This window comes from Dermacentor andersoni, chromosome 11 (assembly GCF_023375885.2).
Source record: "Dermacentor andersoni chromosome 11, qqDerAnde1_hic_scaffold, whole genome shotgun sequence".
NCBI classification, from domain to species: Eukaryota; Metazoa; Arthropoda; class Arachnida; order Ixodida; family Ixodidae; genus Dermacentor; species Dermacentor andersoni.
The window spans coordinates 102,594,604-102,654,791 of NC_092824.1; the positions used below are offsets into that span (position 1 = coordinate 102,594,604).

At 43.4% G+C, this 60,188-nt stretch overlaps 1 protein-coding gene across 4 annotated transcripts; it reads right to left on the reverse strand.

Moving 5' to 3' along the window:
* Positions 1–14,988: 14,988 nt before the first annotated feature.
* LOC126539186 (uncharacterized) lies at positions 14,989–56,629 on the reverse strand. Of its 4 annotated transcripts, XM_055075232.2 has the most exons (8): positions 56,386–56,629; positions 51,752–51,905; positions 50,040–50,145; positions 48,999–49,087; positions 48,383–48,491; positions 18,078–18,169; positions 17,167–17,275; positions 14,989–15,255 (listed from the first exon to the last, which is right to left on the reverse strand). In XM_055075232.2, the coding sequence occupies exons 2-8, from the start codon at positions 51,870–51,872 to the stop codon at positions 15,156–15,158; spliced, it is 726 nt and encodes a 241-aa protein (XP_054931207.1). In that variant the 5' UTR covers positions 51,873–51,905; positions 56,386–56,629; the 3' UTR covers positions 14,989–15,155. The 4 variants fall into 4 exon arrangements, 2 of the variants coding, with proteins under 2 accessions (XP_054931207.1, XP_054931208.1); XR_011891233.1 differs by lacking the exon at positions 17,167–17,275 and having other exon boundaries at positions 56,386–56,626; XM_055075233.2 differs by lacking the exons at positions 14,989–15,255; positions 17,167–17,275; positions 18,078–18,169 and adding an exon at positions 45,354–45,513 and having other exon boundaries at positions 56,386–56,620.
* Positions 56,630–60,188: the final 3,559 nt, after the last annotated feature.

Consider the following 60,188-nt stretch of genomic DNA (forward strand, 5'->3'; position numbering starts at 1 on the left):
TTTAGTAGCGATTGTTCGTGTTCACAGCGTTTTTCTACACCTCGAAATGTATAGAGTACTATTAAATTTACAGTGAGGGCATATATACCGTAATAAACAAAGCCACAAGAACGTTTCAATACACAAAGCACGAAGATCAGACAAATCCATGTACTTCCCGCCTTTCCCGTGGAGGCTGAACGACTGCAGCGCCACAGTTCCCCTCTAGTAGTTATCGTAGGAAACTCTATGGGGCATACTATGGAGTCCACTATTTCGTTGTTTTTACCAGCTCTATGGTTTTTTACATGTAAGAGCGGCGCAAGAAACTTGCTTCAATCTGTGAGTCGACGGTCCGATGCCTGTGGCAGACCTGCGGCAGTGATGATGCATTCTTTTGTGCCGTCTTGCCCTCTGAGATGTCAGTGGGGAAACGGCAATTACTCCGCGAATTTACTCCCTTTAATTATACTCCCTTTATTTACTCCCTTTTTAATTATACCTGAATTTTTATCTCAAGCTAGTGTAGAAACCTACTGTTATTAGGACTGGTGTAGAGTCAATCCTCAACAGAAACGCACTTCAAAGAGGGGCCTAATGTTAAGCAATAAAAGTTACATTATCATGAGGCATGACGATGGTCCTGAGCTGCCCCTCAAGTACGTCACATACGGCACCTGTGAACACATACCGTGGAGACAAAGCTTGGCCGATTGTCATGAGTACACAAAAAATAAAACGTCATGTAACAGAGCACCGCACTTTTCTCATCTAAAAAAGAATAAAAATAAATATGAAATGAGCAAGTGGGCCTGATACTAATACTTACAGGTGAGGTGGCGGGTAAACTTAGGCTTTTCTATATAAAATGTTCAATTTTTAACGCTTTCCCCTTAGACCAATAACTGACAGGTATTCGAGCAGTAAATCTAAAACCCACCGCTGTTTTGAAGGGCTGGGCATTGAACCTAAGATGCTGGGTACCGTTATCCGATCGTGGCCAATAATTTCCATTCGTCACTCAAAAATTGTATTTCGTCGCGTTACAGGGGCAGTTGAAGTAGCATGTTCTTCACTGTCTCTAAGCTGCGACAGTTATCACAGTAGGGATTAGTGGTATGCCCTATAAGGTATAGATAATTGTTCGTGCGTGCCATGTTCAGTCGAAGACGATGGTACAATGTCTCTAAGTGTTCAGATAGTGTTCGTGTAATTTTCGATCGCACTTCAGGATCAATATAACGCAGAAAATTGTCTTGTTGAAACGGAAGATTCCAGAGGGGATATTTTTCTTGATAGGTATATTTCTTTTACATGTTCAAACAGTCACCTTTGGTAAAAAAATATTATGTTGACATTTCGGTATTGGGGTCTGTTTCGGACGGCTTCATCAGCTTTTCGTTTCCCGAAATACCCGCACGGCCAGGCATCTACTGGAACATGGTGCAATTCCCAGTAATCTTAGCCTCGTGCAGAAATACAGGAGGGCCTCCGTAATGTCATAAAGCTCAGCTTACGTAGGTTATGTCGCTCGCTCAAGGCGAAACGAGAATCCTTTCCCTGTAGAGGGCACAAAAATATCCGCATGATGGGCGGGGTTGAGTTGTAGAGCCATCTGCCAAAATGTGCGTTGCGGTTGCGTATACTTTGTGCACATATTGCAGAGCTGCCTGATAACTCGTTGCTTGAGGCGTTTTCTCTTTCGCACGGATTAAAATCATATACGGCACGATTTCCAGTGGTGACAGTCTCCAGAGTGGTATGTTTCGTGGCAAAGCTTGTGATGCCTCAGCAGGAATTGACACTCAGCAACAAACGCACGGTACACCTTTATAGGCGCACTTCACCCACTTTAGATGCAGGTCCTAGAAAACTCGACGTGTGAGGAGCCTACGAGAGCACATCACATTGTGCATGAAATTCCAAGTTTGTAGGACATGGGAGGTATAGAAACGTCACTTTGAGAAATGAGAGTGTGGAAGGTCACCCGTGACTTAAGCGTACGCCGGCCATAACGGAAAACCACGCCAAAGAAAGGGAACTGTTGTTGAACAAGATCCCTCACTTGCAGTCAAATAAGGAGCAGCGAAGTATATACAAACAAAGCCAGCTCATGCGGAGGGCACTCCTGTTTTTTAAAGTATCATGATACGCTTTATCATAAGGTTTATTGCCGAAAGCTGTACGAAAGGGCAGATTTAATGCGATATCATTATAGGCGGATTTCAGTCATTTTGGAAGTTCCCAGCTAACTGAAAATGTGGGCCGCTTCCGTAGGCCGTGCATTCTAACATGTGGTTGTATTGCTCTAACTGTCACGAGGGAAGAATATTAAAAATGGTACGTGCCGCACACGCCGGATGTTTCAAAAAGAAACTTTGATACAGACGAAGCAAGCACGCCTGTCACTGGGGCCTAATGTTCAGTGCACTGGGCTGCCCTGCTGGAAGTTCAAAATATTTCATTCCCCACCAGCCGAGAACTAGCCTATCCATTTAATGCATCGTGCATCGCACCACAACCACCTGAATGCCGTTTACCCTGAACGAGCTGATATATCCACTTTTCAGCAGTCTCTTTTTTTTTTTTTTTGCGCACAGCCAATGTGTGGAATGACCTTGCCACACAAATTGCCATGGTGACCGGACCACCTTCTCTTCAAAGACTCCCTCATTAATGACGATGCCGATTGATGTAACGTGTTTACTGCCATTGTAATACCCACCCCTCATGCAACGCGCTCGGGCCTTTGGAAATCAATAAAATAAAATAATTCCAACCGTTGATCACGCATTTATTTGACCTTTGAAGGCGCACTTCGCCCCCTTTGGAGGTATGTACTACAAAATTCGAGGTGTGTGGAGTGTACTCGAGCAAGCCACATTGGACACGAGGTATACAAACGTCACTTTGATAAATGAGAGGGTTGAAGGTCACCCGCGACTTACGCGTCCGCAGCTCTCAAGACGTCACAAGCATAACAAACTAAACGTGTTGTCGCATACTATGGGATTTCGCGGAGCTAAGTTCAAGCCCAGCTATCTATAGCGCCCTTTTATCTTCTTGGTGCGCGAAAAGAACTAAAAGGTGCATGAATATCTTTCTTTAGGTGATATACCAGGAATATTTAGAAACGTCAGCGCATCTCTTACGGAAACAGAACATTCGCCAGTTAGTGTTAAATAGCCAGTGACATTCTATGTTCAAGAAATAGCCGCCAATGATAAGGAAAAGTTTGTCGAATTTAACAGCAGGTCTAATGGCACTCTACAAATCTGGTATCTGCTTTCCGCTGTTATGCTTGGACTTTTCGAAGAGTCGCCTAGACCTGCCATGCTCTTTTAAGCACACTACCTGAAACATCGGTGTACCCCAGCTACAGGCAAAACACATATTTCTACCGGCCAAATTAAAGTTTATTGCGCAGCACCACCTCAACTAAGCACATAAGAACCGCCTGCAAGTCAACACAGGCGAATGTATATGCGTAGATAAAGAGAGCTGCGTAGAGGTATTCGGCATACCATCCCTTGCTGTGCCATGATCTGGCTGCTGGATCTCTTAGCTCCCTGTACACAACTAAGCGACAGAAATAAATTGTCGACCTACAACTTTCGAAGCTGCTGGTATCCCCGCTGCAATGCAAAAACTGAGGACCTATACTGTACAAGATGTCGCAGTACCCATGGACTCCAAGCCAGCGCTACGACAATAGCGCTCTTTGCCTCTGTGATAACTTCACAAAACAATCTCTGGCGCTGATTAAGCACCTCGATACCATATGCAAAATTCCAGTGGGTTCCATCGCACTTTGAAACTGCAGGGAATTACAAATCTGACACTCTTGCGCGCATAGCACTGTCACATACATGAAGTAACAGAAAGTACGCAATCCGTAAAAATTAATTGCACACACTGGGATCCTCATAGATATGCCTCTAGCCGAGACATTACAGATGCAACTCGAAACAGGAAACTGGTGCTGACAATGGCCAATTGCCTGAAGAAAACTTCGTCTCCTACATTCCGACACCTTGATGTTCTTGCCAATGATGAAGAGTATGAGCACGTTTGCTGTATACGAAGACGGCTGGAATGAAAAGGACTACGCACTAAGGATCTTGAAGATTTGCGTGCTTCTCGACGAGCACAGCGCCAAATTAGACGCTATCTCAAAAAATTATGTCGGCAGCGGTGGAGGGATTTCTGTGCAACGCTTGGTGTTCACAAACATGAGGCGCTTCATCAGAAGTTTGCGGATGCCAAGCCAGTGGTCTTTCCCTTTCATTGCGGTTTCCTTACACGAAGGACAAACCACGAAAAGAACTTCCTGCACTGTAGTTGATACTAACAAAAACTCTTCCTCCGGTATCGATGAAGTCAGCCGTCAAGCTATAGCGCAGCTTTCCCGCAACTGCCATCTCCAACAGCTCGAAATGTGCAATACTTCATGGGCCAGTGGTACAGTGCCTGTCAAAAGGAAACTCGCTAACGTTGTACTTGGCAACAAGCCAGGGAAGCAGCTGCGCATCTTTCCGACCTATAGCTCTGCTCAGTTGTGTAGGGAACCTAATAGAAACAAATTATTCATTAGCGAATAACATATTTCTTTAAACGCGAAGCATCTATCCAAAAGAAATGAATGGAATTTGGCAGAATAAATCAGCACTGGACAATATAATATTCCTGATTTCCATCTCAGAAGCATGTCTATTCCAATCGTATTCTTTTTTCACATAAATACGCCTGATATTGTGTTTTACATCCCTAAATTTTTTAGCCCCGTGATGCTGTAGGCCTTGGGTGAAGCCTTATGAGTGGATATCTAACTATATTGAAGGACGGCAGCTTTTCATAACAGCTCCTGAAGGTCCGACATGTTGATTCGCTGTTGACAAAAAATTGTTCCACAAGAGACAGTTGTTTGCCTTCTTTTACCATTCAACATCACCCTCGTTCACTTGAAAAAGCACCTGCCAGCTAGGGTACATATGACAATGCACGCTGATAGACACTTGCGGATAAACTGCGTCGCAATCTCGTCGAGTAACTCAACAGAGAGTGCAGCGAGCGCTTTTCAACATGTCATCATATCTTACATAGTAGCGGCTACAATTTTTACTCTTAAGGGGCGCTGCTGTGGCCTTTACTCCCAAGCGCATGGATAACCAATTACTACTTAATGGCCGAGCCCTTCCCTACGTACAAACAAAGCAATTTCTGGATGCCTTGATCGACCGTAACCTCTCCTGAACACCGGAAGTAACGATGTTATGGGGGCGAATCTCCGGCGCATCCCACATTATTAGTTTTCTTGCTGGATCTCGCGGACGCAGCGACTGCCGGTCGATGGTGACGCTTCATAATGCTTACTTTTGTGGGCTCCTGCGCTATACCCTTCCTGCAGCGACTATCCCAAACTAACAAGAAAAGCTAGGAATCGACACGTAACAATTGCCTGCGTGTCTATCTCGGTCTTCCGAAGGGGCCGTCTTGTAGATAACAAATAGCTGAGGCCAACTGTTTCAGTCTTAACGCGCTGCGAAACCAGAAAACGACACGGTTGCATATAAGGCGCGTGGTTCAAAACTCAAAACAATTCCAAATTCAGGCAAACTCTTGGCGAAATTCGACTTACTATCCCCCTTCTTGAACGTACCACAGATGATGCCATTACCTTTCCCTTTGTGGATGCAGTTTCCCCTGCACGTTCAAGAAGAACATGCCTCAAGCAGCTATTTTACACACAACACTGACTTTCATCAGCGGGAAGTACTAGACTACGAGGCACATATTTGCATATAATTCCTCTACACAGCACAGCTCTTCCTGTGGTCTCTCCGTTTCTTCCACAGGCCAGACATTTTCATTGTGTTTAGAGAGAATAACATCATCTTCATCGTCTCAGGTGTATTCGATGGAACAGTCGACGAAATACGTACTATGGGAGCTTCAACAGCACCGAACACTTTTCACAGGCAATATCAATATTTCACAAGCTTGAACAATATGGCCCCCGGTGGCTTCACTCCCTCCCGTAGGCGGTGGCTGGGACTGCCACTCTAGAAGCTTTATATAACCTCCTTGAGCTACATGCAGCATGCAAGTGCTACATGCAAGGCTACATGTTGGGACACCTGACGCTATACAATGCAACAGCAATGCAAAGTGTGACCGTATCGACACTGCACGGCGCGCCTCTCACATCGCATGGCAAATGGCACGATACGACGCTAATCATGATGATGATGACTTATTGACATTCCCTTTGAAAAAGGGACGGTGACAAATAGTCACCTAGCGTGCTCCATTTAATCAGGTTGTCTAGACATGTTGTATTTTTCTCGCATTTTTGCATACACCTCTTTAACTGTTTTGCTTCCTTAAACCTTCTCTGAGATATCCACCTTATACCAGTACCTATGCAACTGTTGCATGGCATGCCACCTTGTGCAATAATATGCAACTGCAATAGAAAATGTCCACGTATCGACGCTACGTGGCATGCATCTCAGATCGCTGAACAAGTGGCACGACACGATGATCATGATGAAGGTGGTGATGATTTATTGGCATTCCCATTGAGGAGTGGGGGTGGCCGTCACCTTGACTGCTTGATTTAAGCAGGTATGCGACACATGTTTTTCATTACACTAATTCTTATACCATAGTCATACCCATTATCTTATGCTTTTTCAAGACTTCTCTAGCTACCTTGTAACACTACCTATTCAACTGCTACATGGCGTCTCGCCTGGTGTAATAATATGCAAAGGCTAATAATATGCAATGTAAGCACGCATAGACGCTACTCGGCTCGCATCTGACATCACAAGTCGTATGGTGCTATGTAACGATGAAGTCGATTTAGTGGCATCCCCTTTGAAACGGGGACGGGATATAGTCACCTAGCCAGCTTGATTTAATTGGGTATACCTGTTTATTGGTTTGTTTGCTTTCATCGTAGACTTTTTATACACCTCCTTTATTTCTTTTTCTCCCTCGTACCTTTTTCTTCCCGAAAAAGGTGTTTCAACGAAGACTCAGTTTTCAGAAATGATTTTTAGGGCAGACATACTCAACTGCAATACCAACAAATTAAACCATCGAAACACTAAGCTACACCTATATATAATTTCTATAGGTTACCTTAGGCAGCAGCCACGGCTGTGTTGAAGGTGGTCATTATTAAGTTTATTCGTGTCGTCGCCATAGGACATTATTTAAAGAAACAGCCACCATTTCTATTCGGTACATCGTTATCTTACTTAGAGAAACCCCACTACGTAGGATATAGGCATTGATTCGCATACGTCACAGGCGCGTGAATCTCGGCTTGTAGGTGACCTCGTGCGCACGCCCTCTGCGCACTTAGCAGGGAAATAAATTAAAAATGAAAACCAACTCCGTTTAGCATTTCAAAACTTGTTTTCAAACCCTAGACGATGTCATGGCGTTCAGTAACGCACAGCAAACGTCAGTTGTTTACGCACATAGAAATGAATAATGCCGTCACTCTAGAACTCGTACATAAATGTATTTGTGCAGACGTCAGTGTTGTTTCTGGCAACGGTGTTTATTCACTGGAAATGGCATCCGAACGCACTCCCCGATGAGAAGCAGGGATCATCACAGTAGCGAAATACGCCAATTAAAATGAAGTTAGGTACAGCAAATCATATATTATGAAAATAATAGGAAGTAATACTTAGGAATCAAATTAGGTGACCTCGCAAGCTCCCAGTCTCATTCGGCCATGGATGGCGTGGAGCACGCGAGCGAAATGCAGCAGCGAAGTGAAAACTGAATGTTTTAAGTTTGTCATATGCAATATGGTTATGGAGCAAAGTGTAGCGATGAAGCAGTGTGCCGTTGTGTTTGCCGCTTGTCAGCTTTCCAGTCACAGCTTCACCGTCACCATATGGTGAAAAACACCATATGTCGAAGTAGCACCATACCGTGCTACTGCGGATCAAACACTGGCCCTTCGGTTCATGTTCGCGCTTACCACAGCGTCGTCGCACAGCTTCAGCGATAAACGATAACTACGAGGCTTCATGAATAACCAAGACACCGAGAGAGACGACATCAGTGCAAGTGTTTCGCAGGCCACAACCATCAATTCCGCTGAGGACGCGGAGTAGGCTGGGTGCAGATGGGTAAAGTATGCGAGATGCAAGGTGGTGGTGTCAGCTGCGAGAGGCCAGCTGCTGTCGATATAAACGAGTTCAAGTAAAATCGCTAGTCCACCGGTTAATCTGCTTGCACTAGAACAACTATTAGCTGGTGCAAACCTCTTTGAGATAATATTGTAACAATGTGGTAACACTCCCTACCCGTCCCCACCCTCATCCTCTGATCACTGCAGGATTTGTACTAATATATCAAGTCACCAGTAGTTTGTTCATCCAGAAATAACCACATTACGAACGTAGCCGGAAAAAAGAGTAAAGGTGCCTACTTCATCAAATGGCTTAGCGAAGCCATCACGACGGGCTTACGTTAAAGGGAAACTAGACAGAAAACTAAATCACCTTAGCCTGATCAAATATTCTTTCAAAAATCTATTTCTGTTGAATGCGCTGAGGCCAAATTTCCGATTTACAGGCGCTCGCTGATAACCCGGCGCCGGCAGGAAGGCGTGACGTCATGCCTGTCTACGCATTTTCTGGTATTCGGGCCGTTGTGGCCCCCTAAAGGCTCTCCAAATGTGCTAAGTTTAACCTTTCACTGTCTTAGAGTATAGTGCAGTACGTCTTTACTCATACACATTAACTGGACTAGAGCTGATGACGTCAAATTCATGAAGTCAAGATAAGCCAGTGCAGGAAGCTCAAGGTGTCGTTGACAACTTCATTTCGTACTTGCGCCTTTGCTGGTTCACCAAATCTGCTCAGAAAGTGGATTTTTCTTATGGATATTGTCCAAGAATAATACACTGCAGCACAACTTTTTTTCCTCTTTAACGTCTTTTTCAAAAGTGTAACATGACGTCCTTCATTGCCTCTTTGACCTTATCGCTGTTTTAATGCCATTCACTTCGTTCACGTACTCAGTTCTCTGCCCTTTCTTAGACAAACACCGAAAGCATTTTGCTGGAATGATCGTTTCCCCTAGGTAAAGAATATCGGTGAAGTTGTGTTCGCTCATCGTGACTTGGAAAAGAAAAACCCCAAGGAATATTATGTTATCGTCGTGTCTAATCTCGGTTCTTTTGTTAGATGGGCCGGTCCTTATATATAGACACTAGGTAAATTTACACTACGGTTGAAACGACAAAATAAGCTAAAGTGTTTCCCTGCAAACAATTTAAGTGTCTCCATCTAGCTTAAAAATCATTTATTAAAGTCACCAAGGCTCATCTAATCTAAGCTAGCCCGGAGTGATCCAGTGCGACTAATCGCTCAACATAGCTTCTACGCTAAGCCGCTCTCTGCAGGACTCTTTCGTTATGCTATCGCTAGAAAAATTCTGAAAGCAACATCTCTAAGAAGAATTAGTGAACATCCATCTTCTATCAGCACTTCTGTGTGAGACCACTGACTATAGATGGCATGCTCAATGTTGCCCAGGTGTCGCATCAGCCGTTAGGTTTTATTCTCAAGCTTTTAACATAGTGCCTGCACGTTGTAGCACCGTTTAAAAGGTAAAATTATGGGTTGCACGTATCAAAACCACGATCTGATTATGAGGCACGCCGTAGTAGGGGACTCCTGAAATTTGGAGCACCTGACGTTCTTTAACATGCACCTAAATCTAAGCACACAGGCGTTTTCGCAGTTCGCCCCCCCCCCCCCTGCCATCGAAATGCAGCCGCCGTGGCCGGGATTCAATCCTGCGACCTCGTGATAATTGGGCTACACGACGGTTCCCTATAACAGCGGGAAACCTGGTTCCATAAAGCGAGTTCCATAAAGTGGGGTAATCCCGGAGACGGCTTCTGCCTACAGACCTGTAGCTGCTGGCAATTTATAATGACAATTACAGATTGTAAATAATTAAAGTTGCCTTCAGCAATTCGGTGCCTTGCTACACTGCTTGAACGCTAACCGTATAAAAGTCTACAGTGATATTGAGATGGATTCTGCAGGAATTTTAAAGCTTTGGCTCTTTAATCAACACTCTTAAGTTTCCCGAAATTTTAGAATTTGCATATGGTAAGAAGCACAATTATTGTTCTTCAGCTGGTTTTTTCGGGGAGGCGGACATTACTAGCACGAGAAATCTAAACACACATTCAAAGGATCAACAAAATATCAGTGAGTACCTTCTTGGAGAGTTGCTTTACAGCAAATAAAGCAGTCTACAAGTCGTAATCTTTGAGTTTGCAAGATGTGTCCGCAGAAGGGGAATTTCCAGGATCACACCAGTTTCGAGATATTATTTCCCAAAATGTGAGACGAAATACGTATTACTGCATGTACTGTTACTGTTACTACGTTAACTTTAGGGCCAGGCTCCCGAAAACCAGCACGGAAATGTGTAATTTCGACGCACTAGATAGTGCCAGTGACCGCATCTCTGTTCCCCGTAGTGAAACCGGCCCAGAACGTAATACGTAACAATTACGTGTACTCGGCTAATAGGCATCACTAAAGCACGCGGACTTACTAAGAGAGCAGCCAGGTGCGCCGTTTAGTCTGCAGGTTTACCAAACGTTCCCTTAAACCTATTTCCAAAGTGCGTGCAATTTGCTTACTTTCCTTCTAATCAAATAAACCACACCTTAGGGAGCCCACATGCTCCCTATCATACCCCAGCTCATTGCGCCGTCTTGTGTCGAACTACAGAGCTTGTGGGCAGACAGCTGCTTGTCTAACCGAAAGACGGCAGCAGAAGCACGCGCATAGTAGGCTCCCTACTATGCGCGTGCTTCTGCTGCCGTTACATTACATTCCATTACATGCGTACGCCAACGCCCTGATTTCTTTTCCTTAGGTGTATTGCAGGAGCTTAATGAGGGGGGGGGGGAATAGGAGGGCACGTTAAGGCTCTATTATGCTCCATTAGGTTCCCTGCGATTCCGCTGCAATTGACTTATATTACCTGTGTAGCCAATACTCACCTGATATCATTGTATTGCAAGAAACCTGGTTATCAGCAGAAAAGACATTTCATCAAAGAAATTACCGTATACATTTTGCTTGGACCGTCCCTTTCATGATGGTGGCTTGCTATCTCTTTAAAAAGTGCGCACAGGACTAAAACGGCTTAGCAGCTTACGACTTTAGAAAGCGAAATTCTAGATATAGACATCTCTATTCCAGGCCTCATCCCAACCACTTTAGTTAATGTTTATTTCCTCGGAGGTATTCTGAATACAAGTGCCCTAGATACAGTAATCATGTCCTGCAGAAAAGAAATCAGTTTTGCCGGAGTCTTTAGCTCCCACCATACTTCGTGGGGGTAGAAGACTGATTCGAGTGGTAAACGCTTGTGGGATTGGGCTGCTAACAATATTTTATCATGCATTAACCACACGAACACCGACATTTATTAGTAGTAAGTCACTTTCCGCAATAGATCTCACCTTCGCTAGTACTAATTTGTCTATCTCCACTTGGTCCGCTATAAACTCGGGCACAAGTAGTGACCACCTTTCTATTCTTTTTGAGCTCGTATCGCCATTGAATCATATTTCTACGTATTCTAACACTTTTGTTAGTTTCAGCACATTAAAAAAAGTCTTACAGATGGCTTTATTGAATCAGCAATTGGATAACGAAGAGGAAAAAGCCATAAACTTATTGTCTGTTTTAAAACATTTCGTAAAATATCTCAATTCACTGTGCGCTCCCCTAAAAGCGGGTCTTCTAATCCTTGGTGGAACGCGAAATGCTCACGACATTACAGAATAAGAAAAGCAGTGTAGCAGGAACTACTTCATAACCAGTGCCCTAGCAAATGGAGAGACTATAAGTTCGTGGCAGCAACATTTAAATTAACAGTTGCGAATGTGAAGGACAACTTTGATTGTGAGCACTTCAAATTTCTTTCTAAGACCACCAACAAAAAAAACACTTTTTCGATTTCTGAGAAGTACAAAGGTCCTTCCGGCACAAACAAACGCCAACTCTGTGGTTCCAACACCCCGCAAATTGGCCAAATTACTGGAAGATACTGCTAAAGGTCTAGAATGTCGGTTTAACTACATTTTGCCAAATCACGCTACGCCGCCTACTCATGGTGAAGAGTTCGAAGAAGTGACGATTTCAGAGCTGCAAAGTGTACTAACCAAGTTGTCTAATTCAGCGCCAGGCCCCGATGACATTACTACGTCAATAATAAAAAACTTTATTTAAAATATCATCGCACGCCTTACTTATAATGGTAAACCATTCTATTAAAAATTCGAGGATTTCCTAGAATGGAGGCGTGCGAAAGTTATCCAATAATTATTAAAGAAAGCAAGCTGCCGGTCACAACTTAGATAACATTATACCAATATCTCTTACATCTAATGTAGTAAAACTCGTCGAAAGTACCTTACACGACCGCATAGATAATTGGCTGATAAGGAACATGATCTTGAGCCCATGCCAAATTGGCTTCAGAGGTGGTGGCTCGATTCGGTGTGCCCATGTCGACCAAGAAAATCGCATTCAACTAGCTCGATGACAAAAAAAAATATGCAGCCTTAGTCACTTTGGATCTCACTGAGGCGTACAACATGTAAGCCTAATAAAACGCGCTTCAGAATGTTGGTCTGATAAAATATTTTGCCGCGTGGGTTTATGAATTTTTAAACGGCAGGGAATTTTACTTCTCTGTACGCGGATTGGCTTCAACAACTTATCGACAGTCAAGAGGTCTCCCACAGGGATCAGTTCTATCTCCATTTCTGTTTAATGTTTTACTGAGTACTGTACCTTTGCAACATGATGTGCATGTGTACTTATACGGCGACCGCATTGCATGTTTTGCTGCATCGGTAGACTTACATGCTTTGCATCAAACTCTGTAGTCTTATACGAACCACCTAGAAATGTGGCTTGATGGAATTAACTTCTCTCTTAATACCAAAAAAAGCGCCGTCCTAGTTTTCTCTCGAAGTCTTCCTGTGCAAATTTCGATTCTTTATCGACTAGAGTGTAACCCACAGGAGAATCCACTTAAATATGTGGGACGAATGTATACCGAAAAGCTTAATTGGCGTCCATATATAGAGCCTATTGCCTCAAAGGGAGCACGCGCAGTAGGAATGCTGCGTAGACTCAGCAGGAATCGAACAGGGTTGCGTCGGCATGCTCTCATTATGGTCTATTGCATGTATGTTCGCCCGATAATGGAGTTTGGCTGCGTTTTGTTTTCTGGCGGATCTGCATAGAAAATTCGGCCTCTGATTCTATCAGAACGAAAGGCCTTACGTTTATGTCTTGGGCTTCGCAAAATTGTCACTAACGATATCTTATATAAAGAAACACGCCTGCCTTCTCTTCTCATGCGATTTGATATGCTAACAGTACAAACTTTTTAAAGATATTTGCATCACCACAGAGGGGATTACAATATGTTTTCGTTAATGAACCGGTCTCATTTCTTAACTTCCAGTGGTACCGATCACGCTGCCCTCAAGTTCTTTTCGCTAAAAAACTATTGGACCCATTAAACGTTCACCTATGTGAGGAGGCCTTACTAAATTTGTCGGTTCCAGACGCTAAAATTGAATTTGATGATATTTTTTTCCAAATAATGCTAAACGTCTTCCTCATCTCTATCTGAATAGTATTCTGGGGGACCACCTTGCACACCTGTGTACAAGACCGTTATAGGAACTGATGCTTTCGTCTGTGAAGAAAATGCAGGTGTAGGTATTGTATAGCCACACCTAAATTGGTATTTTTCGATTCAGCTACCTTACTTTACGCCTACCTTTCAAGCGTAATTATTGGCCATTGTCTTAGCTTTACGCAAATTACTACCATCTCTGTCATCCGCCGTAATCCTAACTGATTGCCTTTCTGTCTGTTCATCACTATACCACACCCAAATTGTCAGATTCATTAAAAACATATTATTCTCTTTTCCCAAGACACTTACGTCTCGTTCGTTTAGTGCGGGTGCCAGATCACAAAGGCCTAGTCTTAAACGAATATGCAGATACACTAGCATTAGCATCCCCCGATGGTCCTATAATCCCCATTTTACCTTCGTCAGCTTTCCCCACTGCGGCGCGATTGAGAAAATATACTGCTACAAATAAGTTCGCGCAATCATCATTGGCAACATCTCATTTCCCCCATCTCAGTTTTCCTTGGAACAACAAATGGTAGTCCTCTAGAAAAACCGAAGTGATGATTACAAGACTACGGTGCCGAGTCTTCCCCACCCCCTGTACTTTTACCTCCGCAGGTCTGGTCTGGCAATATCGTTCTTTATGCCCTTTATGCTATGAGAGTGCAATAAAGGAAAAAATCTGTAATCATAGCCTAAGGGTTAAAAGCACACGGCTGCTGGGTTCTACGGCCGTGGTTCGATTTCCCCATTGGCCATACATTATTTTTTTTCTTCAAGCGAGGCTAGACAAGAACCTAGCTACCTACCACAAAGTGCCAAGGATGAGGCAAAGAATGCTTCGCATTAGAACAGCACGTACGAGTTCCAACCTAGCATCTTCCCTTCTAAAACGTCACGCTCACAAAATTCCTAGTCCACGACACAAGTGACGCGCACGAGTTAAGAGTGGGTTTAGCCCCGGTAATGATCAATGTGTCATATATCCTCCGCCGATTTTGATGTCTTAAAAGGCTGAATAAAGCGCGGTTAGCTTATTGCAAAGCACGTAGTTGCGTTTTTTATTTGCTGGAGTGAACTTTCCCCTGTGAATTAGTTCAACAAAGCAGTTACTAAAAATAATTAGTACATCAATCCGGTAATAACCAAAAAAATAGAAACTTTCTTTGTCTAAAAATGCAATCTCCATGGGCAAACACAAGCTCAAACAAAAATATCTTTTTCTTGATTTCTAATTGTGTTTGTACATTACATCGTTAACAAGATAATTTGCAATTTATAAAATTAGACGTACCGCCTTTATTTGAGGACTACTGTAGTGCATAACAATAAACCAAGCTATCGGGAAAAAAGGAAACATTGACAAAAGCTTCAGGCTGGCAACGCTGTCTTGTTGCCATCTTCTTTCAAGAATTACGATTATCAAATCCGCTTCTAATTTTTCAACCTGCACAAACTTTCGAAATGCCGCAGCATGCCGGATATGGCGCGCATTTGTCCACTTGAGAAGCACTGCATCTCGTGTCCGTGTACGTTTGGCACCTGTCAAAGATGTGGCACTTATTAGAACACGCCCAAAAGCATTGAATAGCCAATCGAAACGCTACTCTAATTTGGCTTACTAAGCAGTACGGCACAATCCGAAGTAGCCGGCCATATGTCTTTTCTTTTTCATTTCTATCTGTATAATAATCAGAGTCATTCATATCTATCGATCCAGTGGTTTCAATGGCAGTGAACGTATGCCCTAAAATTTTATTGCCATAGCAATTATACGGACAACCCAGGCCATTTGGCGTCATTAATAGGCTCCGTCATTGGCACCCGCACCACCGCCTCCGTGCCGTCCCTGCTACAATGGCGTATCGGTGCTGCCTACGCGCGGAATGGTTAGGAGGTCTGCAGAGAAGCGAGATACGCTCATCCGACTATATCGAAGAACCAGGGCACCGTTCAGCTTTTCGCTGCTGGCGTGAGCCCAGTGCGCACAAACTTTCCTGCTCTGCGGCTGTGTCCATACCACACTGTAGTGCTAAAATAGACGGTGTACTTCCAGCTACAAACACTGTCAGCTACGCCTGGTAGCTGCCACGGCTGCGGTTGAATTGCGCAGCAACACTTGCCTTTCAAGGCGATAGCGTTAAGGAGCCCGTGTCACAGAACATGTCCCGCGACGGCGTCCAGCGTCTGGCGTCATACGTCGCTTCGGCAAACATATTCTTTAGCTACACATACCCTGGCGACATGTAACGCAATGAATTTACTGAACTAATTCAATTTCTCAAGCTGCAATGCGTGGAAAGATCGTAAAACACGACTTGCGCGCAACCTACAGACATGATGGCTCTCGGATTGTAATCTGAATTTACGAGAAAACATAATTCTGTTACGCGAAAACTCGAACAAACCCCTTTTGCATCGTATCCGCAATTCACAGACCGGGGACCGCGCCCGCCATTTGTGCACGCCGGCGCATAAATATCTCAAAGTCCACGGAGCAGCGCGATCGCTTCGTTCAAAGACTTCCAGATGTCACTCGCCTCCTCAGCATCGCAGCCCCTGCAAGAGGCCGCGCTTCGACCATAAATGCTGCCTTCGTGCATAGCGTTCACCGCGAGCATATACCGGTAAACATTACGGTTACATACGCTACACTTGCCGGGAAGCGTGAAGAACAGTCAGGGATGTTTGAATGTCATTGCGTTCAACTCTTAAAGGCGAAGCTTAAGTGTCCTCCAAGTTTTGTGCTGTTGTTGTCGCGCCAAGGTATCGACCCCGCGTATTGCTGAACATCATATTATGAGCTTCAGTGCAATACCAAACTTGACTGTAGCTTTCAATGCTTCTCCCTTCGCACGAAACTGCTCACTACTTTTTATTCTCAATCAGTACAAACTCAGCATATGTGTATCACAAGATGAAAAAATTGCATTATTGTTTTAGAAGTTCTTAGAACACCGTTCTTTCAGCTTATTTGCATGTCAAAAATGGAGTACCATGGTAAGAATATTCGTATCATGCGCCGCATTTCATTTTGTCTTAACTTAAACAAAACTAAATGATCATGGCCTAACCACACCCAAGCAGCAGTTATTGCAGTACTGAAGGTTACAGTTACTTTACCAACATAGGAGTTTTATCCAACTCGCTTTTTCTTAGGGATTTCACTACTTGGCTTTGTAATGTTTCTTCAGTAATTGCTTGTCCAGTAATGTACAGAAAAGAGAGCTATCACTTGTTGATATATTTCAGATGTTAACTATCCACGCTAAACCTTTCTTGGAGTCTGAAGTTATTAAGTGGTTTGAAAAACATTCGCTTAATATTTCATTATTGAGTAATTTTTCGCCACCGGCTAAACTTTCTTCCCTAATGTACGGGTTTGCTAATAGCACCAAAATATCCAAGGCAAATGTTTAATTGCAGACTTTCCGAGGAAAGCCAGTTACTTACGTTTGTGTAACAAGTATTCCGTTCCTGCAAATGTACCTCACGCATGGCTCACTCAAGCTGGTATCTTCTCCATCCTTCAACAGCCTGCCATCGCTTGTGAGACACATGTCTGCATATTGAACTCTGGGTTATGTTCAGCTCGTGATCTCAATCAGCCAGTGATTTACAACACAGCGAAGAAAAAAATGCCTAAGTATTTTGGTGTCCCCTTATGACGCCCGGCATTTATCTCTGGCAAACGTTTTTGAAAGCAATATTTCACAAGGGTGCACTTTTCAAATACCATGAAATGAAATTTCAACACAATATTTTAACTTCACAAATTTCAATGTTCAACATTTTTCACGGGAAGGAGTGAATTTTTTTCGCTTGTAGCTGTATCAATATTTTTTCACCTGAAATTATTTTTTTTCTAGTTATCGCCTCTGAAAGGTGCCGCAATTCTGCCTCGGGTAAGTGACTTGAAGTAGTATTACTCGGTGCGAAGAATCACACTGTTCAGTAAAATAATGAGAAAATCTTCCCCTTTTGTTTTATTCAGTCATAATGACTAATATGTTGCAGAGGCAGAATCAAAGAGGACAAACTGTGAAACCATGTTCCTTTAGAAGAAATTCTCATGCCAGTACCAGTTTGGAGCATTCTATCCTCAGACAGTGTTCTTATGAACTACATCCGCGTTTTATTTGATAAATCACCAAAAAATTGCCACACGCTTCACGACAAAGCTAACTGTTCATCAAACAATCTGAGGATGCCATGAAATCTACATGTGTCCATTTTAACCTAGTTTACACTTCATGCTTACATTTTAAAAGTGAACGTGACAGGATATGAGATCATTTTGACAGCCATTACGGTTTCCACAACTGTTATCTCTGAAAATTGATTGCTTTATTGCGAGGACTCACATGTTTTCATGTTGCAAGTAGTATTGCAGCAAAATGGCAAACGTTGCGACCCTTTCGAGCTTAGAGAGCAACCTTGCGGAGTATCTCCACACCTAAAACGAACCAGAACGTTTTGAATCGTTTCATTTATGCAGGTCAAATATTCCACAGTGCAGTCTTCTACGATATCAAGGGAAAGTTCTCTTCATTCTAAAGTGTCTATACACCACACATAAACCTTAATGCGCAAAGCACCGCCAAGCGCCTTCCGTTGTCACGGAACTGACAGCACTGACAGTAGCTTTCACTTACATCTTGAAGCAGCCACTGAGCTCCTGGACCATCTTTGCAGACTCACGTGCTACCCCGTTATCTCTGGAATTCCCACGTGCCAAAGACCTACATCAACAACTGCTCACACTCCGAAGCCTGTGGTATTAAGAGTGTTCCTCTGCAGTAGCAGCCTTCTGATTGCGCCGTAGCGGGTAATGTACTCGCTGACTGCTCTGCTTGTTCAGCACACAACCCTACAGATATATTTGTGATGCTTCTCTCTACGAATCATGGACAAGCTCTGGTGCCGTGTCCTGCATGGTGCACGCAGCATGCGATCTGGACTGATTCGGAAATGCAGTACGGAAATCCCCTCAAACACGATTATGTGTGCGAGTGTCGCATGCCATGTGGCCTTAAAAGAAGCTTTAACTCGCCCCCAACTTTGGAACCGCCTATTCAAATGCACGTAAAACACAGAAACGCTTTTTCTGAGACAACCGCTGGGCAGATTTTAATGAAATTGGCGGCATTTGAGAGAATATGTTATATTGTAGCGACTGTTGGAAGCGGAATTCTGATTTATGGTTTCAATTTTTTACAAGAACTTTCAGATATTTCTGTGTTTAAAAAAATGAAATTCCGAACTTTACAAATTTGTCCATCTGCATCAAAAACAGATATCGCCGTTCTGTCAATTGCATTCATCAGAAAAGCCAAAGTCGGCAAATTTGACATATTAATTTATTTCTTACGTGAATCTGTTACAATGTTTTCAAAAGTATCGCGAAAGTACTGTTCACACATTAGTAATGTGTTTGACAACCATGTATAATACACCAAATTTGACCGTTTTAGATGTGCTAATAACGCAATTTACAGAACTTCGATATTGGTTTTTATTGCTGAGTTACAGTTCACTCTAAAAAAAGTTGGCACCTTTGGGCTGTATTTTGTCCCCAAACAATGATCGTCATCTGTCTTGCACGCATTTCTTTTCTTTAACGCTGAGAGGCCGGTACTACCTAGTCACGAACGGCTTGCGCGTTATCAGCTTGACACATCATTCTCGACCAGAAAGTAGCGAGCACAGAGTTTTTCAACATAGGAAACGCAAGTAAGGCAGATGGCGCTTATTGTTTGAGGACAAAATAAGCCCAAAAGGTTGTAAACTTTTTTTAGAGTGTTGTAAACTTCACAGTTTCGTTTTCTAACAAGTGCGATTTTTCACAATTATGATTAAAATTTTAGCAGGGTAAACAAAAATTACGTCTCCAAAAGTATCTAGATTCCAGCTTTTACTTTTAAATTTAGCTTTTCCTTTTAAACTGAAAGGAAGATTTTCCTTTCTGTTTGATGTTTTTACCAGTGCTTGTGTAAACCATTTTAATACCCCCCCTGCATGGGCCCTAGCTTGGGCCTGCAGTATATTGTAAATAAATAAAAATAAATAAATAAATAAATGCAACAAACCTGGTCAAATTTGGCGTAGTTTCTGATAAAAACGATTTCTCCTTTCTCACATATTTAGATAAGAGCCCCCGAGCTAAAGCTTCCTCTTAACAGGCGCGACAAGGCATGGCTACGCCATAGTCCTCTAAACACGGCAAAAAAGTGTTTCCGAGTTAAAAACCAAACTGATAAGGTCACCACATATGCCCAACGTGCAAAGTAAGGGAAGGCATAGCCAACCTAATCTGCGCCTGCAGGCTGTATGCGCTATTTATTTATTTATTTATTTCACGTACTTTCAAGGCCCGAAGGCGTTACAGAAAGGAGTGGATCGAAAACAAAAGTAATGCGGAAAAAATACAAACAAAAAGTATTAACAAAAGATATTAACAAAAGGCGTTCTGAACAGCAGTCTTGAAGTTGGTAGAGTCAGTGATGAGTGCGATTCAGCAGGAAGGCGATTCCAGCCCGAGCTTGTCCTAGGGATGAATGAGTCACTGTACCGGCTTGTACGGCACAATGGCACCCTGACTTTAAGGCTGTGGTCAGTGCGGGCCGAAATATAAGACGGAGGGACAAGAATGGTTTTTTTTTTAATGGGGTTCAAATGAAAAACTTTGTGAAAAAGGGAGAGACGGGAACATTTGCGGAGTGACGAAAGATCAGGTAGGTTAAGAGTTCGTTTCATTGAAGAGATACTTGCAAAGCGAGAATAATTAGATAAGACAAAGCGTGCACCGCGGTTTTGAATACTTTCTAGAGTAGAAACTAATGAAGACTGAGTCGGATCCCAAATGGCTGAAGCATACTCCGATTACTACAAAGCACGACCTGAATGCCCGCCCTCGAAATTCACCAACTGTCATCCCATGAACCAAGACACTTCCTTGGCCCATGGACTATATCTCTGCCTTTGCACCTTGCGCAACGAATGCACTTTTCTGTTTTCTAGAGAATGAGACACCTTAGTTTAGTGTAAAATGTTCTGTTTTGCGTATTGTACGCATCTTTCTTGTGAACTGTGCACATCATTTCATTTTTCATCCTACTCATATCGAGCAGCATGCCATGTATGCTGCCAGGCAAACAACTCCAGGATCCATAAACTCTCTCTCCCCTAACTAAATGGTAGGAAGAAAAACCTGGATATGACGCGTTAATTTGGAATAAACAACTAAATTATAGGTGCACATCAATTGAAGATGTGCAATTAGTGATTGTGAGTATCTCTGCTAAGATACGTTTCAGTTATATTTACAAACGCAGTATTTCTTGAGTTATTGATAACCACGCCGTGATATGGACTCTAGAAGCGCTACTGGGTCCTAACTTTCTTTGGCATAGGATCCTGACGCAGAATTTGGATCCTGACGCAATTCTGGAAGACGTTTTTATTGCTGAGCGCTTTAGGGTGCTTGTCCTTCGTATTAACTTGAAATAAGCAATACGGTGATTTCCCGCTTATAATGCTCACAACGAAAAAAAGAAATGGTCTCAGTCAAGTTACCTGCCATACTTTGTGCTTTTCCAGGCATCATTTTTGCCTTTCAGAAGTTGCAATATACAAGACTGATATTATTGTCAATCTTCTGTACTAAATAACGAATTTGAAATATTATTACGTTGAGACGTGCCAGGCGCTATCAACATGTCTATGCTTTAGGAGGGCTTCTGGGATTCTTTTGAACTCGGGTAGGCAAGATACTGCAGCTGAAGCTTTTGGTAATACTACAACTTCTTTGTAGTCGAATTTTGGTTTGAAGAGCATGTGTCCCTAACGAAAATATAAAACGAAAATTAAACGTTCATTGACAAATAAAAATGTTTATGCTCATGTATCGCCATCTATCCAGGTCCCTTCTTCCCAATTTTTGTACGAAATGTTGGATATGGTTGAAAGATCGAAAAGAAGCTCAAGAAGCTCATTGAAAGCACCGGTACAAACAATCTTTTCCAGTCTACCCACTTGTTACAATGGCGCCGGTTTAAGCATTAACGTACTTCGTTACCACCACAACGTTGGTGTCAGCATAACAAGTCCATCGTTCACAACTATTTGCTACGTCCCAGCTCGAAGGAAATTTTTGTCCCTGGTAGATGCAATTCCCTGCAAAAAAATATGTAGAGTGTTTACATGCGTATATGATACAGATACAACACTACCAATTAATAATATTCGCGTATATCCTGTTTTATAGCTTATGTAAAGTAGATGCTTGAAAGCAATGTCTTAACTCTTGAGCAGGACATTGATTATGCTCGTTACGCTTGGTCTTTAATAACGCAGAACATAATCGACATCAAATTGTGGCCGTATTATACGGAATAAAATTTTCTTAAATGATCATGTTGAAATCGGTTGGCGCAGGACCGGGGTAATTGAAGATCGCAGGGAAAGAGATGCCTTCATCCTGAAGCCCAGACGTCAGAAAACAAGCAAAATGTATATTAGAACTTCTTTATATACCATGGAGTAGTGGACACCATACTAGGCAAGATCAGCAGAACTTTTCAACAGTCTCCGTTTTATCCAAGTAGTTTTATCGCACTAAACGCATTATAATTATAACTAGTATACAAAATATTCAGTCACACTTCTTTATATCGATCAGCGAAATAAACGAATGGGCTGTAATTTTTAACAACACTTATTTACCTATATTACCTTGCTAACTAACGTGAAGGTTAAACATGGCCTAAAAAGCGAGGAAGGTTTATGCTTGCAATTATGCCATGTACTATCGCAGAACAGCACGTTTGAATTCGACCTTTTCTCTTATAAGTGAATACTGATATCCGCCAGGTGCCACTGAGTATAGTCTTCTGCTAGAATCGTCTACGACTTGCGTTTTCGCAAACGAACGCAGACTTCCAGGCAATAGCGCTTACCTCCAAACGCAGTGACGCCATCAACAGGGACAATTTTCACGTTTGAGAACGTCAAGGCTTCACTCGAGGACAGTAAGAAAAACACAATGATGAGCGTTCTATCTGCTAGCATGGCACAAGGTTATTTCTATCTGAAAGAAATTATGAAATAGCTCGTTACTGCGGCGGATAAAACGTAAATCTATTGCGTTGTTGCAGAGAAGTGCTCAGTGACAGCAGAACTGCATTTTTACTCGCTTGCTTGCAATATGCAGTGCGAAAGAACTTTTGAGTACCTTATAGTTAAACATAAAATTATCTGTAAGTTCATCGAAGAAATTTGCAGTCAATGATGCTCCGTGTTCACAGACAAGGCGCATTCGACAAACAAGCTCACTGTTTGCTGTTGATACATAGTAGAGTTGCAATGGGACACACACGTAGAAGAAAACAAAATAGAGGGCGAACATTACATTGGTTTATTCCCTGGCCGAATTGTGACCATATATAGATGCACTCAGAGGTCGACCGGCAATCACAGAAACGAGAAAAACTGGTATGTATAACAGAATATATAACTGGTGTATTTATCACCTGTACAACCAGTGCGCCTTTCCAGAATGATAAAATGTTTAATTGCCTGGTTTATAGAGCTATATATAACTATGAAACCAGCCAGTTTAACTGTATAGCTCGCCCCACGCATAGTGGCATCTCACATTAAAAAAGCTTGGGCTCTTTTCATATTCTTATGCGGGAATGAACCGCGCACGGGACCGCGTGTAGCTCTCGATACATGGAGAGACCTCTCAGAAGAGTAAGCAAGAATAATGACGGTATGTATCGTTCGAAAACACAATTTTTAGCCACCCAACTTAGAAGCGTTAGAGCAGACGCTTCGTATTCCACCTACCCGTATACGAAGGCACAACTCAGCGGGGATATAGAAAGAACGCTAGTCGAACAACTGTAATAATACTCCTTAAAAACTGTTCAATATGTAGGTGTGGCGGAACGGGAGGAGCACACTGCAACATATGTATGAAGTACGGGCCCATAGTACCATTCAAACCGATAGACAGCTCAGTTACTGGAGCAATGGCCGAAACAGAAAGGCCATTCATAAGCTTTGTCGTCTGTGAAATAGTTGGCTCCAAAGGTCTCCAAGCTAGCTGGTCATTTCACTTTCACATACAGTGACTGGGACATCATAAGGAATGCCATGTGGCTCAGGTTTAATTTCGAAAGTTCCTAGGTGCTTTAGATACAGTCTGTCGTAGCAGACGAGCTTTTGCAAGTACCGTTTGGCAGCCGAATAGAGCGGAGTGCAGTAGTTACAGGCTGGGCATGAGGATTAGAGAACATCTTTCAGAGAACATCAAGTATTTTTATACCTCCTCGGCTGGTAGCACGTTTTTAAAATGGCAGGCACGTCGTGTCTTGAGACTCAACACATTGTAATGCTGAATAAAAGTTTCATTTTCTATGCATAGTGGCTGAGAGACGCATTTGTCACTGACATCTGCAGGGCATTATTTGTCGTATAATGTAATTCTCCCTTGATGGCTTATGGAAGGTTCGTGTGTACAAATTCCCAGAGTTGGTAAGATCTGCATTATGTTTTTCTCACCTAACTTTTGGCAGCCCTACTTGACCTTGTCTTGGTGAATAAGCAACAAAAAAGCCTCAAGGCATTCACAAGAGAGCCGTGAAATAATACTATGCACATCCAATGGCACGCACAAAAAATGTGACACTCATTTTTACAAGATACGGACACATTATTTTTACAAATTCTCGAGATTTGCTGGATATGCCAGCTTTTTTTTAACTGTGGCCAATATCGTTATGGCATTTTGTAGTGTCTTTCCAACTCATTCCTGGTGAAGAGTATTTCCTCATTTCGCTGCACGACATTTCAATTTAGCGGGACGTCACTAAAGTTCACACTTCTGCCTATCACGGTTTACCGGACTTCCTTGCCGCAAAGTCTGGCCCAAATTAACCCTTACGACAAATATCACTCAACTGCTTTACCAAATCACGTTTTCTCCGATCCTTACAGGCCTTTAAAGTCTGCTTCTTGCACTGATAGAACATTTCGAAAAATGATTGCGGTTGAAATTTTAGCTCCATATGCTGAAAAGCTGTGTCGTGCTCTATTTTGCACGACGATCTTTTTCAACATTCAGGGCTGGTCTATACATCAGGGTTGCTCTCTGCGCTCACTGTCAAGCATGATATTCATACTGGCGTTCACCCTTGACAATCTCTAGCATCTTTGTCGGATTTGAGGTTCCAAGAGTTTTTTGTATTCTGCGGTTCTCAAGCTTGGCTGCACCAGAATGCTCATAATTTGTCGTGTTGCCCTGTCGACAACTCTGACCTTTGATACTGACAGCGCTAATTGCATTTGCGCTTTTTCCACATCCCAGGTCCTAGTACCGCCAACGAGCAATGTATTAGCGCCTTTCTCAAAGAATTTATCGATCGTTTTCAATCTTCGACCGCCGAAGCTTTCTTACACCTCTTCGTCCTCTGGGACGGTACTCTGTACTCTCTAAAGAGTCATCTCGAAGACTCTGATGATCTACTTGCTATTCCTTAGCTGAACCATACTGAAAAAAGGAGAATGACTTACCTATGGTTAGACATGTTGGTATGACTCATACCGATGACCGAGTAAGCCGCCGCTTCTTTTGACTTTGCCTTGAAGTTTCTCTACGACGATACACTACTGTTTGTGAACTAAATCAATACCGCATGCTTCCCGCTGGTTTCTAGCAGCCATGTGACGTGCCAGCCGAGACATTTCGTCGTGTCTGTTTTGCCCTCCTCGGTCGGCGTCTACATTTAGCATAGGCATCTGCACACGTGCTCTTCTGACCACTTGCCCCACTCATGTGGCGGACTTCCCTGCGCGACGTTATCTTGATGCCTGGTGCTCCACGTGAAATTCTCACGGGCCCTAAGACGTCCCAGTTTTGTCAATGATTGTTGAAGGCATTTTGCGTGCTTACTATGACTAGCATAGAATTACCCCCTACCACGATCCACAAACGAGCAGTCTAACCAAGAGTTTGACCCAAACGCTTGCACGCGGGCTCTCGAAATACATTTCAGTCAACTTCCTTGAGATGGGACCTCGCTTTATCTCAAGATAACTGCGCGTGCAGGTTTTCCCGTCTCTGCGTTGCCCGCGGCTTCCCGTTCTACCTTCTGTTTGGCCAAAACCACTGCTGCAGGTAAACATTTTGCCTCCGGCCATTACGACCCCAATCAGCAAATACATCCATGATGTCCCTGCCATCACTGACTACACTCGAGAACTTTCGAGTGTCTGCACGTCGGTGTCTCACGAGAAACAGAGCGCCACTACCACCTCTGTTGTCTTTACGGGCATACTTAACAGGTGTTCATCGTCCTGTTTTGGCCGACATTCCGTCACGTTCTTCTTGTGAGAAACCCATTTTGTGTTAAACAGGCCCATATAGTTTGTTCTGCCAAGCAATTAATTTTACCAACCAGGCCATTCCGACCCGACCCACTATGTCCACTGCTCGGACTACCAGTCAAATGATTGGCTGTTGGACCATTTGAGGCATCATGCTGCGTCGTTAAGCGCAATAAGGGTGGGAAGAAACGATGCGGATAACCGTCTATCCAGTCCACCTCATCTTATTGCGCTCAACGACACAGCAGCAAAACCTACCAAGCCGTCAGGCACGAGAACTTCAGCTCCCTGCACTCTACAAATATTTACCAGCAGCACAACGGCTTTCCCCTATCAGGTCTCGTTTTCACTAGGCAGATTGACTGTCACAAGAAAAACGACGAGAGATTTTTGTGTTCGCGGAGCCAACTGATTTTCATCTTAACACTTAATGCATCTGCGCTTACAAATGCACTGTAAACGTTATATTTGTGTCACTGACACGTAACATTATTAATAACGAGCAGGCTATCTATTGAGTCGCACAAGACCAGCACACTGTCTCCTTATAAGCCATCACGCAGTATGGCTCTTTCCCTGGCGACTTGGAAGATATTTCTTTTAGGGCACCTTCGCTGTCTTGCTCACTGTGAGCGCTCTGTCAGTGAAGATGATCAGGCTTCTAGCATTCGTCTTTCATGACGCCACACCATCATTATTTGTCCAAAAGGTTAGCGTGTCATCGTTCATTTCTAAAGAGGCACTAAAGTAGAATATTAAATGGAGCGATATTGAAAGATAAGGCTTCTGTAACAACTAATTTGTCAATCGTAGGGAAAAGAAATCCTTTTTTTAACCGCTGAAATCTTTTTTTTAACCTGTTGCAGACTACGCTACATCTCCTATGTTGCCAGCACTGGCCGATACAGAGAGAGCCTGATAGAGAGAGCTCAAGTGGAGACGCCGACTCGCTCGTTTTGTAGTGGGTGGTTGAAATTTAGGGGAAGCAGCAGAACCTTCGGTGGCAATTTTCTGTGCAACAAAGCGTCATCTTCACACAAAAAAACAACGATACATTTCTATACAAATAGTCTGTGATTAAACTTGACATATTATTTTCCTTTGTAGCCCTTTTAATGACGCTCTCCCTCATTGATTAGAATTCTGATAGTATGCTGTCTTTCTTGCAATTAATACTACACAAAAGCTCTTGAAGTGTGGCCAAATGACCTGAACACTGCTGTCACCAGCTCTGGCACCCGATAGAGCGACCAGATACACAAATAGAGCCACAAACTAACATTTTAAAGCCTAAAGTTAAATGATAACGAACGTGAGCTCATAAGTCAGAACACATGAAGCACACAGAGGCCTAACCTTACAAGCAACACAACCTCTAAACATAAGTATTTGGACAAACAGGCTAGCCTAAATTCTATGGCCGTCAATTGAGGAGATGGTGTTGCTTGCCTATTGCAGCGTAATGCAGGGGAGGCTGACCTTTAATTTGCGTCGATGTTTGCCTCCGTGCTCCTCGGGAAGGCTGGTAAATGAGACGCCTTACATGAGCCGCTGGAAAAGGACGGATGCCGTGGAATACAAGCCGGTCGTCGTCACGCTTGTCAAGATTTATACAGGCGGGGGATGGCTGCGCATTGCTAAAACACAGTACCTGGGTATCGGGTCGTGAAGGTCAAATCGATGAACTGCCGGTAAGGCTCTCCGCGGCCAAGCGTTAATACAGCTGTCCACTGAGATTCCGGTAACACGACTGGACAAGCATTTTCACCACATTGAGAACCCAACGATCTCCGCTCTGTCGCCTGCATCCTTTTGTTGATCTTTGCCTTCGCTCTCCCCTTTTCTCTAGCTGCACATAACTTCTCTTCTCAGCCAACGACTTTTCACGTTGCGTTTCCACGGTCTTTTCTTCCATCGCTTGTGTTGTCACTCGTGACGACTATCTGGAAGTATTTTGCCACAGAGGACCGAAAAGATAAGAACAGGAAAGCGCGCACTGCAGTGAATAGCTGCATGGAAAAATTTAATTCAAGCGGAAATAATTAGGACAAACGGTGTCTTTGGTATATTATCGGTGTGGAGTTGCAATATATGCTCTCAACTCTGGTCGATGGCTTGGTTAGACATTTTGGCGCCTGCTAAATGTTTAAATTTCTAAATGTCCTGATTCGTATGAACAATTATGCAGTAGCCGCTTGGTGTTCCGGCTGTAGTTCAGTTATTTCTAACATTGCTGCCAGACGATATGGCCCATAGACAATAGTGTTTCTAGCATTAAAGTAAATATCATTTCTTTGTACAGTGTTCACGGCATAGGTTCGCGAGATCCTCGCATACGTAGAAAAAGAAGTATTCGAGGAGGACTTCTTAGGCAATTCGGTGCTTGGTAGTTTGGTGCTTCAATCTCTTCTTTCTGCACCTTTTGACGAAACGTTTTTCGTGCAACATCAATTGTACCTAGAAAAAGTATTGTTCTTGAAGAATGACTTAGTCCTACCACACTTATTTCAAGCAAAAATACTTTTGCAGCGAGAAACCATTATGACATTGCAGGTTTGTTGCTTGCATAGCCCCACAGAATTGTAGCTGAGAGGCTGTATTTCTGGCCCATGTCCGCCAAACGTTTTTCCGCTAGAACTGTTCGTAAGAAAAAATTTAACCTAATTCCGATGTTGAAAATATCATTAGCGGAGGCAGCTAGCCAATGGCAAAGAACACTTACGTAAAGATAGCTTTGTGAATTCGGTTCTTGATGTATTGTCATATCTCTTTCTGTCGTGGTATACACAAATTTTGTGAAAGTACTCGTTGTGATTACGGGTCCTAATATTGCTAACTATTATATATGCTATTTCGCTTTATAAGAAGGAAAGGTTGAGCGAATGCTGTGCTTTGGGCGAATTGTCATCTTCCTGACAGTTATCAAGAAGTTGCGACTTGACGCCTTTGGCGGCTTCGTTTTGTTACGAACATGTCTTCATGCAGTATTTTACAACATAAGTTATTGCCTGTGTGGACATTGTTCCAATGAAAGAGTCAAGATTTCTCAAAACCGAACTTTAAGCATTGTTCTATATGCAACTCCAAACTTTTTGATGCCGTCAAGCACGGGGGCCTGATGCAGCTGACCTACAAGTTAGTTGGGCTTCTCATATATGTTAATATAAGGGGCTTTGAACTTCTTGCTGCTGTAGTTGCGCTTCTTTGATGGCTATAAATTGCAGGGAGAAAACATGCCTTGATTCCACACGAGAAGCAATCACTTACTTGATGCACTGAAAGCTTATCATACTGCACACAGGCTCATTATGCTAACAGAAATAATCTGGTAGAAATAATTCTAATTGTAATGAACTTTAAATCATAAGTCAGGATAGATTTCTCTTTTACGGAAAAACTTACAATTCTTATTTATTATTTTACATCACACCGAAAGAGTAAATTACGGAAGGGAGGATTGACACTAAAGCAACACTATCACAAACACAAATAAAACTACATAAAACAATCCATTTTTTTATTATTTACAGGAGATTTCCCTTCTATATGAGGGTTATAGGCACTCATTCTTCAAACGTAGTGAACCAAAGGCAGACTATTTATTGCTGAATGAATCATTACGTTACAATCATCAAGTATTATTATTCGTAATCAGATGCATATGAAGACTTCAAAAGCAGCTGTCATCACGCAACCACTGAAATAATTTGAATAAATATCTAAGCGCTTAAAAGAAAACAACATACTCCCTTGTCGCTTATGCATTTGATATTGGTTGGAGCCCACAAAGGGGAAAATGTGAGGATATTACAGTTGAAAGAGTTAAACTCTTGAATGCCACATATATTGCCTAAGAGACAAAGAAACATCACAAAGTTATCTTTTAGCTTGTTTGGGAGAAACGCAACGTTTCTTGGATGGCCGTGGTACAAAGCTGGATTTGCTGTTAGGACGGGCGGGTATATTTCGCAGCAGCTTGCACTTGACGTTCAAACAGCCGCGTTAACGTTGCTCGCTTAATGGGAAGAGAGGCTGTCCATTTGCAGCGTGGTGGACGATCCTCATGTTTCCCATCTATGGTTATCATTACACACTGAACAGCACATTTGGTATTTTGTTTAATAACCTTATAAAGTCCAAGCTGGACGCATTCAACACTAGAACCTTCCCATAAAAGGAAACAACCTAAGACATTAGCTCCTAACAAGGCACGTCTAAAAACGTGCTGTTTGGCTGAACACCTTAAGCACAATCACCGTCTCGCTATTCATCTATGATTTCAGCGGCAGAGACTCTGAAAAAAAAAACGAACTTTCACTGAAAGAGTTGATCTCCTCCCAGGTGAGACCTTTTTATGAGATACAATTATTATGTTTGCTTCTGTTCCATGAACATGTAGATATAGTTAAAAACCATGAAGCATCAAGTTTATTCAGTATAATTTATTTTGTATTTGTACACTCTTTATAACATAAAGGGTCGTCTTGACTAACACTTCAAACCTGCCTATGAATAATCGACATATGCTACTGGATGTTTTTGGGCTGTGGCAATGCCCGGGATCTGCGTGGCGCTCCTTTACCTCGCCTTTAGCTTCCCTGCAGGATACAGGCCTGAATGAGTCTGGTAACAACTTTTGTGTTATGCGTTGTGGGCGAGTGTTACGAGTTGGCGTGGGTATGCTTTGTTTTCCATCCACTTCCTTTCTGATCCTTCCCCATGTCACCTGGAGTAGCATTCGAAGATTATAGTTGGCCTAACCTCCCCATACATACGTTTTTCTGTCTCTCTCTCTCTTAAATGGTCCCTTTCTAAGCTCGCAATCTTCCGTCTGCTCCGCCTCTGTAGTGCAAGTTATCAGTATTAGATCAAATAATTTCGTGAAGTCAGCGATAGATAAAACGAATAAAGGGGTCGGACGACATTATCTCGAGAAACATTTATCATACTTCCTCAGACGACGCAGCCTACACCTTCTATTGCTTTCGTTTGTGTTAGGCGTTTACTATTCCACGTGGCGTGGTTCCACAAATGTTCGCAAACGTAGAGAAAATGCACAAACATGCTCAGAAAATGCAAATCACACTCTATAGTTAGAGGGGAGTGCTTGGATGATCCCTCGTGCGTATGAATTTTGATGCGAAAGCATCAAATGGCCCATTGAGCGAAACAGCTTGCATCTGTAGAAGCGAAACTGCACCTCAATTCCAATTGGCTGCGAGGCCACGTCACGTGCGCGCCTCGACGGAGCCGCGTGGTTGAAAGAAAGGTGTTGCTTGAGGGGAGAGGGCATGGCCACGACGCCACGTCACACTCGCTTTCGGAAGCCTGCATTACTCGCGCAAGCTCTCGCCTGCGTTCTAACTTCGCCTCGGTATTTGCTATAAAGAACTTAAGGTACAAAAAAAACAGAATAAATTCGAAAAGAAAAACATTGGTAATAGTGACTATGAAGTCCTACGACCCAACGCTAAGAAGCCGAGTTTCTTGCCAACTGTGCTAAACCAGCGCCTCCTAGTTGGCAGCCCTGTGCACTCTGCTTTATGACATCATGGTAATTAAACCGAAATTTCTGTTTCCAAGCCCGGCGTGACGAAACTAATAACACCAAAATCACCGCGGCTTACTCGGGAGCGTACCCGTTAGTTTCTATGGTAGTCGAGAAAGGCAGCATGACGTCACGGATCGAAGTGCACCGACCTTGTGCTGCTTAGGAAGCGTTGGTCAAGCATGTTCATAATTACAAGGACCGCTCAGCGGCGATCATTTGGACATTAATGCTTTTGCAAACGCAACTTATGAGTGGTTAGGTGTCCTCAGATTTTTTGTCTGTTAGTTGAATCCTCTCCGGGAACAGTACTTTAGTAGGACACGGTCAGAAAAATCTAGAAATGATGATAGCTTTCACTTTGCCAATGTTAATTTTCACTTTTGCTTCAAGCAATCTATCAAGCGCCTGTGACAGACGCGAATTGCGTTCATTTCGCGTCCACGGTATATTATGATGTCATCAACGCAGAGGTTACAAAAGTTTTCTGCGAAGCCATCTGCACATCGTCTGTCATTCTTTAGAATCATGGTTTAGAATGAAGGTCAAGCATTAGAATGCAAGCCCACCAAAAGGTCTTACAAAAGCCGCAAAATGTTCGTATTCTCTTGAACAGGCATCTTCCAACAGCTCCTGCAATGCTCGATGCTTCGATAGTATGAACCACAGCCTGTTGAGCTCAGTATGTCATCGATGCGTGTCATTGGGTATTGAAATAAATTTCACGATTATTGAAGTCGTAGTCCGGTAATATTCAATTTTTTTGTGTTCTTTCTTCTTTGGCGCCACAGTAAATGGTAAAAAAACGCATGCTGATGGCTCTTGCTTTCCCAAATCAAATAAGCGCTTTGATTAATGTTTTCACCAGTGTTCATACGGCATGCTATACTGTCTGCTTTACCTATTTAGTATCTCAAAGATTGAATGATACCATTATCTCAGATGCCGATGCAGGGTAGACACTTTATCACAAGTTAAACTAACATTTAAACACTGCAACAGTTTACGTTAATGGGGGCCCTTTAAATTATTGTGAATTCTTCATTCGCTACTTAGTTACAGAGCTCTGAACTTCTCACTTCACATCGATCCTAAAACATTGCTTATTGACAGGTTCCTTTCCCTTGTATGAACAGTATATGCCGTCGTGGTGATGATGATTAGTAATGATTTTTGACGGCATACTTTTTCTAACTCTGGGTGGCGACAAATGGTCACCTAGCCTCAGTGAGCTGCTCACGCTCTTTCCTACTCAAGCACTCTCCTAATTGTTTTATCTTGTAAACTTATCTGTTCCTGTACCAATTTCGTCCCCAACTTTTCCCTATTTCGTTCTGCCTTGAATGTTCCAAACGTTCCTTGCTAGAGCACTACCTGTCGGCGACAATTCTAGCTATTGGGACAATACTTTTTTCGGTTTCAAAAAACACATAAATTTCTAAGTGCTCACATTAACGGCGCATATTTTCACTGCTTCTTCTTTTCAAATTGTCAAATTATTGTTTTTTTTTGTCACTTTATATAATCTTCTGATTCATGCTGTGCACCACAATATTATTTTTAATATACCTTCTTTTTTTCTATAAGTAAATTAGTTGTGGCGTCATACATTTAATTGTTTTGAAAGAAAACAACAGTTCATGTCCCCAGAACTCCTGTGCGATACTCTAAGCAACATTATAATTGTGAAAAACGTTAGAGAATTATCACTGCACCCAATACGAGTTCCCGCGAAAGCAACGAACCATTCAATATCAAAATTTAAGATAATCCCTATGCACGCTGTCGCTAGTAGTATCTGGACGAACTTTGCTTACAGGTATCATGACATTCATTTATTCTTAGAGAATATGAGTTGCATGGCTGCTATTTCATTGCTGATATTTTGATTACTGTCCCAGCAACATATTACGGAACAAGCATATGGCAAAATGACGTGATGTTTACATTGGTGAAGAAGATCAGAACCATATTTGGGACTTCGCAAACCACAATAGAAACGTCTGTGACGGAGCAAAACGTAAATAAAAGCTCGTGTTTGTCCTCACAGGAAAGACGACAAGTACATCCTACACGCTACTAATCAAAATGTCCAAACTCAATAAATTCTGGAGTTTTACGTGCCAAAACCATGACCTGATAACGAGGCCCGCAGTATTGGGGCACTCCAGAATAATTCTGACCAGATAAATGTGCATCCAAATCACCGACACCAGCGATTTTGCATTGCGCCCCCATCGAAATGCGGCTGGGAATCGAACCGCGACCTCGTGATTAGCAGCGCAACGCCATAACCGCTAAGACACCGTGGTGGTTTCAAAGTCTCCTAACAGAATGTTGTTATTGGAATTGTTGGGAAAGAGATTGCAGGTATCGACAAACGCGCAGTATTGTGATTCTAACCTTGCCGAAACTTGGTCTAAAGGTGGTTTTTGATCGCTCAATTACAAATTTAATATCCGCTATGCCCTTCTCTGCATCAGCGAATGTCAACTCGGAGTCAGAAGTGCTTGCTGGTAGGCAAGCCTGCACATAGCCTGTGTTAGGGACAGCAGTATGTATTCTTAACCATGTAAGGCCGAAACACAGTTCTACATTAAACAAAAATTGGAACAGTTGGTTCACATTTATACTTTGCCATTAACAGCACATTTCCACTACAGTGAAATCGTACTTGAGTTAAAACATAACTTCGCATAGCCTGCATTTCATTGGCTTAAGCACAGCATTTAAAAATGATGTCATGTGGGGCGAGAACCTGCAATACTGTTGCGGCGCCACTTACTACATCTGCGTTAAATGTGTGACCAGGTCATAAAAAAAAGAAAGAAAAGAAAGCTAGAAGTGGAGTTTATAGTATGAAACGATGCTTTTATATTAATGCATCTTTGCGATGTGCAAATTATGAACTGACAGACTAACCACATCGCATCTTACAGCAGCCTGTAAAACAGCCAGTTTAGCAGAGATGATGCCATTTCTGAACCTGTGTGGGTACAGCTACGTGGACTCCTTGTACCCTTTTGTAAGTTAAGGCCTAAATGTCACGAGTTCACAAAAGGCAAGGAAACTTTATCAAAGACAAATTTTCGTGCAGTTGTCTGTGTGATAGTACCGCATTTTTACACGTACATTTGTCTAGTTGATTTAACGGCACAAGTACGTTCTACCACAGGGTTTTTTGACAAGTCAGAGCAAGCTTCCTTATTGCGCAAATGTTATATACTGATTGAACGTTTTATTGGGGACATGTAAACAGGCTTTGATGAGCGCAGTTTGATAGCCAAGTCATTAGGTTATATCAGGAGTGGAAGAGGTTATCGCAGTACACGGTGTCCAGTTGTAAGCAAACCTGTTCTTTAAGAAATACTCGTAGATGTACGCCAGTCCGAGACCCTCATACATCAAAAACAGGGAAGCTGTATGAAAGAGTTATCACATTGTTTTATTAAACTGAGCAATTCTTGGGAACTTTATAAATTTACCAGGAAAGGATGCTCCGCATTTGTACGTATCGATTTAAAGCGAAATCATTGAATGTGTGTGAGTCGCGAGCTTGGACGCGAGCATGTGTTCTTTTTTTTTTTTCTTGCCTTGTTTAGTCGTGTGGAGAATAGGATTTTGCAATATCTAAACTTTGTGCCTGGGTTAAAAAGAGAACCTGTTTAGTAGTTACCACTAGTAAGTTCAGAGGATAAAGCTGCACGTAGCCTCAACTTCAGAAACTCATTTTCAATATGTTTGACTTATCAAGGACACAAATTAAAAAAGCATTCGTAACCTTCTACTCATGAACTCATGGTATTCAAACATACCGTAGATTTTGTCGACCATCTCACACTCTAGAGACCATTAACGTCGATTTGGGTCAACGTGAAACGCTTACGTTAGGATTATTTGTCTCAGTGATTCTTATATCACCTGCATAATCTTTGTTTTTTGAATACAAAACTGCGAAATAACTTTTCTGGCGACGTGAAGAGATTTACCTTTCTTAAAAAATACAGTTTAATAAAGTCTGCTCTGAGACGTGCCTTCGAATACAATAACTATTGCAATTTATTTGAAATTACCATTTTGCAGAAAGCAAGCTTACTTTTTCTAGTGCTGCGAATAGTTCTTATATTAAATTTCTTTCCATCAGCCCTTTTACAAGCGGTTTTTCGTGCGTGTAAAATACATCGATGCGACTTATTAAAACCAGCGCAAGAGAACAAAGCAAGCGAACAAGAAAAGTGGGTAGGCAAACTGCTTTGTTTGACTTCCCTGTGTAGATGTAACAGAAAGGCCTTTCTAGAATACGAAATCTATTTCGACTCACGACCACTCGACTAAGAATAAATTATCCAAGCAGGGATCATATTGAGATGTACAGTCGAACAAGCTGCATCTCGAGCTACATGCAAACACCCATTGTTCGAGGTGTTTTTCTCCTGCATGGCAGGTTTGATTTATTATTACTTTCTTGTTTTCCGGCTATTCTCGTTAAAGATTGAAACTGTTTCGTTGTATCCATTCTATGCGGGAATTTCAGGACAAAGGGCTAAGAAGAAGTGTCAATGTCGGTTCAAGGACGAGCCACTGAAAGCGGCAGCTAGATTTAGCGTTGCGATGAAGCTTCTCGGAAGGTGTCCAACAACAGGTGCGGGGGTATCGTGTTAGCGCTACGCAGCAAGCGAGGCGACTGACACTGTGCAGCAGAAACACCTCCCTGGCAGCTACCAGGCGCTTCAAGAAGATTATTTAAAAAATAAAAATAACATTGACAAACTGCCTTTATTTTTGTACGTAAATATTGACAAATTCATCTTGAACCAAGTTGCCCTGCGAATGTTGTTGTTCCAGTTATATCAAAAGCACTTATTGTGAACAATATATGTTTGAAAGCTGTACTTGCCATGGCTATCTTATAAATGTTCCTTGGACAAAGCACCAAGATAGATAAATATAGAAGTTCTTAATTTCATTACTTAACATCTTCAAGTAAAGCTAGGTATACCTGTATATAAATAATAATTACACTACTAAACACATATTTTTATTCTAATGATAGGAAAGCGAGAACATCACAAAGCTTTCTTACGTCCTTTAATATGCCTACCATGCCACCTTAACATAGTTACCGCCCATTATTCTTTATACTTACTAGTTGGTAAGCGTAATCCCTCTGATCACCTTGCACGCTTGGCGCTGCGCCTTCAAGAACGCTACTTTGCAGCGTCCTACGTGAGTGCCCGTCATCACGCGGCCGCAGAATGCATTTGCTGCATTTTTCGTACGACTCTAGACTGCGATGCTGAGCACTTCGACGACTGTTTCGCCAATATTCTATGTTTCCTGTCACAGTAGCCTTCTAGTGAGAATAATGCGACGAACTCGGCTTGGATCGGAGGGGTGTTTAACACTCCTCCCCCTTCTATTCCTATAAGAGCCTTGAAGGAATGCGAGGATCATCATCCGTCCCGAACAAATCTTTTTGAGGAGAAAGGATAAGGAAAATTGCCTTGGTACAGCCAAAACAAAAAAATCGCTGTTTCACCTGAAAGGCGAAGCATCGATTGCGGTAGCAAATTAACGGAGAGCTATACAAAGTCAGGATAGTAGTTTTGTCGGCCGTATAAACTCCTAAACATAGGCACACTAACTAAACAAACAAGCATGACGTCACGCGCGCACAAGGAAACATGAACACATCTGACTTGATGACCGCGGAAACTCGCTGTTAAAACGCTGCCGTGAGGGAACGCGGCAGCAGCTGCGAGCGAAATGACATTCGTGTTGTCTATCGCTTCAACTAAAAGTGAGCGCGAAGAACACACAGCACGCACAAAGCTGCCAGCAGTCGACGCAAACCCAGACTCTGCCCTCAATGCAGGTCGCTCTCAAGATACGTGTATGGTGGGTGACCACACGAAGCCGGCCCATGCACAGTTGCAGCTGGAGTAGAACGCCGTCGCCCTCTCTCTCTCTCCTTCCCCTAGTGCCTCGCAGCGTTAGGTGCCTCATGCACGACAGGAGACGGCGCGCTTCCTGCCCGCTTTCGGCTGTTCCGCGCGGCCGAGATTGAGCCGCGATCGCCGGTCCCCTCGCACGCGTTCACTCGCACATACGACGTACGACACGCGGCGACTGTGTTATCGCCTCTGGACTTTATACGGAACCTCACGGCGACGGCGACGGCGCAAATACGCTTGGAGTGTCCCTATATCATTTCTATCGCAATAAAAACAAATTCTTGTGTCCGGCTGAAGCAAAACAAACGGACACAAAAGTGACTGTCATGTCGGAGTTCGCTTTTCTGAAGTAAACTGCGACATGACAGTCCTGTCCTCTTCGGTGTATACTTTCTTATTGTATGTCACGGAGGTAATACGATTTCTAGGCTTTGATGATGTTTGAGGTTTAATGGCGCAAGAGCCAGGTATGGCCAAAGAGCGCCAGATTTCTAGGCTTTGACGACAGATTCCAGTGAAAGGATTGTCTGGACTATATTTGGCTTTTCTTAGGTTATTCTAAGCAAATATCAGAACTTTGAGGGCAAAATATAAACCATAGCTTACTCTTCTGTTTTTTCCTTTCTTCCTTTATAGGCTTCCACGAAGGAGAATTCATTTTCAAAACATTTCATTGATTGAGTGGAACCCCTATGGAACAAAGGTCCTTAAGTGTCGACTCTTTCTTCAGTAGAGCTTCTTACCACTGTCATACAATATAACACCAATTTCGTTCACGTATACTTCACTAAGTGGGACATCCTTACCTTACTGAGCATATACGTTCCACTATATAAGGCACTATATAAGTGGAACATACCGGCAAATATGTTCCATGTACTTCGTAGAAACTATGTGGAGCGATATTAAGATTGCACAGCTGTGCTATGATGTAAGGTCAGCGTGCTGATGACGTTAAATGAACGCAGAGATTTCAGTGACAAGAATTGAGATAAAACTCACATTTGCCCGACTTCCACCTCCTTGGAGTGCCCGTGCGGCGCGCCGATCTTGTTCTGCTTAACTTAATTGACAGTGATGAGGTTTCCGGCAAGCAGCGATGGCACACGAAAAGACGACGAGGCGTCGCGCTCCATGCTCGAGCTGCTCATGGTTACTTTTAAGGTTCAATGCCAATAATGAAAGAAGGCATTGCCGACATCCTGATGCAACATTTGTCGTAACCTGTTCAAACCGTTTTCTCAACCAGGATGGTGAAGTTATGAAAGTGAAGATTTCGTTCCCGTTTCTTCCAGACGTTTCTGTTGGTGTAATTGTAGTTTAGCCTGTCCGTGCTCCCCTTTTGTCTTCCCTTCGTGCCCACACGGTCGCTACTTAGGGGGTAGGTCGTACCCGGTTATTATCGATAAAGAATTTTCAACAACAACAACCCCCGATTATGGCTCGCCTCAGTGCCCGTTTTCTCTGCGAGTAGACCGGGCCGATGCCGGAAGCTATATAACTAATTGTGGTGATTTGGCGGATCGACTCTGGCACTAATGCAAGATACGGAACCTGACAAGGACACTGATTTGGTTTGTTACACAGGCTGGTTTTGGCCGCAGTAAACCAATGAATGGCTGAACCGATCGTAATATCGCGATAGCATTAGTATGACGCGCAACACCGGAAAGCGAGCCGACGTATTCAACTATGTATGGGTACGCACAGCTTGTGGCAGATGAACGATGCAAATTTTAATCGAACTACCCACAGCTCTCGGTCGCGCAAATTTTCAGCAGTGGAAGAGGCCAAGAAGGCAGCCACAGCACCGAAAGAATATTATGAACTCTTTCCTTGAGTGTCTCTGAGCGACGTCCTTGTCCGTGAAATTTTAACTTACACTGCCCGAGTTACCCGCCCCTTCCCGTTTCCTCCCAAGATGGTCACCACGAAGAGGGGACGTCGTACCCGTTTATTATAGATGAAACATTTTTTATAATAACAGTAGCTCAGTTGTACCAGGCGTATACAATGTACATAGCTTCTGTGTCTTTTTTTTTTTTGGAGCGTCGCATCGGTGTCTGACCGCAGCAGGAGGTCTCTTAACACAGCTGTTGCGCGGAGAAGGAAAACACGACGTACAGCGCTGACATCCACGTCGAGGAGCTTGGAAAAAAAGCACTTGTGTAGCAGGGCTGTTTTTTGCGTAGGCGATGTTTTTAGATTGTTATTTCTGTCAAAGTATTAGGTATTTTTCAATTAACTAATTTTTTCAGATCAACTACAACCAGGTTTCCTCTGGGGAAAAGATTTATCTTCGAGTCTGCCCGTTGTTTAACGAAAATTATTCCACAGAGATGCGCATTAACAGGGAAAAATTGAAAAAAGAAATAATCACAGATGGCTTGATGCCCCACTGAGGAGCGAGGCTGACAAAAATGGATAAAAATTTAATTCAAACGCATACACAATCTACACAAACTAAAAATCAAAATAATGCGCATATCTACTATGGGTACAATGAAGCAAGTTTGAAAAAAAAAAGCTGAAAATTCCTCGCATTAACTAAGGCTCCCTTTTTCAAAGTCTGGAGATGGCCATGGTCCAAGAAGAGTCCCTAAAGATAAGACAACAGTTCCCATCGTTATAAGTTTAACACAGCATTCTCGCCTCTGCTGGGGATATCACAGACAAAAGAGCTGTGCACGTTGCAGAAATAAATGTTACCGATTACAATTACTTTGTAAAAGTGCATTTGAATACGTTGACCCATTTCTGCCACACAAGATCAATGGAGCAAATACCGGTGACCAATTGCTGCCCCACGAATATAATGGATTAAAAAGTTATCTATTACTTTCACGTCACTTCCCTTCCAACTTTTACTAACACTGCACAAATTATGCAAATAGAAAGCGCTGTCCTGGCTCTTTCAGTGTGTCTTCGGTGAAGCTCTCTCACATTTTTTTTTTTACGTTCACACACACAGCGTTTCATAATTTTCGTTGGTCAACTTCCCTCGTTTTAAAGCGGGTATCTTAATTTGGGTCTTAAGCCCGTTTTCGTTGGGGTCAGACTTTAATCGCCGACAGAGACGCGCCTATCCAAAGGGAGCGTGCTCTCGCACAACCGTATTGCGTCACTCGTTCTTCGCCAAGCGCCAACTTGGGACACACGTGCTTTCGTGCACCTCTACGGCTACTTTGGACGCACGTGCTCTCGTGCACCTCTAGGGCAACTTGGGACGCACGTGCCCTCGTGCACCTCTACGGAAACAGGGAATACATGTTCTCTCGTGCACCTCTACGGCCACTCAGCACGCACGTGCTCTCGTGCTCCTCTACGGCTACGTACGTGCTCTCGTGCACCTCTACGGAAACTTGGGACGCACGTGCTCTCGTGCACCTCTAGGGCAACTTGGGACGCACGTACCCTCGTGCACCTCTACGGAAACAGGGAATACATGTTCTCTCGTGCACCTCTACGGCCACTCAGCACGCACGTGCTCTCGTGCTCCTCTACGGCTACGTACGTGCTCTCGTGCACCTCTACGGAAACTTGGGACGCACGTGCTCTCGTGCACCTCTAGGGCAACTTGGGACGCACGTGCCCTCGTGCACCTCTACGGAAACAGGGAATACATGTGCTCTCGTGCACCTCTACGGCCACTCAGGACGCACGTGCTCTCGTGCTCCTCTACGGCTACGTACGTGCTCTCGTGCACCTCTACGGAAACTTGGGACACACGTGCTCTCGTGCACCTCTAGGGCAACTTGGGACGCACGTGCTTTCGTGCACCTCTACGGTAACTTGGGACGCGCATGCTCTGGTGCACCTCTACTACCGCAACTGATGTGCTGGCTTACGGCTGTATTCTTTACAGCAGAGGCTTGCGAAACTTTTCGCCACCATGCCGGATTGGCGACAGGCGGGAAGTGTTGAGGGCAAAAGAATAAAGAAATAAATAAATATTTTTTTAAATTAAGTTGTACTGGTTAGTACAGTAAGGACTTGGTAAGATCAGTAAGTAGCAAAACACTGTGACTCGGTTAGTAAAGCACCGGATAAGTAGATGTAGTTAGACCAGGAATTAGTAAAGGTAACGGTACCTGCGTAGACTAAAGGCTTTATTCCGATTAATCACTAGCGTTATCCAAGTAACTTTAATTTAATTACTTGAGTAAATCATAAGGCATAATGTCCGAAAAAGTAGTGAAACATCTCTTTTACGATTCGAATTTCACTTTTACCGTCAAGTCGCCGTAGGTATATCAGTTTGAAATAACAAGAAGCATTGGTGCTAACAAGAGTGTTCACATTTCCTGGCAGCACGCAGCTATTTTACTTCATCTTTTTCGGTTGTTCAGCGTCATTCTATTTCGAACCAGCATATATCTACAAGGCGTTGAAGTATTCTGCAAAGCGTCACTACTCTTTACGAAGGGCCGTATCAGGAGTAGCCAACAAACACTGAAACTGACACCAAGGACTACATAGCAGAAATTATTTGTGCTTAATAAATGAAATAAAGAAACCATAAATAACCATAAAAGTGTATTTCCTATGGTATGGCTAATAAAAATCTGGCCCCTCGGTTAAATCCCTTTCTTCTCGTTTATTACACAACGAGGGTCTCGAATCCGGCAACATTGACGCCTTCACGTAGCATGTGTGGGTTTATTGACCGGTTGCCTTCACCCAAGAAAGATCACGTTCTCGTGACGCCTGCGGTGGAAAGGGTGCTCCACGTCCGCCGCCAAGGTCTGTGAGTGGTGTCGCTGCCTAACACTGCCAGGGTTCTACTAGGAGACATAAATAACCAAGAAAGTGGACGAGGAAACGGCGCCGCAATAGCTCAATTCGTAGAGCATCGCACGCGTAATGCGAAGATTGTCGGATGATTCCCCACCTGCGGCAAGTTGTTTTTTTCATTCACGTTCATATATATATATATGTATATATATATATATATATATATATATATATATATATATATATATATATATATATATATCCAGCAGGGAATGAATCCAAGAAAGGCATTGGGGAAATGAACTGTGATTGAAATTCAAATGTAAAAAATAATTTAAACAAGGGCAGTAAAAGTGGACGAAAAGGTAACTTGACACCGGTGGGAGCCCAAACCACAACCTCCATTACGCGTGCGTTGCACTACCAATTGTGCTAGGGCGACGGCTATCAATCCGCCTACAAACTTGGGTATTTATCTTGAAGGGGCAGTGCAAAAAGACGATGACAGAAGGCAGGAACACACAGGACAGCGCTGAACTCACAACTAACTTTATTCGAAGGCATACACACACTTATGTAGACAACCCATAGCCACGTGCTCTCCTATCTATGGCGTCATTATCAGTGCGCAGGCAAAAAACACGCAAGACCATTTAAGCTAATGCTACGCTATGAGGCGGCTTAAAAATTCAAATTCACTATCATGCAAATTTAACGATGGCATGCTTACACAACGCGACCCTTTTTTCCTGATATAGAAGGCCTCAATAATCTCCCTCGTAGTCTGATTTTTATGCGCGGGAAGTATTGTGGTGTTGTTATATATTGGAGTGCACCCATGCTCAGAGCAATGCCGCGCGACATGCGAGTAGGCATTACTCGTTAGTGAGCGCCTATGTTCAGACAGTCTAATATTGAGGCAACCACCTGTTTGACCGATGTATACGTGACCGCAGGAAAATAGAAGCTCGTAACGCATTCTACAGTACACAAAATGGGAAGTATGCTTAACAGTACAGCCTTTCCCAACATGAGTGGAGGCAGCCTGGGCCAATTTCCTATCGATCTTACCACAAATTTTGATCAACTTGTTAGGGGCAGAAAAAACAACCTTTATATCAAATCTGCCTGCTACATTCCTGAGATAGTGTGATAGTTTATGCACATATGGAATTACAACCAGGTTTTTCTTCTTGTCGGCAGGCTCTGGATTGTTCATTCTTGTGGGTGCTCCTAATTTTACACGCTTAACAAGCTTGTGTACTGTCATGCGGATAGCATCCTCTCGAAAATCTGCCGCTCTCAAACGCTCCAGTTGTTTTAAGAAACTCTCAGACGTCTTGTGAAAACACGATTTCGAAAGTGCGGAAAATAGAACCGAAAACGCAATGCCGTTTTTTACCACCTTGGAATGTGCGGGCTGAAAATTTAAAATTGATTTTTCTGACCTTGGGCAATAGGGCAAAAATCAGACTACGAGGGAGATTATTGAGGCCTTCTATATCAGGAAAAAAGGGTCGCGTTGTGTAAGCATGCCATCGTTAAATTTGCATGATAGTGAATTTGAATTTTTAAGCCGCCTCATAGCGTAGCATTAGATTAAATGGTATTGCGTGTTTTTTGCCTGTGCACTGATAATGACGCCATCGATGGGAGAGCACGTGGCTATGGGTTGTGTACATAAGTGTATGTATGCCTTCGAATAAAGTTAGTTGTGAGTTCAGCGCTGTCCTGTGTGTTCCTGCCTTCTGTCTTCGTCTTTTTGCGCTGCCCCTTCAGGATGTTCAACCAGTATCAACTCGCCCAAATGTCGATCCTTCTATTGGGTATTTATGTTCACTGCATCTAGTCCTAAGAGTGTCAGCGAGTGCCACTCAGCGCCACCGTGGCCTTCTCCACAGTGTTCCCGGGGAGGCCGAGGCGGACTCGTGGTGCGTGCAGTTTTACCGTGGCATTGTGGCGCTGTCATCAAGCGCAGTCGGAAACTTCTCACTTCATGTTACCATGTAACGTTCCCTGTGCGCGCTTGGGCGCCGACGAGAACCGGTTCAGAAACGAAATAATTACTTATTCACAGAACACGGCACGGTGTCAGCAGGGTATGAGCGGCATTGCCCGCCGTGGTTGCTTAGTGGCTTTGGCGTGACGCTGCTAAGCGCGAGGTCGTGGGATCAAACCCGGCCGCAGCGGTCGCATTTCCACGGGAGCGAAGTGCAAAAAACGCCCGTGTACCTTGCACTGGGTGCCCGTTAAAGAATTTCTGGTTGTCAAAATTGATCCGGAGTCCCCACTATGGCTTCTTACGTTCATTTTGTCTCAAAATAATGAATGTCCAACACTACTAGTTTTTAACTAAAACTAAACGTTTTCTGAAATGAGCTGAAGGTAGCCCGTAAGAAAAAAATTACGCCTGTGGGCATGTTTCTTGTAATGGCTTTCTTTCTTCTTGCTATTATAAATATATCTTCTTGGTTGTTGGCGTAACGTATGGGACCAGAAACAATGCGAAGTGGCAACACAGAGATGGCCCTTCTTTACATGTTTAACTTGGTGTCATAGGGCATGCTGGCGCCAATAAAGAACACTAAAAAGAAACTGCAAAAGATTACTCGAACTGTAAAAAGAAATTTCGAACTATAAGTGAGCGTTGTAAATGTACAGAAAGCATACCGCATACTTAGTATAATCGAGGCAACATTGCACAACACCAGCATTAGTTTATTAACACGAGCATGCGAAACTTTTACATGCCAACTTTTCGTGTAAGGTGTTTCGACGTCCATCGCTGGACCAGTATTTTGAAAAGTTGGTCGAAATTGGATCGAAATTTGATTTTCATTCACGATACGTCTCCGTGCTTATTCCGGAATAGCTTTTATTAAACCAATTGTCCTTCAAACGAACTGCCTTTCTGGCCGTATTGTGCACTTATCAATTATCTTGCAAAAAATGTAGCGCACTACTACAGCAGTATGGTGCAAACACTGTTGTCGTTGATACATAGGCTCACACCGTTTTGTTGAAATTTTTTTTATTTCTATTCCTGTCGAGGTTTTGAGTTAGCATCCGATCTTTCAACCGATACAGTCTCTCTTCAAGCCACAGCATTCTGGGTAAGGCAAGCCTGTATTTGTATAAGGGACAGCACATGAGGTCTCCGATGGTATTGGGCACCTGTCACACACATGGCAAAAACGACAAAGACACAGGGAGTCAGTGAGGCCCGTATGGAGGAGCATTTGTCTTTTTAAATGTCCTTATCTTTATATTCAGTGATCTGAGCAAAGAGTCGCAGTTTGCACATACAACTTCTAAATTTACCTAACTGAGGTTTTTAGCGCATGAAAAGGGACGAGCGACAGAGGCAAGACGCGTATACAGCGCTACCACAGACGCTACACAGCGCTACCGGTAGCATGTGTGGATTTATTGACTGGTCAAAGTTACAATTTACAGTCGAATTTCAATTATATCATCATCGGGGCTACGAATTACTGGGTGATATGGGTGTAGAAAACTCCTGCCCAGAATCTTTATGTACAGTTGATTACCAGCAATATCGTACAAAGCACACAATTCATTTTCAGGGATGACTTCTCCTGATGTGTTAACGTGTAACATGCTTTCTTAGTTTGTCTTGTCGGCGAACATTTAATCTCGCTGAGCATTTTTATGCATGGCACGTACGTTTGGCCCCTACGGTCACTTGAAAACAATTAGTTAGCTCTCTTCCAAATTGGTCGAGGGATTTCAATGCCTCCTCTATTGAGATTATTCAAATATTCTGCTGTGCCACGGTATGTGATAAGAATTGATGAGCCTCGGCAAGATATCTCATAGTCAGAGCAGCACGGCCACGTGGTACACTTTGAAGGTTTGCGTATGACTCTGGAAAAGACCAGCGTACTTGTAAAGCACTTTCTTCCACGTGCAGTAATTACTGGCACCATGGGTAAAGAGCCGAACGCAAAGTTTTACGTGTTCCAGAAGCGTCTACTCGACGACATTGATGAAGAAAGGGTCAGTAGGCTACCGAGCACTTCGCAAGTCGTAGGTAATTTAGCTAAATAAACAACAGAAATCAACAGCTAAAACAACAGAAGGTGCGATCGTTCCCCAGCCATGGCAAGTTGTTTTTTCATCCACTTTCATTTCCATTAATTTATTGTTTCTTTATTTCATTTATTAAACACAATAATTTCCCCTATGTTGTGCTTGGCGTCAGTGTTTTTTTTTTTTTTTTTATGAAATGGCAAAGGTTATGTGGCTCTCCAAGGTTTTTCATGAACTACATGTACGTAGTTCCGATAGCCACGCCTAGTTTTCTACTAATGCTACTAGAGCGAACTGTGGCCCTATGATTGTTCAGCTACCACGAGAAAAAGCCGTAGTGCATAAATTCGTATAAACTTCGTCTTCTTGCTACTGACGTGCTTGTGGCTTGAATAATCACGCTACTTGTGCATTTATTAGTCTAAATTTTAAAACAGTCGTTTTTAGAAGCCCAGAAGGCAAAAGCTAAAGCTTTGCACATATGCATACAGATTGCAAATGGTTGCTGCACAACGCAATATTTTTTTTTAGTTAGACGAAATTGGAAAGTTACGGATTCATGGAAAACCAGATGGACGAAGCTTCGGCAAGATCACGTATTTTTCATCCTTCTGGTGATGGCTCAACCACCAAGCTTCTATAGCTGATGTAAAAACTAGCGCCCGATTGCCTTGTAGTAATTTTCGCAAGAAACTCTACACCGTGCCCACAGTGAACTGGAGTACGCCACGGGCACAGTGAAGCTTTCACCTGCAAGTTCTCAAACCTCGTTCCATGTTGGTTTAACTTTATAGTCGCAGTCGTTTACTCGAAACTACACCACCGCCACGTGGCCACTGTATACGATCAGCCGCGATGAGTCTCCTTGGAGCAACAGTCCTTTAGCTTCACGGCGTAATCATTCGAAGTTCTCGTTGAGCATATAAAGTGGCTGAGCTGCTCCACTCTTGCACAGAGCCTGGGTGTTGCACTGCGTAATTTTCGGCCACCCCAAACACCACACTTCCCGCTGTCAGACTTTCTTCTTACGTGGCAACATGGGAAGCAACACGCTAACGGAGCGCTTCAGGGGAGAGAGAACGTACCATCTACTGTAAAGGGGAAGGACCAACTGAAGCAATTTTCTCGACGCGCCACCCAGGTAGTTGCTCGGGGTAATTGCATAATTCGCGCAGTATACATTCGTTATAATCGTTCTTGCCGTTAGAAAGAATCTGTTTGACGAGGTAAACCTGTGATTTAATCAATAATCATGCGGTTACAAACCGAAGCGCTCTAACCACTACGGAACGACCGCTATGCGCAAGGGATCACACACTGCTTGCGTTATACAAGAGATGCTTGGCCGTTCACAAATGAAAATGGTTTTTCCCTCAGGCCGGTCTCTAGAGCCATAAACCCCGTCGTTGATCGAGACACGATGGCCATTTAACTACGGTGTGCGTATGCTATTCGGCGCTCTTTCTTCGCCGCAGAGGCGTTCGCGTATCCAACGGGACGAACGCTCCAGCACAGAAACGTTCTACACCTCCTATGGGCCTGTCCCGGGATATAAGACGCCCACAGGACCACAGGACGGTAGTACACATTTTAAAAGGTCTCGTCGCCTTTTTAAAAGGTCTCGTCGCCTGGCGCCGGTCGCTCTGGCGCCTGCGGTCCATCACATCCATCAGGTGATGTGGAAAGCGTTCTTTCCTAGTCGCTCTTTGCGAAAGAGGGGTAAGCGGTAGCCCTTCTAATAAATATGCGCATTCGTTCGTAAAGCACACGTACTGTCTGCGAGATTCGCGTGTTCGTTCCCAGTCCTCTAGACGGTGCTAAAGTAGTCTCAGTGTGTCGTAAGAGTACCGGAGGCTTATTCTTACGGTCAGGTGGAAATATTTACATGCATTGGGCAAGCGGGACTTCTAGCTGTTGGCGGTAAGTGAGTAAAGGTAACAAATGTGTCACAATAATTTGTTCATATTTATAAAGGTTGGGGTACACTTACCCCTGTGTCAACAGGATTCCGTTTCTGCACGTGTAACGCAAGCATGGATCTGATGAGTTAAGGGTCTCTCCACTTTTCATCAAAGAGCCATTACTTGTGACACAAACACCTGCATATTGAACACCGCGTTAGTGTCAGTCTCTTTATTTGCGGGTGACTGATTATGCGCTTTTACTTAAGCACGAATTGCTCGAGTAATTTTGTTTCTCCTTCTTATTCTTAACATAACTCGTTAAAGTTTTGAGGTATTGGAGCGTTTGGAAAAACGCGTTTGTACCTGAAGCGTTTTTAGCCTACATTACGGCCAAAGCTCCCTGCTGCCGTCTCCCAATATCTTTGGCGCACACAAATACACTTGATACACACAATTAGCAGATCCTTTTCGCGTCAAAATCAGCATGTTGAATTACTTAGAATTTCGCTCTGTTGGAAGCATCAGCAGAAAGATTCAACAAATAACTGGACCCATACAAACTTTAAATAAATGCGTAAAGCAAAATTTTCACTATTCAATATTTCTTACGAAGTATAAATATTAAATGTTAAAGATTCTACAGCTGAGAGTTGTGACAAAAGTAAAATATGAAAAATTATAATAACTGCAACGAGAACTCACTCATCTCAGGACAACGGACTCTACAGCAGCGCGGGAACGGTCTGTCTATGCCTTCTTGGAGATAGCAGCCTTCCGGAGGTGCCCCACACCTACAAATTGACATGATTTTTCACTCACGGACAACCTATACATCTGAGAGCAAAACAGCTAATCAAGCGCTTTCGAATCGTCTTTTTTCAATTCAAATAAAGAACTAAGTGATTAATAAAGGGAAAATCAGACATCCACCCGTTCGTAGCTAATGCTACAAAGGAAACCCATACGGATTCCTCGAAAGAAAAGCCTCGGAGTTGAAGAAAAATAGCAGATAGCAGAAGAAACCAGAAGAAATAGCAGAAGAAAGCAGATAACGGCTAGCTACGAACGGGTGGATGTCTGATTTTCCCTTTATTAATTACTTCTCTCCACCTTGCGGGTTTCCGCAGAACTACTACCTCAAAGAACTAAGTGTTTCAGTAGCCACGACTCGCCCATATAAGTGGCGTGGGTATTTTTTATTTTGGTCTACAATATGTCTCTGGTTAGAGGAAATGTTAGAGTCCTTCAACGAATCAGCATTGCAATATCGGGAGCGGACTCTGCTTAAAAAAATAACTTTCAGATGTTTCACTTGTACAGCATCATGAATGGTGCGCGCATTCACGAGTGGGACAAAATTACGCAGTGTGGGTGTATTCCACTAGTTATTGTTATACGCGCATTTCAAATGTATCGTCGGCATTATTCCTGAATCTGCAAATCTCTCCCCCCCCCTCTCTCCCAAGCAAACAAGACAGATTCTACTTCATGGTGGCATCGTAATTCAATGCACCGAGCTGCGGCTTGTACTACGCTGCGAACATCGTTGTCACCAAGTTTGTGACACACTGCGTTGAAAACTCTGGAGTGAAATTCCTGTTGCGCTAGGAGCAGTTCAATTTTCTTGTATTCTGGTGACAAAAGGTAGCTGGTCGCTTAAATCAAGGACACAGCGTCACGAATTGCGCACATATGAGCTGCTCGTTTTCAGAAAAGTAACCCTGGAAACAAATTGCGACGTACTCCATTTTTACCAGAACTTGGCTCTGTAGATGACATGACAGTCTTTGGCATGGGTTCCAAGAATATTGTAGCCCATTAAACTTGAATCCATTGTAATGACAGCCATCTGTAAGAGAGGGTTTTGAATAAAGTTGCTAAGTCGTATAACGCACGATTATAGCTGGGCAGGTTTATATTCATATACTTGCCATCATTAGGGCTACGAGGTAGCAGAATACAGATGTTAACAAGTCTAATTGTGTGCCGTCCCAGTGCTATTGCACAAAGCGGTTATCAACTCGCCTTTAGGAAAAAGAACTCCAGCCGACGTAGGGGTAATCAAAGATGGTGAAACTAAGTTCTATATATTGTGACAAATGCGCAAAGTAAAAAAAAAATGTATTACAGTATGTTTAAATGTGCATAGGCAAAATGAAACGTGGACCGTTCGCGCAGGCTGAACCATCATCTCCTCCGTCGTTGTGATTGCTCGTGGTCCTGTAGCTTCGTAAGGTCACCTTCCGGCACCAGTGCTGGCGTCGCAGTGCTGGTTAGAACGGCGATGAGTCAGCGGAACAGTAAGGTTTCAGCCGATAGTGGTGTACAGCGTCGGTTTAAACCCACATAAATATCTGGCGCAAAACCAAAATTGCGCAATTAACATGCTGTAATCAATCCAAAATTTTGAGCCGCGCTGTTCATCTCCCGGAATTAGGGCTACCCTTCTAGCTTAACTCAAATAAAGCTTCCGCAAATAAAGCTAAGCAATCGTCGCGACATGACCATTTTGTCATCATTTCCAAAATTACGCCACCAGACTAGCAAACACTCCTTACGCCTAGAAACTTCGTCGCACGCGTCACACGGATTACGCAATCATGTAGGCTTCCCGACCCTCTACGGTAAAACTGAAGGATTCAACTCGTCTGCAATTCCACTTGCCAGTCGTCTCTGGTACAGCGTGCCCAATAACATTGTTGCGGGAACTGACCGCGATAAATTCAGGCACTCGCTCAACTCGCTTATCCCTTGTTAACCCACGCTGTCACACTCAACGTTTGTTCTTTCCTGCTTTTTCCTTTCACTGTAGTACATTTGTTTACAAAGTTGTCGAGTTGTTTTTTTTTTATTTTTTTAATACACAACCGCATGTCGGTAGTATGTTTCTGTATGTTTTAGGCTGTCTGCACCTCGCTGGTGTGTTTTAGACATCAATATTGTCGCGAGTTTTCCATTCATATGTGCGCTTGGTTCTGTGCCCCCCTTACTCAATGCCCAAAGTATCTTACAAATAAATGGATAAATTACAAATACATAATTAAGTAAATAAATAAATATACAGTGCCATATACCCAGGGGTACCTTTCCAGTGACCCAAGTGGACGTCAGAGAGGTTCATTGAAAATCAGGGCACACCCAGTGCCACGTATCCAGTGCACCAGACAACTTGGGTAAAGTTGGTCCGACCCAAGTCGGCGGACAAACAGTTACGGACGGACGGACAGACAGACAGACAGACAGACCCCAAAAAGCTTTTTAAGTGCCCTAAGGATGTTAATCACTTTAAAATACTTCCCTGCGGTGAAAGTGCTATTTTGTTTTGCATGAGGTTACGCCTATGTAGTTTACTTAACTGGACGTTAGTGTCGGATAGGTGACGCTGTGAATGTGCTGCACCTTATGATGCGAAACTTGATCAAAGTTAACGTAGTTCGCAAACAAACGCTACTCACCACTTGTTACTTGTATACCAACAATTGGAGTAACGTTCACGCTAGTATACATTATTTCCATTATTCCTTGACTCAGCAACAGGGATACAAGAAAGGCGACGAGCGCTCCATATTTAAGCATAGTGTCGCATTAATTAAGGCTCGGAATCTGTATCTGAAATAAATAACGAAATATTTGAATTGGCCAGTGTGCGTTACGACACGGAAGAACGCAGAATGTTGTGCATTTATGCAAACTGCTTTTTAATCAGAGCCGCTGCTGCATTAACACTACTGCGTTTCCAACCGAGTGACAATGATTTCCCGAAACATGATTCCACAAGTTGGAGTTGCGTTTAGGCAATGCCTAAATTTCATTAAACTTGATAGGGACATTTAATTTACCCTATGCTACTTGTATCAAATTGTCGTTGCTTCTGCACTTTTGTTTTATCGACTGCAACATCTAATGCATCATTCAAGATACGGGATATTATCACAAATGACCACGTTGATATTCCCAACGCGTTAGTCGTTTCAGCCCATGTCCATCTTGGATAATGTATTATGTGTTAATGATGGGCCGTTTTCTGCGCTTAATGATACTGTTGGCACTTGTAACGGTGTTCTAAATTTAGCTTCAATGTGGACGTACTACTCTACAGATTCTGATCGTACCACCATTTTCTTGTACTCCACTTTCAATAGACATTCCGACGCCTTACGCCAGTCCTCAAGAAATTGTTAGAACCTGACACAACAGCAACCTCGTGGAACACCGCTAAAGTTCAAACATTCTGCTAATTGTGTAGAAACAGCGACTGTGTGTATAAACAGCCCTGCACCCGCGCACGCATTGTTGAGGCACATTATACATAAACACAACAGCATTTCCTTGGTTAAAATAACCTTCAAAATTTTCTTCAATGTGGTTTTCATCGTGGCTACACTGCTGCAGCGCAGCTAGTCGATTCTGTGTCCATGACGCCTCTCTAAACCCGGGTAATCAGGCGGGTTCACCCTTGATCCCACGCTTCGGGTTCACTTGCAAATTTTAACATACTAAAGTTAACTCCAATCTTGTTTATTAGATCGGCTCGATGTTGAGTTTTCGCTGACAATTTGTTTCGTTAAATTCTTCTGGTTCATCACCAGTTAACGCTACATTCGTCACACTACTTCGAATGAGAATGTTAGTTATGTTTAATATACGTCAATGATCTGCCTTGTAACAGATCGTCCGAAATCAGGCTTTGTGCCGTTTATTGTCTTCTGCATAAAAGCAATACCATGATGACCATTAGCAACTTGTATCGCATGCGTCCTTTCGAGCATGGTGAATGGGAAAAATGGCAAATGAATATTAATTGCAATGAGCAATCGTAATGGCATTTACCAACACACTTAACTACTTAGTTCTCGACTTCTTTGAATGACGCTAAACTAACATGACTGTTCCAATATGAATATTTAGGTGCTATTTCCACAAAAGCATTTTCATGCGCACTTACATACTGTATGTAAACAGAAAAGCCGTTAAATATAATCTTACTTGCACCGCAATTTAACTAAGACACAACGACATACTAAGCGGCTTCTATATAAATCGTTAACTTATACTGTTCCTTCGTTTCGCACCCATATGAACAGTCAATGTATTTGTTTGATCTGCCATAATTACGCTCGTAGCTTTTAACTGACACGGGTGCTACAGTCACTGAAGCTCCAACCATTCCTCTCGTGCCATTACCTTGAATAGTGAAAATTTTTCTAGGTCATCATTAACGTCATCTCTCTGTTTTGAGACTGTGGCCACATAATACTTTAAACATTTTGTACTCGTAGGTCCGAAAGTTTTGAATATATATGCCTAAAGCCTTCTTTTTTTAACACGCTAAAAATAAATTATGCGGTTTTACTTACCGAAACCACGATGTGATTATGAGGCAGATGGTAGCGGAGGACTTCCGTATAAATGTGACCACCCGGAGCTCTTTAACGTGCACCTATATCTAAGTAGACCGGTATTTGTGCATTTCGACCCGATCAAAATGCGGCTGCCGTGGCCGGAATTTGACCCCGCGGCCTCGTGTTTAGCAGCGCAATACCAAAGCCACTAAGCCACCACAGCAGGTCTTTTGAACATCCCAACACATTCAAGTATAGTTTTATTTTCCCGCGTATAATAACACGTTGGAATTCATTCTCCGGTACTGTCCATTCCTTTTCAATAAATAACTTTTAGCCGCCATGTCTCAGTAATTTTGTTATATATTTTTCATTTGGTTGCTTTATTTTGCTTTTTGTTAGTATTCTCTTTTCGTTCTTTGTGCTCGCTTGACTTTGTTAAAAACGTTAAATATTTGCACGTTTCATTTGTTGCGCCTTTGCTGATTTAATGTTATCTCTACGTTTTCCCAGTCCTGCTATGGCGTTAATGTAGAGCGGCACAATACATCAATAAAGAAATAAAATTGTGGCAGAAAGCATTGTAAATGTTTGTCGTAGCGATAGCGTTGTTAAGTGACACGGCTGTCCGTCTCTATGTTATTTCGTAATTTCCGGCAGCCGTTGTGGGCGCATCAGCCGAAACACTAATGGCACATTCCACGGGATGATCCAATGGCAGAACAAGAGCTGTTTGGAAACGCGGAGAGCAGTCGAGAGCCGTTCGAGTCTCCTGCGCGAAAGGCGGAGTGCGAAGAAAGTCACGTGACGCGAAACGCGTCGTATCCTTTTCTTCTTGTTGCGTGTTCGTCGTGTTGGTTCAGTGTGCGGCAGCAATGGGACGGCTGAAAAGTTCGCGCTGAGTTCACCGCGCAAAGTTTAACAATATGGTCGCGTGATACACCTTTGCCCTCGCACATGCTCTCGGAGCGCATGGAACGTTTCGATGGAGGAGCAAGCAGTGACACTTTCCTTGAGCTCCAGGGCGAGATCGGAGATCGTTGTTCGGAGCGCGCGTTCAGTCTCACCGTGCACGATTGGCCTAGGCCAATGGCACGCTGTGAAAGTGAGCGCGCTCTCCGAACAACGATCTCCGATTGCGCCCCGGGTGATCCTCTCTGCTCTTTGCCTCGACTCCCATTCTGCCAATGGAACGCGTGCCAAGGCGCAACGATAGCGCCGAGCGCAGTCGTCGGATATGACTCACGGATCAAGTACGTGTAATATTAGTATACAGTCATCACTGTACACATTACAATTTGATCGGTAACGCTCGCGTACATTCGACAATACACAACGCAATTCACATTGCTCACGCAATCTCATTAGACAAGATGCTTTCTCTGTAGAAACTGCGACAGCATTCGAGAAATTTTTGTACCAAAATTTGTATGGTGGGGGGCCCCTGCGCTACACCACCCTCGCTGAAGCTAGCGTAGTGAACGCCGCGGTACCAAAGCGCACTGCAGCAGCCCAGTAACGGGCGCTGCTGCAAACACTATGTAATCGCGCCTTCGGGCGGAATGTCAACAACCTGCAATATTTTGCTTACACCACGTTTTGCATGCATTCAGCACTTCTCAAAATGTGGCCTCATCTAGTGCGAAGCGTTTCTGACAGCCAAGTAATTCTCCTGAAGGTGACTGAGAACCCGTGCCAGCTTTTGACTATGGTAACAGAGTGTCTGTTCCAGAAGGTCAAGTGGGGAACACATAAAAGAAGAGCGGAAGCCCCACGTACTCTCACAAGACCTGAGGTTACGCCTTAAGCCCATAAAGTAACTCGCAACTTGAAAAAAGATATGCAAAGCGCCGCGATGCGCAGACCGCGCGAATTCTGAGCCGAGCAAAATGGCGAAGCTGTGGGCTCGCATTTAGAAAGACGCTGAGCACTCCATGACATGCTGCCAGGAAAAGAGCATGCTGGGCCATACATTAAATTTTCGATTGCAGTCACGAACGAGATCCGCTTGATGTGCGGCGACGGAAATATAGCACAAACGGGGCGCTGTGTAAACGATCGGGCTAGGGATCATGCCCTGATAAAACGATACTGCGCATTTAAGTGTGCCTGCTCTCTACATGCGGATCAGAGGCACGTGTCGGGTAGATATGCATTTTGGAAATCTGCAAAAAACGTTGAGAGATATTTGAAGCTTCTAATACGGATGACATTCTTGGCACTGTCAGAATAGATTTCCTACCAGCCACCTAGCTAGCTCAAGTCGGGCCGTCTCTAAAATATTGGAGTCTAAAAATTTGAGGCATTCTTTAAGGCAGTGCGGCCTAAACTGAGATCAATTCTGGGTTTTTCCATACCAAAACCGCGACCTGATTACGAGGCACGCCGTATTGGGAGGACACCGCGTTAATTTTGACCACCGGGAGTTATTTAACGAGCACACAATGCATGGAACACTGGCACTTTTTTGCATTTCGCCCCCATCGAAATGCGGTCGCCGCAGCCGGTGTTCGATCCCGCGACCTCGTGCTTAGCTGCGCAGCGCCATAGCCCCTAAGCCACCATTGCAGATGCAGCCTAAAATGTGGGCCGTTTACGTAGGTATGTGTAGCAAGGAATGAGACGCTCTTCAATGAAACGAATTTCAATGAAGTTAGTTTTCCATCAAGCGGGTGAAGAGCTATATTCCAGAGGAAAAAAAACGTGACAGAAGACAGGGGCAACATTGTTGCTTGAACAACACTTACCAGTCTCTCTGTAACAGATATTACAGCCAAGCTGACGAGGACTGTTTTATGCAACCGCTTTCCTTAGGGTCTCTGTTTGAATGGACAGAAAAAGCCGTTAAGTAGTGATCACATAATTTCAGAACCGAATAGCTATCTCTCAGTATTAGCCTTCCAGCACCTGTTGTTTCACAGGTGCGTCTATACACATACAGGCTTTGAGTCTATTTAGACCCCTTCAACACTTTATCGACCAAAATAGAAATGCGTCATCGTATGTGTGCTGTCCACCAAGTGCTGGAAGCCGACACTTAACAATGCACAATGAAGGTGCTGTAACGTCTGTCCCAGCTTGAGCATGTTTTACGAAAAGCGGCTGCACCGCAGCCAGGAATATATTCTGAATGGGTACCATTGGTAACAGCTCCGGTTTCGCTTATTTCCCACAAGAATTCGACACTGTACAAACCAAATGTAGCTATGATATAGTATCCGTGGTTTCTCATAGCCATAGTGCTTTTCGAGCGTAGGTTCGTTTTGCGTGACACGTTTTTCTCGGCCAAAAGTCAAGCAACGGCGAAAGCAGTCTTTCGTAACCCGGCAATTTTCGTTGTGCCCAACCTTGTTTTCTTTTTCTTTTGGCCCTTAGCAAGGAAAGCAAGTAGCTACACGTGGGTGCGAGCTGACGAAAAGTATACTTTCCTGTCTGTGACAAGCAGGTTGAGGTTGAAATTATACTTCTTTTCTGATTTCGGTGTAGTCCTACAATATATCTGGTCACAAATCTCTCGAATATGATAATTTATCTCAAATGTAACAAATTTCCCTCAAATTCTTTCTGCCCGGATGCTTAATAAGAACATTTCTGTATTTCACATTTATTTCGTTAACGAAGTGACATAAAAAAATTCGCACCTTTCAAGTAAATCAGGGTGCATGTATTGCTGTGCCAGTGTTGTCTTTCGTAGATCTTCGAAAATACTGATATTTCTGTTATCCGGAAAAAATAGACTGGTTGCTGTATAAGAACTCATCAATGCGTCGTTTTTCTTTCCTATGCCAACTCTTTTGGGAAGGATCACTGAGTATGCAGCCGCGGTAAATCTCAGTACATCGTGCACCGTTGGAATTAACACGGGCAAAGGGCGGAAGCTTCATGGCGAAATGGAGGTAACGCCTTGTCAACAACAAGAAATCGACTTCAAGATTCTATTCTCACTACCAAACAAACTGCTTTCATGGTAATCCAGGAGCAGCCGATTCGTCTGATGCAGCGGTTTCTTTTCGATAGCTACTTCTTTGAAATATTTCATGACTACCGCTCAAAGAATCAACTTTTTTCATACTGGCAGTGTGCTATACGAACGCTAAAATACCGACTAGCATATTTGCTTAAATGAGAGAAGCAGAGTTTTTCATAAACAAGGTTTTCAGGCAGTAAATATAAAAACCACTAGTGGTACATCCATAGCACAATACGACAGCTGTGTCGTTGTGAATCCAGAACTGGGCGTTTGAATAGCGCCCAGCTGGCTAAACCCTGTGGCAAAGCAGCTGTTCAACTGCAGTCGCTCGCTCAGGCAGCAAAAACAGCGATTATTCCATTGTTCCCGCTACCCATGTTCCCGCACAAGCAAACATGAACGCATCTCACTCGATGAACGCGGAAACTCGCGCTCAGAGCGCTGGAGTGAGGAAGCGCTGCAGCGGCAGTGAGCGAAGGGACCTTCGTGCTGCCTCTCACAGCACGAAGGTCAGAAGCCACCGCGGATACCAAGCTATCAAAACTCGCACTGTATCCTCATCACAGATCGCTTTCAAGACAACGCACGCGCTGCCGCACCCGGCCGCGCCATACGCAGGAGCCGCAGAAGTATAACGCCTCACATTTTCTCCCCTCCCCCCCCGCCCCCTCCGGTGCCTTGCCCGCGACTGAAGATGGCGCGCTTCGTTCCCGCTTTCTTCCATTTTTCACGATATATTTCGCGAAGCAAAGAATTTGAGACCGAAATCACCACACCGACTGGCAGTGGGCCAGTGCCGTCAGCATCTTCGCATAGGGAGGGGCAGTATGGGAACGCTGGCATGATGCGCGGCAGTGGAGCTAGCTGTAGAAGATGACAACGAACGCGTGCACGCGTGGTACGAGCGCGTTCGGGCGGTTACGCCGATGGACGACGACGCTCAACCCGAGAACGGGCTCCTAAGAGCTGAAATCTGCATGTCACCATTTAGGGTTAAAGAATACCAAGCACGCGTAGTTCATAGACAGGTGTTTCAGGGCGTGATACATCCTCAGTTTATATTACTTGATCATTTCTCCGGTATAACTCAGTTGAAAGTTTGCACTTGCGTTTGTCAAGTCTAACGTTTACTTTTCTAGTTGGTTCGCAAATGCCTGCCGTCATTGAACATACAACGTTACCCTCACTTTGCTACAGAGCGCATTAGACGGCGCGCGAAGGTTCGTCTATCAGATTTCGTCGCTGTGCAGGCAAGCTGACTGCGCGTTGCTCGCTGTAGAAGAGGCGTACTTATCAAAATGAATAAGAAACCAATTTAGCTGTTGCCAGTGCATCAGCGTGCGAAATCTGAGTGGAGCGATGCTCACAGCTAAAGCTCTCTAATGACACACATCGAGCTCTTCCAACTCGCACTAACCACACATTTAGAGCTCTCACTACAGAGTAGTCAGCTCCACAACGAAAGACAAATGCTAGTCCGCAGGCGAGGCGTGTACCTTTTTTATAGCAGTTAATGTAAAACGCTGAGCTAGTTGGAACTACGATATCTGAAGCATTTACAGTGCTTCATGCGCACAAGAAATGTCGTAGAACAACAGAGAGATGACGAGAGGACAGGAAAGGACAGAGGTGGATGGCTCGTTTTACTGCACTGCCAACTACATCGTAAACGGCCTCACGCGACGTGCCTAAACGCGCAAGAAACATGCCGCATGCGTCACACTGCTTGTTACACCACGTGTCGCACGCAACCTTTGGTCAAGATGGTGTTTACTTTTTTTTTTTTTTTTTGGACGGAATGAAAGAAGCATTGCTTACACAATTCTCAGAGACACAATTCCCAGAAACTGTTTAACTGGACATGAGGGACGCCATGGTTGAGGGTTCCAGATTAATTTTTGACCACCTGGGGTTTATTAACCTGCAGCCAATGCATGGTTCAAGAGCGTTCTTGCATTCTGCCCCGAAGTGTGTGGTGAAAGAAGACCTTTAATTGCTAATTAGCCTTAAGCAGCTCGCAAGCCTTGTATACTGGTAATGTGTCAAAACCGGGAGTCAAAGCACGGCAACGTCTTAAAATGAGTCATTTAATTAAACGCAACTGAAATTGCTAATACAAGTTGTCGCAAGAAAGATATTCGCGGGAAGTTAGGATTCACACGTGAGTCTACATGGTCAGCCAGATCTGCTGTTCTTCAGAAAATCTTCTGCGAATAGCAACAACCAGCAAAAGATCCGATATTTATAAGTAAACTAAGCACGTGCTGGTGGGCGAGTTGGTTATACATGATTAAAACAAAGGCGCCAAATAAAACAACGGACGTAGGAAGGAGACACGAGACAACCACGTAGGGAAGCGCCTACGTGGTTGTCTCGTGTCTCCTTCCTACGTCAGTTGTTTTATTTGGCGCCTTCGTTGTATATGTAAGTAAAGTCCAATTTTCGCAAGCTCTGTGGTAACATATCGTGCGTGGCACCAGTAAAGACCAGCTAAAAAGAACATTTCATCTTTGCGGTGGTAATAAGTGCAATTCTTACAATCCAGCGCCTTTGCGCAAGCCTTTCTACGCGCAAACAAAA

Excerpts from the sequence above, each read along its gene's own strand:
- LOC126539186 (XM_055075232.2), bottom strand. The coding sequence starts at position 51,872 with ATGCTTAAATATGGAGCGCTCGTCGCCTTTCTTGTATCCCTGTTGCTG. Across the intron at positions 48,492-48,998 it reads AGTCCGTTGTCCTGAGATGA|GTGTTTGTGTCACAAGTAAT; the intron begins GTGAGTTCTCGT and ends TTCAATATGCAG. Across the intron at positions 18,170-48,382 it reads GGAATCCTGTTGACACAGGG|GTGTGGAGATACTCCGCAAG; the intron begins GTAAGTGTACCC and ends GGTTCGTTTTAG.